The sequence below is a fragment of the Numenius arquata genome, chromosome Z, assembly GCF_964106895.1.
Source record: "Numenius arquata chromosome Z, bNumArq3.hap1.1, whole genome shotgun sequence".
NCBI classification, from domain to species: domain Eukaryota; kingdom Metazoa; phylum Chordata; class Aves; order Charadriiformes; family Scolopacidae; genus Numenius; species Numenius arquata.
In genome coordinates, this window is record NC_133616.1 from 52,701,249 (window position 1) to 52,771,792 (window position 70,544).

Consider the following 70,544-nt stretch of genomic DNA (forward strand, 5'->3'; position numbering starts at 1 on the left):
TCACCCCTCTGCAGTCAAACAGGGCCCTCGGTTTCTCAGACCCTTTGCCTACAGGTTCTTTTCAGGCATTCCTGTTGCAAGGAAGTGCATACTGAACGCTTGAGGAGTGAACATGCATTAATCTCTCCAGGTTCGTGATCTCTGTTTTTTTAGCCTCTGTGATTAGGAGTAACACTCTGTTCCAGAGAACTTGGCCTGTTAGGAACTTCCGTAACAGCACCTGATGTTTTTCCTTTATTCTACTGCCCCGTTTCCACGCTAGCAGGATACTGGCACAGGAATCACTGCACACACACACACAAAAAAAAAAAAGATAGAAAAATTGATGTTGTGAGCTGACTTGTCTGTCAGGACAGAACTTTTCATACTTATTTGTTCCTGTCAGATGGCAATAATAAATCTACTTGCCTTAGATTTGTTCACTCAGAATACTGTCAAGCAATTCTATCACATGATGCTGTGCTTATTTCAAGGTACGGATGGTTTCTAGTAGAGGTGTTGAAACCATATAGCATCCATTTCTCCTGCTGTAGAATTACTTCTCAGCCAAAAAACTGAAGTTCTTTCATCTCTGCATATTCTGATGGACTCACTCAGGTGAGCAGCAGCCAATAGCTAAAGCAGCTGCTTTTGGATGAGTTTTCTTTAAACAGTAGGTGGAGGGCTGAGTGAATTCCTCCCCCAGCTCCCCGCTGGCTGCCCTGTATCTTGCCTTCCCTCTCTCTCTCCTGCACTCTTATACATTCCCCCAGAGGCAAGGGTGCTGGTGACTGGAAATGTGAAAAGTCACCTGATAGGATGCTGCCCGACTCCCTTCTCTCTGACCAGCACTCTCCTCGCCTGGTGATAGTGGAAGCGACTCTGCAAGGCTTTGCTTTACTCAGCACACTGCAGAGTTTGCTGCAAATGCAAAACTGAAATCCATCTTTGTACCGCCTACTTACCATCTTATGTGTACTTGCCTTCTGTTTCTTTCCCCAAACGTCTCTTCTCAAAAGGAAGCTCTATTCTGCTGCTAGCAATGCATCCTGAGGGGAGGCTATGTTGGTGCTACCCTGCTTTCTGTGCATGGGCATTCGTGTTCACATCCTTGATTAAAGGTAGGCTCTCTTTGATACTAGTCTCTAAAATATTTTCTAGTCACTGTCTCTGCTTCTGTCTTCATGTAATTAATCTAAATAATCTAAAACTTCTGCCTGCTATTTTTAACCTGAAATCTGTAACATTTCAACAGTATTTTAAGAGAGCTAAAGCAATAGTGCTCTTCACACATAAACTCTTAATTTTGGTTTGATACTTAATAGATGAACTGTTTCTAGCAAAGAATGAATATGTAATAGGAGTTCTAGTAATTTCATTTGGGGCTTGAATTTTGCAACTGCTTAAATAATGCAGGCTAAAGATGTGCACATTCTGTACTCACACCTTCAAAAGTGAGAACTTGATACATTTTTGCTCACTGGTTTTTGAGATCTATGGTTGAATATGCTGGAGTCTCAGGTTCTTCAGGATTTTTGCTTTTAAGACACTAGATCTTTTTTGAAAGTCTCACTTCTGCTGATGACCAAAACATTTATGAATTACAGTGCTTGTGTTAGCATGACATAAGGGATTGTCTTAAAGCAGCACCAGTGGGATGAGGATCTGTAACTGAAGTATAAAAATGAAAGGCCTAAATACCTGTCTGTTTCTGTTACTTTGTTTTGAAGCATATGTCTGTTAAGAAGCCAGTAGGAAGCTTTCAAATGAAACATGATTTTAGACTCACCAGCTTTAGTCATAAGACTGGCAAGAAACTCATGTTCTCACAGTCGGGTACTTCTAGTCACAGTGCAATGGATGTGGAGGAGGAAATGTGAAAAGGAAATTGCAATTTCCTTTTTGAATGGCACAATACCTGATATACAGACATCCAGACTTTACAGACATTCATGTATCTTCTCCAGACAATGCTAAAACAATGAAACAAAACATCAAGTCACGGAGGTTTTACTAGAATTTTCTTTCCATACAGGTAAATTACCAGTAACCAACATTTCAACTTTTAATTGTGATAATCCCCTGAATCTGAGCATGTTTTGTATTACCTTAGAGAGAAATGTCATTTTTTTCAAAAACAGGGGAAGGACAGTCTAAGCATGAAAACAGTGCCGTACGCTGAGACTAAGCATCTCCCTGTAGGACATCTGTGCAACTACAGGCCCTTGTGTTCACTGAAGGAAATGTAAATTACAAATTTGTGTCCTGTGCTGTGCCAGAGACCACGCTGCTTGACACAAACCACTTCTGTGTTTAATATTTGCAGTCATAAAGGCTTATCATGATTGCTTTCCTGACATGTTCTAGTGCAGTCTGGGACTAATGTAAAAACTGGTGACCACTATCTGAAAAACTAATTTTTCCTCAGTTGTATCAGTACTATCTTTGGCATCATCATATAGCTTTGATAATACAGCAAGTTCTAAATCTTTGCCTTATAAAGTATTTTGAATTTAAGCGCTGAATTATAGCAGTGTGTTGAAATAGCAAAGTTATTCAAGGGAAGTATTTTTCTGAGCTGATGTCGCCAGGGTCCACATGATTTAATCTTTCCTTCTGAAACCAAAGTCCATAGCCTTTAGCACTGTGAAAATAACTATTTCAGGTTTGGGCTGTGTGTGACAGATTAAGAGCATTATTCTTGACTCTGCAGTGAGGCAGCTCAGTGCCTGTCATATACCTTATCCCCACTAAACCATCTGTCTCTCCTTCACTGACTGGGGGTTACAGCTATGATCTACTTGTTCCCAAAGAATGGCTCTGTATTACAAAGATGCATTCTATTCTATAAGAAATTTTAATTTTTTTTTTTCTCATAGAACTTAATAAATTAACTTCCTTCAGAGCAAAAATTGTGCTATCTAAAGAGCTGAAATAGCAAACACGAGGATAAAATGTAGTCATAGTTTTTAAGACTAGGAAGCATCACTATAATCTCCTAATCAGAGTCCCAGACATAGAATTTTATCTAGTAGTTGTAGCCTCAAGCTTTTAATTTCTGAGTAAGTAGCTATGCTTTTCAAAAACTCTCAGTTTTACCATATAAAGATGAAATCCACCACGTTTCTTCTTTTTCTACTTCACACCACCTTATTCTACTTTGTTCTGATATCGGAGTGGGCCAAATGGAGGCCCGTAGGCTATATCCAGCTTAGGAGACATTTCCATTCACGCCATTACCTTACACTTTGAGGAGACAGGGAGCAGTGATCAATATTCTGCAGGAGGATGCTTTCAACTGACAGCCCTCCAGCCCTCTTCTCTCTGTGTTCCTCTGTCTTGAGACATGGTCACAAGCACAGGATCCAGAAATACCGCATGGGCTAGTAAGTTATCCAGCACCTTCTTTCACTCTTCCTTATCTCTGACATAGCTGTTCTTTATCTTTACCAACACAGATACCACAGCCTGCGAATCAGAGGAACGGTTATTTCACAAACTCTTCTCCCAGTACAACCAGTTCATCAGGCCAGTGGAAAATGTGTCTGATCCTGTCACAGTGTATTTTGAAGTTGCCATTACCCAGCTTACAAATGTGGTAAGACTCATTACAGAACATTCCTGAGATTTGGGGATGGTTGGAAACACACGCCAGTTGCTAAAGCAGCAGATGTAATTGTGATGGTTGCACCTGCAACTCTCATAGCTGACATTGTCATGTGTGCATATGTGTACATGCTGAGGCTTTTGCTGTTCTTTCTGTCAGCCGAGCTGCTCCAGTTGCTCAAACAAGAGGTTCGAACTACACAGATTCATCTGCTTACTCTGTAGCATGAAATCCCTCTGCTCGAGGCAGCAGCCAGTGGTACCCAGAGATGTAGTACCAAATGTTCAAGTCCACTTCCGCAGGGCTACTAGCCCATTCCAGAGACACCTGATTGTGTCCGCCTTGTGTAGCACGTGGCCCAGTTCTCCTGTAGGGCCAGTGTCATTTCTCAGTGTCAAAATAACATCGGAGATGTGCAGCCTAAAGAGTGATATTTTAAAGCATGGAGCTAGGGAAGAATGTTCTGTGTTCTGGGGTGCACTGTATATATGGGTGAGTGTGTCTGAGGTGGCAGACCTGCTGGGCAGGGCAGAGGGACTGTGGAAGAAGAAAGACTTGACTTTAACCCTTGCTGAAGACTGCTCTGTGTGGCAAATTATCCACAAAACAGAGGCTGAGTTTTGATTCTGAGGTACCTAGCTCAGTCCATAATGAAGTGACAGGAAAACAGTGAGGAGAAGTATTCAACAGCAGCCAGGGAAGTAAATTGTCTTGAGAGTGTAAATGAAGGCAGTGCAAATCCTCATGGTGAAGGCAGTTGTCACCTTTTGGAGTTACTTTTTGCTGTGTATTTTTTTTTCCATGTTACAGGTAGTTTGGTAGGTTTCAGCAGTTCTGTCTCACATTGCAGCCCCTGGCTCCCAGTGACATCTTTGGAGAAAAAAAGGGAACACCATAAGTAAATCAGCTGAATTTTCTCAAGAAAGAGTCATGATTTTTACAAGGACTTAGATAGTTTAACCCGTAGGCAGGAACCTGAAAGGCACAATCCTTTCAAAGTGATCTTTGTGCTTAATCTTCATTATGCAATGTTGAAAATTCATCTACAACATTTCCTACCTTAGGCTTGAAAGTATCTTAAATTTTTCAAGTCCACATGCTTAAAAGCTAAGAACTACCGAAGGCAACATTCTTGCAAATATTTTAATTTGTGAAAGTCAGCCAGCGTTCATAAATACATGTAATAAGAGTCTTTCTGAATACTTTTGGGCTGAAGACTCATTAGAACAGGATCCAAGTTTTTATTTTTGTGTTTCTTGCAGCACCTTCCCGATTCATTGCTGAGTGGCAATAGCAATAACTGACTGTAAAAAGAAGGCCTCAGTACAACAGTAACCTAACTTAGTGCTAGTTGGGTGCATCTGCTCTAGGGGTTTGCATAGAAATGCAAGAACACTGTGGTAGAGATGCCATTTTCCTTGAATCTTGGCCAGTAATGTGTTGTGTAAACAGAACTTTTGTAAACACTGAATTCAACAAAACACGTAGCCACCAGCAGAATCTTATTCCTCTGGTACTGGTTAGAGCAATTTTAAGTTTTGTGCTCTCCGGGTACTCAGGCTCCTGGAAAAACAGTACAGCTCTTTGCATGTCTGATATTTGTGGGGTATAATTTTTCGGTAGAGCTCTAAAAATTTTTCAGTAGAGCTGCACATGACTGTGCACAATATGTGAGCCCCCTGAAAATAGCCAGAAAAAAATCTGATATCAGCTAATGTGAAATTATACTTTACATTTTTATCAGAATAAGTTTGTGACCATCTCAGGATACTGTAACTGATTTATGGAGTGAAGATGTGCATGCCTGTGTTTCTTTCTAGGATGAAGTCAATCAGATTATGGAAACAAATTTGTGGCTAAGACACGTAAGTGACTGCATTTCATTTCTCATGCATTTTGCATTGGCATGATGAAATGTGCATTACCTTGTAAGCTACATCTATAGAATAAGTGCCTGTTTTGTAACAAGGATTTTAAAGGTATAAATAAGGAGAAGCTCCGTTAACCAAAGGCAAATTTGAAAAAGTCATTTCTTTATTCTTATTTCCAAGAACTTACATCTCCCATCTTCCCTGTGTAGTATACTCTCCTCCAACCTCATGATCATTGGTCTATTTGATAAATCTAGCTGAATGTACCCATTAAAGAGTGATTAAATATGCAATTCTGCAGTCCTAGGTCATCTCCATTTTGAGGAATCCGACCAAAATATTTACTAGCAAAGGGAACATGCCTCCATTTTTCCTGATTGTTTTAGCATTTATACATAGACAAAGATCCTTACAGGACCCAAACTGCTGAGAAAAACAAGCCAACTTCCACCAAAACCAGTTTCCTTCAGGCATTGGTTGTGGCCTGCACAAAACTTTCTGTAAAAGATACTGTGCTTATGACTAGAATCTTCAGGGCAGGCTGTGAGAGCATGGAGCATGGCCCCATGCTATGGCGCAAGACAGCAATGCAAGAGAGCTGCTGGGCATCCTTTGCTGCCCCTGACTTGGTAATTCGCTACGTCAGTGGAACCAACAATGTCCCTTGGCAGTAACTGCCTGTTAGTGTGCATATGCACCTCTTTTTTCATTAGAATCATAGAATCATAGGGGTTGGAAGGGACCTCTGGAGATAGAATCATGGAATCATAAATTGTCTAGGTTGGAACGGACCTTTAAAATCATCTAGTCCAACCATCAACCTAACTCTGATAAAAACCATCACTAAACCATGTCACTAAGCACTATGTCAACCTGCCTTTTAAATATCTCCTGGGATGGTCCCTCAACCACTTCCCTGGGCAGCCCATTCAAATGCTTAATAGCCCTTTCAGTGTAAAAATTTTTCTTAATATCCAACCTGAACTTCCCCTGGTGCAACTTGAGGCCATTTCCTCCTGTCCTATTGCCTGTGACGTGGGAGAAGAGACTGACCCCTGCATCTCTACAACCTCCTTTCAGGATCATCTAGTCCAACGCCCCTGCCAAAGCAGGTTCACTTAGAGCAGGCTGGACAGGAATGAATCCAGGGGGGTTTTGGAGTATCTCCAAAGACGGAGACTCCACAACCTCTCTGGGCAGCCTGTTCCAGTGCTCTGGCACCCTCAAAGTAAAGAAGTTTTTCCTCAAGTTCAGATGGAATTTTCTGTGTTCCAGATTGTGCCCATTGTCCCTTGTCCTGTTGCTGGGCACCACTGAAAAGAGTCTGGCCCCATCTTCTTGAAACTTGCCCTTTAGATAGTTATAAACATTGATCAGATCCCCTCTCAGTCTTCTCTTCTGCAGCTAAACTGACACAGGTCTCAGCCTTTCCTCATAAGAATGGTGCTCCATTCCCTTGATCATCTCTGTAGCTCTCCACTGGACTTTCTCCATTAGTTCCCTGTCCTTCTTGAACTGGGGGGCCCAGGACTGGACACAGTATCCAGGTGCGGCCTCACGAGGGCAGAGTAGAGGGGGATGATGGCCTCCCTTGACCTGCTTGCCACACTCCTTTTAGTATACCCCTGGACACCATTGGCCTTCTTGGCCACAAGGACACATTGCTGGCTCATGGTCAACAAGTTGTTGAGACTCCCAAATCCCTCTCTGCAGAGCTGCTTTCCAGCAGGTCAACCCCTAACCTGTACCAGTGTGCGGGGTTATTTGTCCCCAGGTGCAGCACCCTCCACTTGGTCTTGATGAATTTCATGAGGTTCCTCTCTGCCCAACTCTCCAGACTGTCCAGGTATCGCTGTATGGCAGCACAGCCTTCTGGTGTGTCAGCCACTCCTCCTGCCGTAGAAAGACAGAGGAGAGATCTCAGCATGTCAGCAATGGATGAGAATTGTCATCCCATCCCCTCACAGACCAAGGAGTAGCAAATCAATGTGAGCAATATTCATATGTGCCCAGTGTTTCTCCAAGTCACGGCCTTGTTGTCTTTCAGACCATTGTCCCCTTCTACACATGCTACACTTTCAGTTTTTATCATAGTCTGCCATTTTACAGGAAGATCTGAGAAGCAGATATTTGCTGATAGTTCAAGGTTTTAAAATCCCTGTCCATTCTTCTTTCAGGTTTGGAATGACTACAAATTGCGATGGGATCCCAGAGAATATGATGGCATTGAATTTGTTCGAGTACCAGCGGATAAAATTTGGAAACCAGATATTGTCTTGTATAATAAGTATGACCCTTTCTCTTAAAAGTATTGTCTTGCAGTATCCATGAAAGACATTTGGCTTTCATCGTAATTTTCTTTTCTTCACCTCATTTGTCTTTCTAGTGCTGTGGGAGATTTTCAAGTTGAAGGCAAGACCAAAGCCCTCCTCCGCTATGATGGAATGATCACCTGGACCCCACCAGCTATTTTTAAAAGTTCCTGTCCTATGGATATTACCTTTTTCCCATTTGATCATCAGAACTGTTCACTGAAATTTGGCTCTTGGACCTATGACAAAGCCAAAATTGATCTTCTGATCATTGGATCCAAAGTAGATATGAATGACTTTTGGGAAAACAGTGAATGGGAAATAGTTGATGCTTCTGGCTACAAACATGACATCAAATATAACTGCTGTGAAGAGATCTACACAGATATAACGTATTCCTTTTACATTCGAAGGTTGCCAATGTTCTACACTATAAATCTGATCATACCCTGCCTCTTCATTTCATTCTTGACTGTGTTAGTTTTTTACCTGCCATCTGACTGTGGTGAGAAAGTGACTCTTTGCATCTCTGTGCTCCTGTCTTTGACTGTATTTTTACTGGTGATCACAGAAACAATCCCATCCACCTCTTTAGTAATTCCCCTCGTAGGTGAATATTTACTCTTCACTATGATATTCGTGACTCTGTCAATTGTCATCACAGTGTTTGTCCTGAATATACATTACAGGACTCCAACCACACACACAATGCCCAAATGGGTAAAAACAGTCTTTCTTAGCCTGCTCCCCAAAGTCCTGTTGATGCAGAGGCCACTAGAACTGCAGAAAAAAAATACTTCCAGAAAGTACAAAAAAGAATCAGCCGATACATCAGGCAAGTCAAAGCACAGCAAACACAAAGGTACCAAATTACAAAAAGATCAGCGATGCAGTCACTGTGATAAGGCAACTGAACTCACTACCAGCAAAAGAAGACGACTGAGCCATCAGTCACTTAAATGGATGGCAGAGCACATGGAGTACTCCCCAGAAGTGAAGGAAGTCATTAGCAGTGTTCAATTCATTGCAGAGAACATGAGGTCACAAAATGAAACCAAAGAGGTAAGGGAGATATAACCACTCAGCTGGGCATGGGGCCACACTTCCAGCAAGTAAAACATGATCTAGGAGGGACAGTCAGAGAAGAAAATTTTGAGACCTGTGAACGGGTAAAGGTTTCCTACAGAAAGGGAGGAGATAAATCATCCACTGGGGATGGAGCGAAAAAAAAAGCAATCTCATCTGTTCTTCCTCTATCTCCAGTGGATAATTTAAGCAACCAGACAGTTTTAGATTAAACATGAGGCTTGCCTTTCAAAGGAAAAGAAGAGGAGCACCAGCCTATTGCAGACATGAGGAATGAACTTTAATCAGCAGTGGTTCAGGTAGAGTTGATCCTGCCATAGAGCAGGGGGTAAACTAGTCAGGACTTTTCCAGGTCTCTTACAACCCTTCTTCTGTAGATCCTCAGAAGCAATCCTCTTCCACTGCTCACCAACTACTCAGCCCTTGTAAGCAGAGACATCTCAATACTAAGTATGCTATTTGCCAAGCAGCGTGCTTTTCTGTGTTAGTAATGGAACAAGCAAATCTAAGAACTGTGTTTTAAAGAACAGGACTTGTCTAGCAGCCTAGTAAGTTTAGCTGGAGAAGAACTATTCTCAGCCAGTGATAAATCTGGTAAAGATACTCCTTTTAGAATGCTCTTGTCTGTATTGCGTTTCAGTCTGGTGTGTTCTGTTTTTTTTACAGTGATTTGACTAGTTGTGGCTTCAGTGATAAAGTATTTTCAGCCACGACAAACATATGTTGAAATAAAAGTTGAGTTTTGGGGGAAGACAGCTGAATAAAACAGATTTAAAAAAAGAGAGAGAGGGATTTAAAAATGAGACTTGGCATTTGAACTAATGCTTGTGTGAGGTTATAAAACTTTCATCCTAACTGGGATTACTGTCATAGAAAATGATGCATGTTGGAATTTAGAGAATTCTGGGGCCATGTCTTCAGGTGTAAACACAAGCAACCAAAAGCAGCTCCAAGAAAGATTATCTGACATCCCCCCCAACCCAGGCCTCAAAAGGAATAGGAATTCTTTGACACTCCAAGATGTTTTTCAGAAGTGTTTAGAACATAATGAAACATTTATCTTTGAATCTGTCATGAAATGTTTGCTTTGGGTTTTGAAGTTTTTTAGATAGTCTATGATGGAAAAATCCATTTAAAAATTAAATACCACTGTATTTTTATTGAACAAATACTTTGTGAGGGAAACAGTGAGAGCTATTCTATCAGAATATTTTGTTGAAATCAGCACAAATTCTTACTGCAACCCCATTCTTGCAACCCCAAAATTACTTTTTTTTTTCCTCTTATTTATGTCCTGCTGAAAAAGTTTCGTCTGAAAACAAAGTCCATAACTTTCTGAATAAAGGGCTACAGTTAAGGCCTGGTGACTGAATTCACAGGATGAGTACATAATACATGCCAACCCAAAGCAAAAGACAGGACTCTATCAGGACAGAGGAGGATGGGGATTGAGTGGAGCCTTACTTAGTAACTATGCCTTCAATGTTTTGCTTGACCCCAACATTTTAGCCCTGCTGTCACTGACACACCAGCTTCCCAGAACATGTCCATGTACCATATTCAGCTGATTCCTCCAATGCACTCCAAAAAAGAAGCTTTGCATGAAGCAGTCCGAATAATGTGTCACCTGATTACCGAGCTTATTCCATTGCCAGTTTTGCTGATTTGCATTTTGCAAATCTCTCCTGCTACATGAAATTGTATTCTTAGTTTAGTGTGTGCATCAGCAGCTCTGTATCTCACCTTTCAAAACGTACTAGGGAAGGGAAGCAGGATTTTTCATTTGAGAAAAATCCTCTCTTTGGGGAAAAAAGGGGTTAGTTCTCAGGCAATCACTGAGGAAATGATTCTGCAGGCAGCTTCTGCCAGACATACAAAGCCATGTGAGTGACATCGTGCACTAGTCCTGTGTAAATAGAAGCCCTTTAAAAATTGTGGAAACATTTAAAGCAGCTGGAGTTCTTGCTGCATTTTTCTTTCACAAAAAGCACAGCAGCAGACTCCTGGAGGAAAATATCAAGAAATTGGGAAAACAAGTGGAAGATCCTTCAGCAGACAGCTCTTAACCAGTCACTAGTTTTAACATGAGTGAATGTTATGATGCAGTGGTCCTTGTATGCAGGTACAATTTAAAGGACAGCGACTTCATTAACTGTTGTTCTAAGATATATCTCTCACACATACAAAATCCACCCTGGCCTGCTTAGCACGTGACACTGTGGTTTGCTCAGTCAGGGCCCTTGCTTTGCTGCAGTCCATGTGTCCAGCTGTCCAGTCTGCTGAAACCAACTGGGCTTGATTAGTGTGGCACTGTGGCAAATAAAAGCCAGAACAGCAAACTGTCACTTGTGTGGGCTGTTAGGACACATCCTTTGACAGGGTCTAGTGATGCGCAGCTATGGTGATTCTGCTGCTGTTAAACCACGCCACTCTGCACCCACCACATGATCAGGTCCTATTTGTTAATGTCAGTGTCACAGCCATAGCTTGACAACAGACTCGAATATTTAGAAAAATCCAGCAGATCAGGACAGTGTTGAATGTTCTCAGCCAAAAGTGGTAAATACTATCAGAAAATCAGCCCCCTCTAAAGACAATTGAAAACTGCAGCAACTATAAGCACAACAAGCAACATTCTTGACTGCCTATATGTTCTTCCTCCCATTCAGAAGCACAAGGGACATTTCTAGTGCATAATGTCAACTCGCAATTTTGTGCTACATTATATGTGCTTTATCCTTTTTTTTTTGTTTGTTTCTCTTGCAGGTAGAAGATGATTGGAAATACGTAGCTATGGTGATAGACAGAGTATTTCTCTGGGTATTTATTATCCTTTGTGTGTTTGGGACAGCAGGGCTCTTTATCCAGCCTCTAATAGCAGATACATAACTTGATCCACTGCTTTTTATCCATTTTTGTTCTTGTTTCATTTTCGGTTCAGAACTGTCTCCTATACTTCTCTCCTCTTACATAACCCCTCTGGTTATCATCTTCTCAGCACCCAGCCACAGAGGAAAAGAGAAGGAGAGGGAAGGGTCCTCTGGGAAAGCAAACAACCCGAAAACAGAATGAGAAGAGGACTGAAAATAGGAGATGAGCGTGTGGTATTTCTAAAGCAGAATGCCTGGGATTTTTAGAGTGCCTGCCTGTCTTTCCCTCAGTGAGATCAGCAATAACAATCACACTCAAGATCACAGGAGCAGATTGAAGTTATTGAGCTTTTCTCTTGGTTTCAGTACAGGGGCTTTTAGGACAGTTCAGGAATTTCTGAGTGCCTTGCCCAAAGAGCACTCTACGTGGCTTCGTTTTGCTCTCCTGATCAGAAATCTTCCTTACCTTTGAGTTAATGTACATTTCTTCTCTATTTCTCTCCTTGTACAACAGCTAGTCTTTGATATGGTACTTAAATGAAATACCACAGTCCTGCTGACTGGACCAATGCTCTTTGTAGTGTTCTTGTGTTGGGGCAGCCAATAATCAAAATAAAAGTACAATCAAACCAATCCCTTGACCCTATAACATTTTCAATACAATCTAAAATAAGGGGTCCCCATCTTCTGAAGTGTATGTACACAAATGAAGGTCCCAGATAAACAAAGCACTTGTCTACATTTATGTTTGAAGTCAGACAGGTCTTAAGCACTGAATCCTAGTTGAAGACAAACTGAGTTAATATTTTGCACTGCATGTAACTCTGCTGACATAATTTGAAGCATCCTGAGGAATAAGCTGGATGCACTATGGAAAACTAGAAAAGACCTGAACTCTCTCTGGTTACCATGTAAAGTATCCACATTTGAAATCTACATGCTTCTAAGACTTTTAAAAACTAGTTCATCTGCCACTTAACGTTTGCAGGGGACCAAAGTCTATTTTACTTCCTGATACTGAATACCAAGACCTTGGTCAGCTCCCGTAGGAGCTCCAGTAGGATTTCCAAGCCACATTTCTCTTGTCAGGTTAACAGTGGCCTAAGCCCACAGGTTCTGCTCTAAAAGCTCTTCCTTGTTCATGCTCAGACGTAAGCCCAACAGGGAAAGCTTTGTCTGTCTCGTCACAGACAGAACTGACTTGACAGAATTGGATTGATCTGAGTTTTCCTGTGTTTTTAAAACCCAAGACCAACATGGATTACACACATCCCAGCAGGAGAAGATTGGTGATCATGAATCCTATGCAAAGCTAGTAATGTTCTGTTTGCTGACTCCTCATGGGTCAGTGCTGAGTATGCAAACCTGTAACTGTAGGAGAATTTCCTTTGGGGCTGAGGTTGCTGCTGTGTAACCAGGTTCCCAATGCTAGCGCGCTTAATCTTAAATCACTCTGTAAATGTGCACCTGATGTGATTTCTATACTATGTGGACAGTTTACCCTCAGGTCCCTTCTCTGTTTAGATTCCTGGTGGGTTTGTGCTGAAGGATTCTTCTCTGAAAGGTATGATTCCAATTAAAGCAAATGGCTTCAAGAGTAAAAAGCCCTTATAGGAGTCTTATAGGAGGCTCTAAATTTAATTGTACAGTGTCAGTGCATTGTTTTCAATGTCTGCCATGTGTCAGTTTCTGCTTTGAACATCACCAGTCCTTGGAAAGTATGATTCCCCGTTTCTGAAGTCCCTGACTGGCCTTTTACACTTTTTGACGCTCCATAATAAAGAGAACAGGTATGAATAAATATATATATTGGAGATAAAGGTGAAATTACAAGAATATAACTGTCTTAATCCAGTAGCTGAAATATATAATGTTATTTTTTTCTAGAAGAAAAACGTATTTTCTGTAATCCCCCTGGATGTTGCATAGTTATGCAGCAACTGACATACAGATGTATGAACAAGCATGGATTGTTTTGTCAGCCTGTCAATTAAATATCATTCCTGGGATATAATTTTTTGAAGCATTTCTAATTTTTAAAAAACTCCCTGCTGTACAATGTGTTTAGAGATGCAACTAAATGACATTTGCTATGCTGGCTCTTTAATCAGAAAAGAGGGGAGGGGAAAGAAAGGCATTTGAAAAGGAGAGCTGCATTCTGAGCACGAAAACTTAGTTTCTACAGGAAAGACATCTGGCTGCCAGCATTCACTGTTGCAATCTATGACTGTACAAACAATGAAAGTATTGTGCCTGAAGGTGTACTGCATTGGTGTCTTAGGCCTGACAGCTACCACCTCACAGCCAGTAAGCTGACTTTAGCAAAATCCTTGGCTTTTTGTTAAAGCATTCACAATTGTACAGCTCCTCATCTCCAGTTAGAAGACCTCCATACCCTCCATACCCATAGAAGACCTCCCTGTCCTTGTTACTTACAGTACTACACATCTCTCTGACTTGCCTCTGGACCTCAAACATAGCGTTTGGACAGTTTAGCTCATCAGCCTGGTATCCTAAGAAAGTAAGATTTGCAAAGTCATGTTCTGTGTCTTTCTGAGTGTACTATTTCCCCTTCCTTCCCCCCTCCCAGTAATTTTTGGATCCTTCTTTTGCCATTTTCAGCTGTGTTTGGCACATTCAAGACTGGGAGTCTTGTATACACTTGTCAGCTTTGTGAAAGTAGCTGGCTGAATAGAAAGAGTGGGAGTAGGGGACACAATAAACATCTCACCTTGGAAAAAGCTGCAGTAGGGGTCCACCTCTGAGTAGATGTGGAACGTGCGCTGGCAGCCCAGAAAGCCAACCGTATCCTGGGCTGCATCAAAAGCAGTGTGGCCAGCAGGGTGAGGGAGGTGATTCTGCTCTGGTGAGACCCTACCTAGATTACTGCATCCAGCTCTGGAGCCCCCATCATAAGGACACGGACCTGTTCCAACGGGTCTAGAGGAGGACCACAAAGATGATCAGAGGGCTGGAGCACCTCTCCTATGAGGACAGGCTGAGACTCAGCTTGGGGTTCTTCAGCCTGGAGAAGAGGGGGCTCCAGGGAGACCTTATAGAGGCCTCCCAGTACCTGAAGGAGGCCTACAGGAAGGATGGGGAGGGACTTTTGATCAGGGAGTACAGTGATGGAACGAGAAGTAATGGTTTTAATCTGAAAGAGGGAAGATTTAGATTAGATATTAGGAAGAAATTCTTTACCATAAGAGCACTGGAACAGGTTGCCCAGGGAAGCTGTGGATGCCCCATCCCTGGAGGTGTTCAAGGCCAGACTGGATGGAGCTTTGAGCAACCTGGTCTAGTGGGAGGTGTCCCTGTCCCTGACAGGGGCATTGAAACTCGATGATCTTTAAGGTCCCTTCCAATCCAAACCATTCTGTGATTCTATGATTCTATGACAAAAGTGACATTTTTGCTTGCCCCAACTCTTGTTGGGCGACCTTCTAACTGAAATACCAAGAAAACTTTCAACCAGAGCTGGTGCCATCCCAGACATTGATTTGGGTCGCACATCACGCCCAGCCACAGGAAAAATACCTATGTTCGTTGCAGGACACACAGAGTGGTGTGTCTGTTCTCACTCCATCAGCTCCGTAACCACATCAGCAATACCCCTTATACGTCCCAGTGATAAGCGTAGCAGTAGCAGCTGGAAATTCCTTTTCCTTGAGAGAGATGGCATCTATTAATTATTTTGAAAAGCACAGAAGCAATGCGACAGCTCAACCAGCTCATTACATTCTCTTCCCAAGGGAGACCATCTTTCCACTTTCCCCCTTACTAAAAGGCCCACAGGAGTTTGTCCTGCTTGTCTGTTGGTAAATGAATGATACACGTGGTCCTTCCAAGCAGTGCCAAGGCCCTCAGAAACCAGTGCTCAGAAACCAAGGCAGTGTTGAGGCAGTAGTAAGGCAGAGGGTTGCTGTTGTCTGTTTTTTTTTTAAATTTGCATTTTGCAATGTTTTCATCCCCAGGCAGAGCACATGTAGCAGAGGCAAGGAGCCCATCAGAGGACTGTCTGCCCAGATGTCCTCCCCGGTTGTGTGGTAGGCCAGGCTGCGGGACTTGCTGAATACATTTGTGGGCCAGCAGCAAAGAGATTCAGGGAAGGTCAGAAACAGTCAGCACAAGGAAATAATGGCTAGTGAGACTACAGATGTAGCAGTCCCAGGTGCAATGCTTGGAAGACCATAGGCCAAAAGCCATACCTCTGCAGTGTTCACACATCTCCCACTCAAAGGGCCTGAGCCCGGCTGACCTTTACCAGCACAAGCCAGAAAAAGCAGCTTAGCATCAGACAGCCACGTGAGACACAGCCATGTGTTGCCTGCGGGTGGGCAACTGAAACGTTGCAAAGTGAGGACAGGACCATCTGCCAGCTAAACACCTGAAGCACTCACACACAGAGCTAAAAAGTTATGAGGACTTTCCAAGAATGTAACAACCCCTCTGTTTGAATAGTTTTGAGAAAAGGCTTTTAAGCTGAGCTACAGTCTAGACTTTGTTGACAACAAAACAAAAACAAAGCCCAGCGTATGAGCACTCTCACCCCAGGAATCATTACTAAATACATCTTTATTAACAATGACTGCACAAGTGAACAGAACTTTCTGCAGTGACACAACAAGATGGGATGATATTAACTCACAGAGGTCTGGTGTGCATGCATAATCCAAGCACAAGAATACCGCCATGTATTTTTAACACCTTCTAACCTCCATCCCTAGGGAGAAAGTTTCAAGGCTAGCTAAAGCTTTAACACCAGATTCACACTTAGATTGTCAAGAGTTGGGTCTCCAAATCCCTTACTAGCCTTGAAAACATCTGCAAATTCTGAATGGGATTTTCTAAAGCACTCCGTGTTGGCAAATCACTGCCTCAGCAAAAGTGGTAAGAGCTTCACCTGTTTGTTTTCCATCAGATCTCATTCATACTCTTAAGAGCTGTCTGTAATCATGCAGAAGAATCCCATTTAAATGAATTTAAGGAATGATATTCTGAATTGCCTGGGAAACATGAAGTCAAAACCCAAAAATGTATCTTCCTGGTAGCCAGCCCACCACCGGAGAAACTCACTCCACTTCTGCACCAAGTTTCATTCCCTGAAAGCACTGTCTGCAGCTTCCCTCCAACTGAACTTGTTTAGGAAGGTTCCTACTGCCTTATGAAGTAGCATAGCCAACTTTCTCCATGCAATATGCTTCAGGTGATCTTCCACTTGCCTTGTGAACAAGCAGGTGCAGGAATCATAATTTCTGAATGTGGAGCATGGGGAAAATCCTTACTTGTTCAGCCTTTTGGTACATTACAAAGCAGCAGGCAAAATTACAAATAATACTGAAAAGTGGGTACGTAGCTTCCTGACAGCCAAGAGGAGAGACAAAGTGTGCATGCCATAAAGGCTGGTAGCAGGTGGGCAGAGTGGTAAGTTCTGCCACTGTTGAGCTGATCCTGCAGCTAGGTGAGGCCACAGAGTCAAGGTTTGGAACATCCCCATCTAAAAGGTATTTGTACTTTTTCTGATGCATGTGCTATGCAATTGCTAGTTCTGACACATACACAAAGCAATCTGTAGTGTCTTTGTGGTTTTTACTTGGAAATGTATACAAACTGAGTACTGATTTGTGTTCTTACTACAACTTCTTTCACAAAGTAGCGTTTTAACTGACAGATCTGTCTTTTAAGTATAATCTTTGTGCCAGAAGTACTATTTCCAATTTTAACTAATAATCTTGGCTTTTATCATAATATAACCAAGCTACTAGTAAAATACTTACAACCCAAGTGTAACAGCAATTTACTTTAGGGCTCAGCTGCACACCAAGCCCTTCTGCAATCTCAGCCAAATGTGTAACTAGTAGAGTCATATGAAGACAGAAAGCACTAGTCAGTGCCCACTGCTACCATCACCTTCCCTTGTTCTTGCTGTTGCTTTCCATCTTGTACTGTAGAGACCAAGCTCAAAGGCACCACCATCCCTTGGCATTGTACTTGTATGATACTGTGGAAGCATTTTCTACAAGGTGCTGTTCAGCCACATCTGTAACGCAGGAGTAAAGATGAGAACCGAACCTGTCACTGACGCCACCAGAAATAGCCACAGGAAGATGCGATCCAGGACCTGAGCTACAAATTTCCAGTCTTGGACAACCTGGGAAGGAGAGGGAGAACAAACAAAAATAGTAATGAGCCCAGTACTTTGTTGATACTGCTACATATATTTCAGCTCCAAAAGTCTGTGTTTAAACTTAGAAGTTTGTAGCATGCTGTATCATAAAACAGACATGGATCACCTTTTTGGTACCCATAGCTGCAAATCACTCAAAACACCAAAACAAATCCACAGTTTTACACTCATGGTAATCAGACTTCTTTCAGCCTGTCCAAAAGCTTTTAGCTAAGTGCACATGCAAAAGTCTAAAGACTCAAGCTTGAAGATGGCTTCATAATGAACTGGGTTTCTTTTCACAGAACTGCATTTCCCTTGAAGTGCCAGGGCCTGGCTCTAGCACAGCACTTTGACGCAGACATTGCTTCCAGTACAAGTGGTCCCACTGGCTTGTGTTTGCTTAAGTGCTCTGTTGGCTCGGATTGTGTGCATTCAGGAGGGGAATTTTGCATTGTGAGTACTGGCACAACCCTGCACACACAAAAGAGCTATTTATAAAAGCAATTCAAGGCATTTTTTTTATTAAAAATTATTTCAGCTTTGAACAGAAGGCTTCAGTCATGGACATTATGCTCATAAAATGCACGTTCGATTTACTGGTCATCTTTCTGCTGAAGTCCTCTCAACACAGTTTGAACAAAGCCCTGGCTTTTGCCAAAAGGGTGCAAACAGAATTTCTGTATGCTGCTAGGTGCATTGCTTTGCTGTCCTACCCTTGCATGAGACGCACACAGTAATTTTCCATTGTAATAGCCAAGTGGGTTGTTAGGAGGAAGAGAAAGATGGTAGTTAGGGTCTAATCTGAAGAGATGTTAGTGAAAATCTAGAAGACCTCCACTCAAAACAGGGCTACAACACTGTGTATTGTCACTGGGAGGCCAGGGCTGAGACCTAGCTACTGTTGTAGAGCCTGCCTGCAAGTGTTGTGAAAGATACAATGTCAGAGCATGTGACAGTTCAGAGGTTTTCCAGATCCATATCTATCACCAACTTAAGCAGGACAAGCTTATTCAAATAAACCCAAAGCTGGAAGTCCTCCAGGAGAGGCTGCTGTAGCCTCTCACACCTGTGAAAAGCAGGGACTCTCACAGCTCAATACAGTTCTCTTGAAGCAATGCGTTTTCCTGAAAACCATATTATTTATCAAGCAGGGGAAGTTCTGAGGACACATCTTAGATGTGAGCAGGAGGAAGAGGCAAAGGGAAAGGCATGCAGAAAAGGTAAGAGCTTGGAAGACATTGCTATCAAGTAAAATGTGATCCCTCCTTGCCCTCCCTTCACCTACCTGTCTGATGAAATGCTCCTTTTTAACATGCCTGGAAATGTATCGAATGGAGTCAGCTGCCTTTTCCAGAAAGGCAATAACAATTTTCTCTCCATCTTTTGCTTGCTTGTGTTTCTGCTTCCCCGGGAGCTTTGATTTCAAGGTGGTTTCCTTTTCTTCAGTCTCTGAGAAGGAGTATCGATCCACATGGCCCTTCATGCAGAGCAGTCGAGGCAACTTTTGGAGGAAGAGTCTTTTAACCCAGGGGGCCATGGGATGGTAAGTTGCTGATGAGCGGTGGTGGACGTTGATAACAAACACAGTCACAATGATAGAGAGGGTAACAAAAATCATGATGAACAGAAGATACTCACCAATCAGAGGGATGACTTTGGAAGAAGAAGGGATTATTTCCTCAATCACTAAAAGGAAAACAGTGAGGGAGACTAGAACTGATGTAGACAATGAAAGCTTTTCTCCTTCATCTGAAGGCAGGTAAAACACCAAGACAGTCAGAAAAGACAATCCCAGGCAAGGGATTATCAAGAAAAGAGTGTAAAACAGGGGAAGGCGTCTCAACACAAAGGAGTAAGTGACAAACGGGTAAGAGTACAGCCCATCCTTCCTGTTGCCTTTCATACCTTTGGCATTTAAGATCTCCCACTCCCCATTATCAAAGAAGTCTTTCCTATCTACATTTTCATCCACTAAAATCAAGTCCACCATACTGCCATCATATGTCCACGACCCAAACTTCATGGAGCAATTCTGCCTGTCAAAGGGGAAGAAGGTCACATCCATCGTGCAGGAGCTCTTATAACTGGCCGGTGGCGTCCAGGTCACCACTCCATTGTACTTCACTATGGCTTTCGTCATCAAGGATCCTTCAAAACGTCCATCAGCACTGGGAGTTGGACAGGAAGAAACAGTACCAAGTTCAGGACTATGTTTGCCCCAGTCCTACTCCCTCACAGCTCTGCTGTCTACCCATCGCCTGGAGCACAAAGGAAGCCAACATTCATACTGCCTTCTGACAGCGTGTGCGGCTTCATGGTGGCAGACATGCCTTGCCCAATCTCTGGCCTAAACCCGGAGCAAGGAGACATGCTACTCACTTTTCAAACAAAACAATGTCGGGAAGCCACAGGGACTCAGAGGGGACACGGATGGCAGTGATCCCACCGTATTCCTCTGGATTCCAGGAGAGCTTGTGGTCGATCCATTCCTGTAACAAGCCAGCAGAATCCTCTGCCCACTCATACACAACAGTCTCATTCCTCCTCCCTCCTCCTGCCTCAGAGGGACTGCATTGCCCAGGACAATGGACAGAACTTGGTGTAAGACTGCTCAGCTGCAGAGAGGATGCCAGGGAGGCATGGCCAGGAGACATTAATCCCCACAAGCACTTCCCCTCCAGCCACAGGTGGGCCCCAGCATGCCTCCCATCCCTTTGCAGGCAACCTCAAGGCAGGCACTCCCAGGGAACACCTGACTCTCACTTCACTCACCACCCTGCCCAGGCCATCTGAGAGTAGTCCAGAAGGAAGGAGCCACTTCCCTTGGATATGGCACCTCTTCTTCCCTCTGAGAACCAGCCCACAGTGGTTTTGGCTGGCACTGACCCCATAGAAGAGCCAGCTGACATGGCTACTACTACACAAGTTAGAGGTGGCATTTAATTATTTTTCAGTGGAAACCTGGCTTTTTTCAGTGAACAGAATACAACTCCTAATATCTGTACACTGTCCTTGCAAACCAAACCATTATTCTTTCATCAGAAAGACCTGCACGCTATTGCAGGAAAAATAATATGACACTTTTGTAAAGTATTTGTTTACAATCCTGAAGAGACAACAATAAAGAAGCAGAAGCAGGGGGAGTCCTGTCGATTTTCATCATGCTGAACTCCAGAATAATTTCTCTCTCCTCTTTTTGTTTTTCAGTAGGGAGATCCTAGAAAAGTGGCTCTAGCAACCTGGAGATTTCCATGGATATGCAGTGGAAAAGCAGATCTCTGCTATTATTGATGGGGGCTTTCACTTGCCCATGGGAACAGCAGCGAGAGGAAGCAACAGCTGTAGACTGTGGTCAATACCAAGAAGCGGAAGATCAACCTCTTTCCATTAAGCTCCAGCACTAAGAGCTCTCCAGGGATGTGGGGGCCTCAGCCTTCTCTGAGCAATTTCCTCCATGACTTAAGGACGAATCAAAAAGTTATATTCTCTGCTTCTTCTCACACCGTATTGTTCCCCTCTTACTGAGAATCATAGGATCATAGAGTCGCTTAGGTTGGAAAAGACCTTTAAGATCATTAAGCGCAACTGTCAACCTAGCACTGCCAAGTGCACCACTAACCCATGTCCCTAAGCATCACATCTACATGTCTTTTAAATACCTCCAGGGATGGAGACTCAACCGTTTCTTCGATTCCACATGGTTTTTACAGCTATACCTACAGACACTTGCTACTACGGTCCTTTACAGTGTGACAGCAACCCAGAGCCTCAGTAGAGAATCTAAACACAGACAGTAAGAACAAGTGTCTTCTTCCTCCAGGTGCAGGGAAGGGATGGTGCCCAATGTTATGGGAAGGTGGCTGCTAGACCCCTCCTAAAATCTGGCCCAAGGCCCAAGCAAAGGAGGTAGTTGCCCAGCGTGGTACCATAGCAGGATTAATGGCCCCACCACCTGCACTAAAAGAGACATGGACCCACTCTCTGAACTGCCCAAATGGCTGATATCAGCTACGAGGCACAGACCTCCACCCCTGGCTCCTCCTACTGCTGAAGGAGGGATGGGGGCTGTTCAGATGTAGAAAGAGAAGAGGGATCATTGTTGCTCTTGGCCTCAGCAGCAAGGACTGAGCACACCACTTCTAGCGTGAACTTTTCTGTGTGGATGGGTATCTACCAGATGTTTCCAGCAGCCTGGGCTGTTAGGTGGGCACAGACTCACATGTGTCCTGGACACCTCCTGTAATAGGTGCAAGAGAGCTTAGGCTGGAAACATACCTGTTATGCAAGGGGATAGTCAGGGCTGACAGCAGTAGACAACACAGTCAGCTCATAGCCTGTGCTAACACAACAGAAGCAAATACCCTGTGAGCCATCTGGAGATATAATCATCCCTCTGGAGTTGAATTGGAGCAGCCCCTTGGCCTGGGTTATTTGCTGCATCTGTAATACTCCTCCCTCCCTCCTGCACTGCATTGATTTCTCTCCCAGCTAAAGTGCTCTTTCATGTCTGCAAGGCAAATGGTTGCGTGTCTTCTTACTAGAGCAGAAAATAGATTGTGTGCAGACTTTGAAGATGAGCAGTTTAAAATGGGAATCTCCCTATGGGCAATGCTGACACAAACCGTAGCAGCAGATGCAAAAGGCCCTTTCTTCTCCTTTCTTCCAAGCTGCTCCAGACTCTCCCATAGCTCTCCGCTTTCCCCAGTTCTGCCAAATCCCTGCCTCTGGGCTGTCACTCAGATGCTTAACCCACAGCAAGAGGACCAAGAAACATTGGACCTGGATTCTCAATCCTTGCTAGGAGACTCCACAACTTGCTTGAACCCAGATACTTTCTCAGCAACCACTTAAAGCTCCTTTGCACTTTGTGTGTCTGCCTGCGTGCACAGCATCCAGTCTCACTATCTTGAGAATGTGGATGTTTGAGGTAAAAGAAAAAATATAAATAACCAAACAGGAAAACCTTGTATTTAAGCTTTGCTCACCTAAGAAAAGCCAAACTCTTGCAGAGAAATGATAAGTGTGATTCCCTCTCAACCTCAAACACCCAGAGTGAGGACCAGATTTCCATGACCTCTCCAGCCCCTGCAGAAGGACAGGGTCTGTGTCATGAGAGAATTCCAGTTTGTTTAAGTGTTTTTCACTTTTCTCTGTCCAAAGGAAAAAAAATTATTTTAATTCTGCTTAGTTTCCTAAGATGTTCCTAGCTGTTGAGCTTATGGACTCTAATAATCCCCCAAGCACTAGATTGCACACGAGACCAGTTCACACTGAGCCTACAGGAATGCATGACTTCCAAAGCAGGGACACCTGGGTCAGGCCACAGGTATTTAACACTTAGCCTGACCTCCTGGGGGCATCTGCATGTGGGAGAATCAGAGCCTGTGTCTCAATTTCTGCTCCCTCTACATTTCATTTAAGCCTTGATGTTCTCAACCCTTTAGATGGAGAAGGGATATTAGAAATGGTAACAACTACTGAGAGCCCAGCTCAGCAGTTTGCAAAATCATAGTGCAGAGTTACCCTAGGGAGCTGCCTTGGCTAAAATCTGAGCACAGCCTCCAAAAGCCTCCAGGGAAATCAGCATGTCTACAGTGCAGACTCCTGAGTTGGTACTTCTTTTAGCCACAGCATGAGGCAGAAGGATCAGATAAAGTGGCTTCCCTTTCATCCTTGTCCGTCCCAACACCCAAGAGGCAATGAGTGGATGGTGACACCTTCCTGCCTCCTGCAGCATCCTTGGAGTAACCTGCAGCAGAACCTGATTTCCCACAACAGGACTGGTGACGCAGGCCCCACAAGAAGGTGATGGTCAGACCCAGAAATATTCTGTGAAAGGCTGCAAAATCTTTCTGGGGACATTTGCAGGAGCAGAGAGAAAGAGGAGGGTGAAGTGTGTTGCTGTTACACCTACAGACTGCAGGGCTTGGACCTGCAGGGGGAGGTGGGTGCTGCAGCCTGCAAGGTGAGAGGATGGGAATGGGGAGAGGACAGACCTGGGTGAGGGGTTGCATTTGTAGGAGGGCTCAGTTGTCTGCCCAAGTGGCTACTGAGAGTAAGAAAGCCAAGATCTGGCCCTGTGCATGAGGCGTTCTGCAATTGCAGCTGAAGGTAGGAAAACGTAACACCGCAGCCCTTTCACGGCAGCGTCTCAGCAGTTGGATTCAGATCAGCAACAAATTTTCCCATCAAAAGGGGAAATTCCCATCCTTCCTGCAGCAAGGGGAAGCCTGAGCTTCTCCCCCTTCAAGGGAGAGACCATCTTCGCATATAATGTCCATATGGCCTTTAGGGGTCCTGCTCCACCCAGAAGTTCACACTCACTGCAGCACTACAGGGAGTACCAGATGGGGAACAAAAATTGAGTTGCGTTTCTCCCCCACCAGCCCAATGACCCCTGGTAACCACTTCCCATGGCATTGTTTCAAGTGCGGCTTGTGTTTTATGTACGCTGCCTAGAATCAGCTGACATGTTTATAGATAGTCACATGGCTGAGGAACTCAAAATAATTGTCACAAGGTCAATAAAACGGTGCAATGTAATCTAAACCAATTGCAGTGTTCTTCAGGAGTGAAGAAGAAAGGAGACCTAACAGTTCAACTTGCACCTTTCCAGCATTTGTATAAATTATTGTCACTTACAGAAAAAAAAATAATGTAAAACCAATCTGGTTAATTTGTCATGGATTCTAATTTTGGGGGGAGTAATACGCTGGTCTTTTGTTTCTCTTTGCTTATGCTGAGAAGAAATCTATCCGAGGCACCACTCTTAGCTTGGGCAAGAGACACAGTACTTGTGTGACCTCTAAGTTTGAGACAGGATAGTCCCACAGGGCACACGCAGCATCCCAGGGACAGCCACTGCAGTATCAGGAGGTGCTGCTTCCGTGAAATACAGCTGGCTTGAACACACAGCTGGGATGCAGACCAGGAGAAAAGCGTGCCCTATTTCCTAAAGGCCCACATGCCTGCCTTTCTGCTCCTTTATGTAATTGCTGAAGTGAGAGGAGTAAAGTAAAAATATCAGGCAAGATAACATGGTGCTGCTTTTGTCCAGCCACTTGGTGTTAAGAAAGGGGATGGATGGCACAGTGGGCAGCAGGCTAGGGTGGCCACTCAGCTCAGCAGCCCCACACTGAAAGGGGAGATCTGATTTGGTCTAATTTACCTGCTTCAGCCACACGTTGGTTGTCATCAGCTGATTCTTCTCATCCTAGGGTGACACAAGGTAGAGAGAACCGCATTACCAAAACAGACAAGAAACAGACCCAATGGCTGCCGAGTCCAGTCCTGTGCTGAGCAGAGGAGATCACTACAGTCCTGTTTCCCCATGGGCCTGGGCTCTTTAGTCACTGTTGAGGGAAGTGAACTGACTTTCTAGATACTGTCCCCGCTCTCACTGGGAGAGCTGAAGGCTGGAAAGCCAAGGCCTGGCATTTCATAGCAGCCCAAAGGAATCAGCAGGCAAAGAGCAGGGAGGCAGCAGGGCTCAGCCAGCAAGTGAGGTCAGGACACACATGGTTGTGGGCTCACAGGACAGGTCATCTCCCTACACTGCTCAGCCTGGAGTGAGTTTGGGAAGATATAAGCTGAAATATTGTCCTGAATACGTAAATAAAGCACAAAATTAGCGTCTGCCTTCCATGGCACAAGAGGATGCTGCCAGGGGCACAGGGATGCGCGGAGCACACTGTTGTGTTGTACCTTTGAGCCCCGTGCAAATTCCACTGGGCTTTGCAGTGACGGAGAGGAAAGGGAAGGGAAACTTTCCACATAGGCAAAACCACGGGATTGTCTGTTTTGCCTCTAGTCTCTTATCTGAGGGGCCAGCTGAGTCAAGATACAAGCTGTCTTTGCCCTGGATACAAGCTTGCTTAGAGTGAGCAACGTCCAACCTGCTCTACCCTTCCTCACATCTGTCCTGTAGCTGTGAATGTCATTAAACTGCAAATGTAGGCACCAGGGACTGTCTGGCATGGACTGCTTGATTAACACCTGATGCAATGAGGCCTTATTCCCTGAGAACAGCGGGGAAAAAAGGACCTTCAGGTTTGCTGCAAAATAAACAAGTATTATGGCTCATGCTGTGTGTGGGACAGGAGGTTTATCTCCAGCACTGCACCACACTTGGATTTTTGTTGCCTGACCATCACTTCGCATTTCATGTGTCAGGAGGCAAAAGCCAATGGCATCACCAGCCCTCCCAGGTGGATGCACGACTGTCTATAAAAGAAGGGATGTTTCACCAACCCAAACCCAGCACTTACTACATCCACAAGCTGTGATATCTTTAATCCAAAAAGGACTTTGATGGTGTCGTTGGAGTTTTCCACAGGGCGGACCCATTTCTGATAGCCTTGAAATAAGTGCTTGAGAAGCGCGTCCTCATTTTCAGCAATTGAACTGAAGGCAGCCACATCTAGAAAAGAGCAACAGAGAGTGGGGACGTGCTGAGAAGCAGACGTGAAGAATGGCACGACCTGAAGAAGTGAGGCAGAATGATGATGTGAGACATATCCACCTCTGGGCAGCTCTTGTCAGTAGAATCTGTAGGAATTCAGATGCACGGACTCTCAGCAGAACCAGGGCGAGGAGAGGGGAAGGCAAGACAGCCCAAGCCCAGCTCAAACACACACAAAAAAAATCATCAGACCAGAGCAGTGATGACTTTGTACTAGGTTTCTGTTTTCCATGGCCTTTTTATCTTGAGTCAACATACTTACCCAGTCTTTCTTGTTTATCATTCTTTAGAAGACATGCAGCCTCAGAGCATCAGTTCCTCCCTTTCACTCTTGAGTGAGCAGCAAATATCCAGCCTAATAAACGCCACTCTGAGCAAGCATTCTGGTTTTTCAGATACCTGTGGTGTACCACAGACAGCTGGGACCACAGGGGAAATCTGGTCACTGTGGGGCAATCCCTGGCTGGTTGGTCTATGTGAGGCCGTGGGCACGGGGAGACCTGGCAGGAAGCAGCCCAGCTGAAGGTCTGCCTGAAGCAAAAACCTGCTCCTACACTAGACCATCCCATTGGACAAAACCATTCCCTAACTCAGTCTGGATTCTCTCAGGATAGCACAAGGTCCAAGCAGCACTGTCATTCCCCTCTTCTAGCCACAGCAAATGCCTATTCCTTTTTGAGAAGCTGTAAACTCTGAAGCCTGGAGGTTGCCATTCATGGGGTAACAATTACTTTACTGTCAGATGTTCCAGCACAGGCTGTGCTTGGCCTCTGTTGTTGGATGTGCAGTTGTGGTGGGCTTAACAAACCCTGGTGAGCTGGAGGCCAGCTGGTCAGAGGGAGCTTTCACACTCCTTTCCACCTGCTCTGCACCACAGCCGGGGAAGCGCTCATGCAGCTAGCTGTCAATACAGTTTATAGCAGCCTCTGCAGCCATCCTGTGTCTTGCTGCTTTGTCACAAGACTTTGAGGTCTGCTATTACCAACTGGGAAAAAAACACAAATGCCCCTCCTGCTTGCTCCAGGGTTTATTCTTACCCTAGGGCTAACCCTAGCTCCACCACAGCAAATGGGGATCAGAGTCTGGGGTCTGTCCTAGGACACTGGATTGTCTGCCCGAACGTGCCAGAGAGGCATTGCATCTGCAACCAGAGGAAGAGAAAGAACACATTTCTCCCCCCTCAGTGGTCATAAGAGTCTCCCCCTGACACATAAGAGTCTCTGCAGAGACCCCGGCTCCCAGCCCTTTCACTTTCCCTTTAAGAGGTTCACAGGGGTGAGTGGCTGTTAAACACAGGCGATTTAATGGGAAATCTAATGAACAGAAAAAATCCACAATCCCAAAATTGTGCAGGATCAAGACCAGCTTTATCTTAATGCTGGAATACGTTGCTTTGTGTTTATTTGAGTGTAACTCCCTGCACACATATACGCAACCACACATCCCGTGGGGACAGCATCCGTGGCTGCGTATGAACTCCCTCATAGGAAAATGGTACCGTTCCACAGCCTGTACCTCAGATGAATTCCAAAGGCCCTAATGCTCTAAGAGGGTATAGCATAGAGGTGGTAAAGCTGGTTTTGGGGCTGGATATGTTGATTCTCAGCTTCTGGGGAAGCCACAGAAAAGAGTGAAAAAGACTTGAGAAGTCTCACAAAGAAGGAAGCCAGAAGGAACAAGCCTGGTGCCCTTATAAGACAGCCTCAGTACTTGCAGGAGGACAGTTTAAGAGTGGAAGTTTTTAGTGAGAAGAAAGACATATCAAGCAGAAAAAATACCCTGGCAGCTCCTTTCATCAAGCCCTGTCTGATGATTAAGTTAGATAAAGCCATGGAGAAAATACTGAACAAAGTAGCACTGACTGTGAAAGAACAGAGAAGCAGCCATAGGACGGATGCATCTCTGAAGTTACCATACGGTGCACAGAGAAGGCAAAAGTTGGGGAGCTCCCTGGCAGGTTACTGCACATACAAGTAACCGGGCACCGTTTGCCATCTCCCCTCTCCTCCAGGTTCCTGTTTCTCTCTGTGGTCTGTACCAGGAGCACTTCCCCACAGGTGCAGGGGCAAGTGTGCTGGGGCAGGGAGTCTGCTAAATAAACATGCAAAACACCCCCAGAAATGCAGACAGGACACGTAGCCTCTCCTCAGCTCGCCTGAGGCATTTCAGTTTTCCTCCTGTTGATTGAGATACTCCCATAACTCCCTTTAGCAGTGAGAGTCAAGCTTAGGATTTTTTTGTTAACTTCCACCCAGCGACCACCCCTCCACCTCAGTTATTAAAACCTTGTTATCAAACTGGCTGTGGTTGCAGTACAAAGACAGCAGTCGATACAACCCTCCTTTGCTAGTCAGACAGCACTAAGAGGACCAAGGGAAGCCAGCATCTACCTTGTCCCTCAAGCAGCAGCTAACTGGCCAGCAGAAAAAAAATCTTGAACATCTGCAGCTCAGCTTGGAAGAAGAAGAAATTGCACTTACCTGAGCGGCTCAGACACAGTGCAAAGAGCACTAGGCAAAGCATGGGCACCACTGTGGCTTTTCCTTTAAATCTGATCTTTGGTTTTCATAAGAAAATCAGTCTCATCCTAGTAGGAGACTAATAAAATCTAGTTAAAAATCAAGGCGGACAATTGAGTCTGCAGGGCAAGGCAGCACCTTTTGAGCCTTGTCTTGCCTCATCATGACGCTCCGTAAATCACACTTCATTGATTTTCAGTCAGCTGTCACATCCCGTAAGCCTAAAACAGGGCTCTGGGTCCTAAACTCTGACTGATTTGTTTGTGGCCGTATTTGGGCGGCTGTAGCCACTGCGGTCTAGGAGTAGAAGTGAGGCAAGGTTTTTAAGGAGGAGAAATAACTTTGATTATGCTGCCAGTTACAGCTGGGGAAAAAAACAGGCTGCAGATCAGACCCAAAGATAGATCACATGCCTGAAAGATTGTCTGTTTGCTCCAGCTGTATCAGTTGGTCTAATGAAAGAGACAGCCTCCCTACAGACCTAACTTAGCTTATTCATTTTTCATACTTCACTTGCTGTTTCACAGCTATAAAATGGATTTGGGCAGGAAAAAAACAGTAAGATATAGGTGGGAAAGCAGGGCTGTTTTCTAAATTTATGTTTCGTCACCATACAAAAAACATCATAGACAACAGCACAGAAATGCTTGCACAGTACTACCTATTGGCACAGCTTAACAGAGTATGTTGCTCCAAGGCCTTGTGTTTAGCCATGAGAGTGAGTGGGCCTTTGATTATTTAACCAGTTCCTCTGTAGCTGTCCCTCCTCCCCAGCGACACCTTGGACAGGCTCCTTTCAGAAGCTGCCAGAAATTGCTGGTATCAAAAGGGTTGCAGGTTCCTCTTTTCCTGTCCCCCTGCCACTCCTCTGCCAAGGGATCTCAGGATCTTCTCAGTTTTCATCCCAAATGAAAGTCACTTTGCCATCTATCTCCAAAGAGGAGCTTTTTGCATGAGCTTTTCAAGTTCAAGAAAGAGTGGTGCAAAATTCTTTTTGTTTGCACCCAGACCTGAAATTCTTCCTGCTTTTATTTTTATTCTGGCTATTCTTTCTGTCTGTGTGCTGGCAGAGTAATCCCACACATTTGTTGCAAACAGAACCGTTCATGGCTATTTACATGTTGTCAGAGTTTGTCTTCATCCACTGATACACGTTTGTAACCTAGAGGAATTTAATTGCTTGCTGACTTTTATATGGGAAGCCTGTTTTTTTTCAGCAACAGCTGAGCACATTTCTTGCAGTGGCCAAGATTTTGGTACAGTCATAAGCTATGTGATTCAGATTTGCCTTATCTAAGGTCCTCACAGAGGATTGATAACTGGCAGCTGTAACCTTATCAGATTATTCAGCTTCCTTTAATGAAAAAGATGTCATTTCTGTGTGGTTCGAAGTCACGTTGCTGCTACAAGTGACCTTCTTGTGTTCTATCACCTTATTCATGCTGCTGTGGACTTGCAGCCTGCCTCGTCCATACCTCTCTGGCAGGCCACCAGCAGCAGCTCAGTGGGTTTGCCTTTTCCACTACTGGAATGGGAAGTCTGCAGGAGCCTTGTTATCTCCTCAGCTCTGCCAGCGTCCACCTGGCAGGTCTGGAGAAATAGCTGATTTCGTCTGCATTTTTCCTCATCCCAGCTGCAGAAAGCAACTCAAAACCAACAGTGCTATCAAGAGACTGTCTTGAATGAGGTGTTTTGTTATCACCAGCTGCTGTCACTACCAGACTGCTTAGTTTACCCATTAGATCCAGACCTGATCACACAACTCATTGAAGTGCACAGTAAGGGTCCTATTTTTATGCTGGCATCAAGAGAACAGCAGATGTTTGGCTGGAGTGGTGCGGATAGACAGCACCACAACCTGCCATAAAGTTGTGTGGATTAAACACAATTATCCTGACTGATGCAAATTTTTCTGCAACAAAGCTACCCCTTAAAAATGTTCTGTGCCGACTACCCCAAGCTTTCCAGCACGTTTATGGTCCTGTACAGGGCTCAGCATCCTCAGACATCTTCCATCATTGCAGAACCACAGCTTCATGACTGCAAGCCTTTGTCTGTTGACACCTCTGATAGTAATTACTGCCTGAGATCATGTCCAGGCACTGTTCTGTTCGACAATGCTGTATCACAGACTGGAGAGAAACTTGTTTTCATAAGGCTTTAGCCTGCTGTCTTGAGGTAATGAACTTAATCTATTAGCTGGCTATAGGGATAGGGTTTCTGCTACTACATAATAATTGCTTGGAGGGAAATATGATGTATGCTTGCTTTACCATCACGCACCCACTGCCTAGATCATGACAAGAGTTAAGGACGTATCTTACCTGGTCTTTGGCTTCCAGAGTTATTTGGCAACCAGAGGAGGGTATTGGAAAAATAATTCTCTTTGCTTGTTGATGATGCTTTCTGTTTCCCAGTCTTTATTCAGCCACGTTCTCCAACATTTTGGGAAGGGAGTACAGACGAATACTCCATTTTACCAGCTGACCCATGAAGTATGAGAAGAATCCACCCTGAGATAGCAAATGAATTCCTGGGTAAAGCTTGAACCTTCTCTGTTGAGAACCTGCCTTTTCTTTTCCACAGGTTTCATGGGATTTGTAACTGACACGAGACTGCAATTCTGGGCTGTAAAGAGCAAGAGCTGCCTGGGCACAAGCAATGCTGAAACTGGGCCTCAGTCTCTGAGCAGCTCAAATTCCTGGGAGAAAAAAGAAAAAAAAAAGAAAAAAAGAAAAAAAGAGAAATCCACATAGAGGCACAAATCCATCAGTTTCAGCCCACGTGGTTAATATTAGGAAAAACTGAAAATTTGAGATTATGACGGAGAGTGCCAGGCCATGCTACCTGAAGGTGTCATGCAGCTGACTGTGGAAAATGCATTTTCCAGGGAAAGCTGGCAGCGCTGGCTGGAGATCAAAGGGTGGGGAATCTGGACTGAGGGGAGAAGGATGGCAGGGAGGAAGCACATGGATGGGAGATGCTGTGAATTAGAACAGAGAGCCACCAAGATCTGGAGAGGGATTTGCAGCACCAGCAGTGTTGTTAGCTTCAGGGAGGAGAAAAGAGAGGCTGCAGAGGCAAGGCCTTTGCAGCAGCTATGAGGCAGGAGGCTCCTTCCAGGTGGATATGCCTTTTCCCTCCCCAACCCTGCTCCTTGGCGCTGGTATGCCAGGAGCCAAGGGAGGCATACCTGGGGTGGCAGTATTTGGGATGGAGCCAGGCTACCAGAGTTCCCAAGAGAGGACTGAGTCACCTTAGTGCCATCCTGAACCACACAGGCAGCCAGCAGGTGAACAGCAACCCCAAAGGAGTGAGGGGCAGTTTCTGGAGCAAAAGTGTGGTGGGACAGGGCAGCATCCCTGGAGCCTCATCTTTGCCCTGGCACTTCCCCTCCAATCCTCTCTGCTCTTGGTCCTCACTGTCAGCAGGCACTTTTCCCCATCAGCAGTTTCCTAAAACATGCACCTTCTTCGGGCAAGGGCTGTTTTTAGCCCAGCTTGCCAGCAACTTTTGCAGCACCAGGCACTTCTTTGTAGCAGAGGGCACAGTCTGCAACCAGCCATCCGGGTTGCAACCTGCCCATACATCCTGAAGCCCCTCCGCTCTCCTCCAGCTCCCTTTCTCCCCCAGACACCTTCCTGCTGTCACTTTTCTTGGCTTACAACAGGCCCCACTAAGCACAAACCCATTCAGTCTCTCCCTTAACCTGCTGTTTGCCTTCCATCTCTTCCTCCATGCACCCTTTCCACACGGGGAGCTGCACCCCATCCCACCCCCACCGTCCTTCATCTCTCCCGCGGTGCCCCAGCACAGCCGCCACTTCCCTCCTCCTTCTTCTCCTCCTCCTCCTTTTTTTCCTTCCCTCACGCCGAGAGAAGGTCCTCTCACCACCTCCTTGTCTTTTTTCCTTCTCATGCTGAGTTGCGGGCGCTTCCCTCCCTCCTCTCCCGCGCAGTTCCAGCACCCCTGCCTGGCAGGAGGCGGGCAGTGCAGGCAGCCCGGGGCCCTGCCGCGGAAAGGTCTGTGGGTATCACCGACTCCCTTGGGCTAGGAGGCAGATAACATGCTGTGGGAGCTTTACTTGGGAGCCCAGCGTAACACGTGCGGTTGTGAAAAATTCGTGCTTTGAATGATGCTGGAACTCTGCATAATGTTAACGGGGGCTAGATAACGAGCCCTAAAAATACGTGAGAATTTTGCGCTTGTGAGTGAACCGGTTCGTGGCAGCAATTACACCTGGCCTGAAGAGATTTAACCTCTCTCACATAGTGGGCAACGGAAAAAATTCTTCATGTCAGCTAGGGAGCAAGCAGTCACTTAGCACAGCACGCTGGGAGAGGGATGACAGAAACCCTTTATGGAGGCTGCCAGAACTAAACTCACTTTCAAGCTGCGCTCACACAGGTGTTTTTTTCAGTGGTGGCCAGGCTCTGCAAGTACAGGGACAAGATTTTGCAGTGCAAGAGCTGTTCCAGTCCTGGATTTCCTTGGTGCCTTCCTACCATGACAAACTCCTGCCTGCCCCCTTTCCAATTTCCACCACATTTATGTGAATGCAGAGTTGAGACAGCTCTGAGACCCCGTGCCTTCCAACAGTGTACAGTTCATGCAATTCCCCCCTGCCCATTTCCCTGGAAAAACTTCCCACTGCTCTGTTGGGACTGGAGACACATTGGGAGATGGACCTTTTGGAATTGCACAAGCTCTTCACCACTATATGCACATTAATATTTCTAATAATTAATACATTGCCCTCTGCATTAGACTCTGTTTTCCTTTTTCAGTTCTAACTCTACAGTGAGATCTCGTTCAGGATATGGCACCGTGTCTTGGGGCTTTGTGGTCAATTTCTGCATTTTAGTGACAGTAACTAGCTCTGAAATGTGATAATTTTCACAACTGTTTGGTCTGAATTGATAACTGCAAACGAAGAACTGCCTGGGCTCTGCTATTTTCTGAGCTTGTCTTTCCATTACATCAAGCTCATCCCTACTTTGGTAAATGTTCCTCGCAGGCCAAATTTTATCTGCAGCATCATGGACTTGCTGTTCAGATGTCAAGGCTTGGAAGACTTCAGGGGTAAGCAAGGGTCAAGACTTCGCAGGGTGTGAGAGAAAACTCTGTTTCAAAGACTACTGCCTTGGAGACACCATAGCAAAACTGAAGGCTTCATCAGAAATTGGATGAGGCCTACAAGCTCCGCTCGTGCCTGTGCTTGAGGGCATTTGTTCTTTATAATCTTTTCCTGAGTTAGCAAAGATGGTTGCTTTGTGGATCCACGTTGTTCACACATAATTCACAAGGAGATTTCTTTTTAGCTTTATAAACATACGTTGACACAGGTAATAGTTCTCTCTTGTCCAAAGGATTAAAATGTAACAAATTTGCTTGGAATGCTTGGAGGACCATATTCCTTTGTCTCTTTCTTCACTACATTACTGGATGTTTTTCCAGCACTTGTGGCTTTTTCATGATGTTTCAATAAAAAGAAATGCAATTGCTGTTGAGCATTTTCCTCTGCTGCTCTATGCCTCTTGCTACCTGCTTGGACTACAGAAAGACAGTTTTCCATCATGTGCATTTTCAGCACGTGTATTAGGAATTGCACTTCTATGGAAAAATGTTAAATATTGTATACTCAAATCTGCAAGTACAAAATAATCTTATCAGATTGTGCTTCATGAACATAACCCTCATACTTGAATTTTTGTACATCGTGAGTTATTCTACCTTCTTTTTTTGAAAGCTACTATTTTTAAAGAAAATGGAGGACCAGAACCAATTGTCTCAGCCACACTCAGCCTCACAAAACTCAGGGGCTGAGCAACACAGCTTCTTAACATGGGCTGCTGAGCTACAAGACAGATGCCTGTGCCTTCATCTTTAGCTTTCAGAAATAAATTGGAAGAGGCCAAGAGAAAAAAAAAAATAATAAAAACAAACAAAAAAACCCCACAAGTGTTAAATCCTTGCTTGGGTGCCAAGGTGGCCACTCTTTGGTTGATTCAGACTTGTTCTGACCATTTTCCTTCAGCTGAGGACTCTTCAGAAACTTTCCCCTGCCAACCATTCATCAGCACCATGTCTCATTACCCCTTACATGCCCTCCCTCTCAAAACCAGAGCCAAAAACATGAAAAGGCTCCCTCTTTTGCTGACAGATGATGTGAGTGCACTATGGCCACCTCATTCAGGCATTTTTTTTGATTTAACATCCCTGACTTTCTACATGCCCACCAAATGAGAGGATGCTGAAGTCCTGCAAAGGGAAAATGAGCCTGCTCTGCTTAGAAATGCTCCATCTCCAAATGGTGGCTGGGTTTGCTTAAGTTAGGAGCCATTGGCAATGCCACGCATGTTCAGCAACCCAGGATCCAGGCTGTTTAGTCCTCCTGCGAGCAAGACCCCTGAAGTTTGAGATGCACCCATCTTTCGCATGATATCAAATGGTTGCAGCTCTTCCCCAGGAAAAAGGACATCTGGGCCCTGGGCTGGCCCCAGCCAGGACTCATATTTTGACATGCCATGAGCAAAGGTCCCCTCTCAGCTACATTACAGCCAAGAATTTTACAAAGTGGGAATTTTAACATTGCCATCAGGACCCTCAGGTGAATGGGAGAGCTCCTATGAAGTGCATGCATTTTACTTTGGACCACCCCTGCTTAAAAAGCAGAAACTGCTCCTGAAGCAGCCAGTCAGCAGACAGGAACTCCCCTAGGTCACAGTGGTCACCCTAACCATCATTGTAAAGCCAACTTCTCCATGGCAAAACAGTGGTGGGGGTGATTGTGAGAGGTTCTTCATTTAATAACTCTCACTAACTCACTTCTGTACCTCTCTAGTCATGTCATAGCAGGGCTCAGCTCAACCCACTTCTGTTCTGAAGACTATATCCTGATGGTTTAAGCTGAGATGTGAGCCTTCAAGCCAGAGATACCTGCTTACCATGCTGAGTCTGTATTGCTTGGGTTAATGTCAGATAATTTATAAGCAATAATATTTACTCCTTCTAGAGGTTTTTTAAGATTGGATAGAAATGTTCACAGGTAGGAACCAAAGAGATAGAGTATGTAGGACCATCATTTTGAACATCTATAGCAAATTTTGGGCTTCCATTTTCAGTTGCTAATGAACAGATAGTACACTTAAAAGTACATCCAGAAACCAGCTGTCACACATAATAACTTCTGGAATTTCCTAGCCTTAATAACTTACTATGTGAAGCCATTATTTCCAGTTCAAAAGGAGATATAGTCCCCATGCATGTCTACCTATGTGCTTAAAATTCAGTGTTGTCTAACTCCAGGTATTTGCTTGTTACATTAAAGTTTTTCACAGTTGTTCTCATGAATATGTACAAACAAAACCCAGTTAGTCTTCTGAGTGGCACAAACTAAATGATGGATAGTGATTTTTCAGTGGTTTTTCAGTTTTTATACTGAATGTCTAAGAATATTGAGTACAGAAGAAATAAAGGCCTTGGACCTGTTGCAGTAGGTCAAGGGGTAATGGTTTTAAACTAAAAGAGGGAAGATTTAGGCTAGATATAAGGAAGAAATTTTTCACAAGGGTGGTGAAACACTGGAACAGGTTCCCCAGAGAGGTGGTAGATGCCCCATCCCTGGAAGCATTCAAGGTCAGGTTGGATAGAGCTCTGAGTGACCTGATCTTGTTGAAGATGTGCCTGCTCATTGCAGAGGGGTTGGACTAGATGACCTTTAAAGGTGCCCTCCAACCCAAACTGTTCTATGATTCTATGACATGCATGTGTAATAGCCTGTATCTACAACAGAACAGTTCTGAGTGCTACCAAATAACCTGGGATTATTGAAACATTTGATATTAAACATGTGTGTAAAAAAAGCACAGCATATCAGAATGCCTTCACAGTTTCTGAGTGAAGTCAAAGTATGTTTTTTATGTAATTTTCAAAAATTAACTTTTAGGCAATCATAACAGAAGGGATGTGAAGGTAATGTTAGCTAGTAGAATGTCCTGTAATTATTTGGTGACATATGTAACCAATGGACATATCTTAGAACTATTTAAATTCATTGAACAGTTTAAAGTTTTTAAACAGAAAACTGAGAGGTTCTGAGACCCAAAAAGCTATCTCTATGGGATGACATCTTTGACATTTGTCATTTATCTTGCTTCTGATGAGCCAGACAAGCTGAATACAAAACCTGAATGTTTACAGCTTCACCTTACTAGAAAGTGTAATTGATGTTACTTAGGAAAAGATGTAAAAACTAGATTTGCCTTTCTACCATGCCAGAATATCCTACTTCCTATAACTGTTTTAATGGCCTGTCTCAGTCTAGTCCAAAGAATTAACCTAATTAAAGGTATTTAGGTAACTTCATCTAATAGCAAACAAAGGCTGGGTCAGAATAACTCCCTGAACTGGGAGCACAGCCCAACAGTTTGTATCGGGAGGAGGCAGCAGGTATGGGACTGCAGCCAAAATGCTCTGCAGGTTGTTCCTCTGGTGCAGGGGGACGGGGGCTGGGAAGAAGAGGTCCAGCTCTCTGAAAGAAGGCTGATAAGCACAGGGCCAGACCCTGGCAGGTCAACAGATGACAAAGAAGAGTGCCAGGAGACAACTTCCCATGGCTCTTGCAGAGTTTGCAGAACAAATGCCACCTCCACTAAACTACGCAAAGGCCCCAAAAGGCCTTTTAACTGCCTCAGTCCCCAGCAAAACAAACTGGGCTGCTGTCACCCTTCTACCCATTGTCACCTTTATTTGTCCTCAGCAGGGCAGCTCCTTACATTCACTTATAATGCAATGTGCCTGCCTCAAACAGCGTTTCAGTCAGCCAACAGACTGGTCTCATAAGGTCTGCAATGTTTTGAGGCTCTCAGCAAGCCCAGAGAGCATGATGCATTAACTCCAGATGCATTAGATAACCAGCAAAATCAAAAGGAGGAAAAAAAAAAAATGCTACAGGAATGCTTCAGAGTTTAATTCCTCTGTGGGCAATGGGGGTGACTGTTTGGCTAGGAATGCTATCAGATACCTTCTTCACTCAGGTAAATAACCATTTATCACTGCAGCTGGATTTTACCTTACTGTGATCTCACAGCAGCGCAGCAGACTGTCACACTGCTCTGGCACCCATCTCTTATTGCCACTTTATGAGCAAACACTGGCTGAAGCCGTGTATGGCTTCATGACTTTGTTGCCAAAGAAAAAAGTCTTGTCTGAGACAATAACTCTGCCCCAGTGTCCCCTCCTCTGCGCAAGGCTGATGAGAAAAACTTATGGTGGACTCTCCAACAATGGTAAAACAATACCATTTTCCGCAATACAAAGAAGAAATTCCAGCCCCATGGGGCTCAGCAAGGCTTTCCCCAGAATGTTCAGAGTTAGGTTTTCAGCATTTCGGCACAGGCAGGTCTTTCACTGTTGATTTCTGTGGGAGGAATGCTACACCAGTGGTGAAGACATTGCTCAGAAAGCTCTCAGCTCCCCTGAGAATGGCTGAGCTCACTTTTATACCTCTTACATACATTGTCTTATATATAGGAATCAAGAGACAAGTAGAATAAAAGTAAAAACTCAGCTTAAAAGCACAAAGAGTAACACCCATTGAAATATTAAGCAAGCCTCTTCTTTCCTCAGGTCAAACTCATCCATTAACCTGAAGCAATCTTCAGCCAAGACATGCTTTTCATTCCAATGCTGTTCCCAACAGTGTTTTGCATTTTCATCTCTGTGGCACATTTTATAGTATGAAACAGTAAAAAGTTAACAGTCCATAACAAAAAGTTACTCCCCCACATCCCAAATACCCTAATGTTCAGTTGCTGATGACCTCTGTAACTAAGAAGGTCAGTGCCTCATTACCATATATAAAAGATCAGAAAAGGCAAATGTGGTAAGATACACAAATATTTAAATTCTGAAAATATTAATAGAATAGATCAAAATACTCTTTTGTAAGAGAGAAGAGTGATGCTGTAGAGAAGCAAAGCAAGGCACACAAGAAAAAGAAAACGAGATAACGTTCAAGATTAGAAAAGATTTCGAATGGGGAGAAAACTCTCACTCCTACAGTTATATCTCAGCACAGAGAGTGTGGGTTCAGTAGACAGCATTCTCTCAAGACTTTGTGGTGATCGTAATGTGAAAAACAAGCAAGGCCAATGTCATCTGCTGCATGTTTAAGCGTATGATTTCTTCTGTGACTGAAGGAGTAAAAGGTGTCAAAGGAGGCTGTTTTTTCAATTGGTGTAAGAATCCAGACTGTCAGGCAGCATTGGGAACAGCGCAAGAAAGCCTGATTTGCAAATATTAGGTTCATTTAATTATATCTTATCACTGAAGTTACATAAATGTCAATTACCTGACAGCTATTAACCTGGTATATCATGAAGCAAAAAATCAAGTCATAACAACTTTAGTCAACAGGCCAAGAGATAAATGTCAATATTGATGAAAGAATGGCTATCGACAGTGATACTGTTAGATTAATCATAATGTCATCATAAACTTGCTTGAACACTGGAGTGTAAAACATATTACATATATACATGTATATATATATAGGTTTTTAGTTATATGACGTGTTACTAGCAGGAAATCTGATTTTGTCAGCTGATGGCAGTATCAAAGAAAGATAACTTGACTGATACTCTAACTGTGGTTTGTGTATGTGTATATTTTAAATAGATTACTCCCAACTAGAGTTCCTCAAGCTGAAATAACCACATGCACATTCACTCGGGGGAATAGACATGTTAGACATGTCTATGTTGGGGAGGAATAACGCCACGCACCAGTACAGGTTAGGGGCTGACCTGCTGGAGACCAGCTCTGAGGAAAAAGACCTGGGAGTCCTGGTGGACAACAGGATGACCATGAGCCGGAAACGTGCCCTTGTGGCCAAGAAGGCCAATGGCATCCTGGGGTGCATCAGGAAGAGTGTGGCCAGCAAGTGGAGGGAGGTTATCCTGCCCCTCTACTCTGCCCTGGTGAGGCCCCATCTAGAGTACTATGTCCAGTTCTGGGCTCCCCAGTTCAAGAAGGACAGGGAACTGCTGGAGAGGGCACAGCAGAGGACCACAAAGATGATTAGGGGCCTGGAGCATCTCTCTTACGAGGAAAGGCTCAGGTACTTGGGTCTTTTTAGACTGGAGAAGAGAAGGCTGAGGGGGGATCTGATCAACACCTATAAATACTTAAAGGGTGGGTGTCAAGAGGAAGGGGCCAGTCTGTTTTCAGTGGTGCCCAGTGACAGGACAAGAGGAAATGGGCACAAACTTGAACATAAGAAGTTCCATCTAAACATGAGGAGGAACTTCTTCACTTTGAGGGTGGCAGAGCACTGGAACAAACTGCCCAGAGAGGTGGTGGAATCTCCATCTCTGGAGACATTCAAAACCCGCCTGGACAAGTTCCTGTGCAACCTGCTCTAGGTGGACCGACTTTGGCAGGGGGGTTGGACCAGATGATCTCCAAAGGTCCCTTCCAACCCCATATTCTGCGATTCTGCTACTATGTGATTCTGTTTCCTATTGTCCACAAGCAGGAGTTGTCAACGCTATAGTACCTGTAGTGCAGAACCTGCCCAGTTCCTCACCATGCTGGACACATAAATAAAATCTGAGCAATTTTTGTCCACTGACAATCGAAGAAAAAACCCTAATAACAAGATTTTCCTGTCCGGAATCAGAAAGATAGAAACAAAGATAAGAACTGAATGTACATAAACATTACAGAATTTTAGGTTACTGATAAATAAACTCTTTTTCAGTCCTTGGACGTAACACTACAAATATTCATTTACCTGGCAGTGACTCCTGGATTCCCTCAGATAAACTGTCACTACAAAATCACTTGATAAAACACTGTATCGGCTCAGAATACCTATTAGACAAGCCTGCAAGTGTAGATCAAGCTTACAACACTAGAAGTGTAAACAGTAATCAGTAAGGCCAGCCTCTGTGGCCTGAGCTCATGTAGCATGTGCTCTAGTGAGAGCAGAAGACTCTATCTTGGTGTCTCACAGCCAGCTTGGGAGCAACTCTCTCTCTGTTCAGATTTTCTTCGCATGTAGGTGCCATTCCTCTGGACCTGACAGCATCAGCATCAGTGAATTGATGAATGAAGAGTCTGATCCTATCAATACAAGAAAAAAAGAAAAGGGGATGGGGAAAAACCACAAACCAACCAACAAAAAAATCCAAAACACAAAAAAAGAGTTAGAACTCTGGACTGAGCTGTGAAAGTGGGTATTCTGAAGGTTCCTTCTCTGCAGATGCAGCTCCTAAGGTTGTTATCCTAAACCTGAAAGTGCAGGTGGAAGTCTGGTGATTTTGTAAACCCAGAATAAGATCCCTTCCTCTTAACATAAAAAAGTACCACCGCTGAAAATTCCTTCCTTTCTGAGCCACAAGTCCAGACTGTAAAGTACCTGAAGCCAAAAAAGTTCACTTCTTCCTGCAAAAGGCTTGTATGAGGACACTCCTGAAAAAGTATGGTGTGGGGATGTGTGACTGACCCCTACAGTGGAAGAAGACCCGGAGGAGATGGGCAAGAATGATGAGCTCAGGGAAGAATGAAACGAATAATGTCAATCTCAACACAAGGGGGTCTGGATGGTCACCTTTGTTTTAGGTATACAGCTTTATCACTCAGCCATCAGATTGCATAAACAGCTTTCCCTGAAATAATTAGTCAAAAGTAATGTTTTCCTGAGATAGCCAGACCAGCATGGGAGGGGAGTCTGTATGCGACTCAGTCCAATATTGTGGAGGAATGGCTGAGTGAAAAAGGGTACGACTTGATTACAATGAGCAACCCAGTCTTTGATAGGGATGAGAGCCCGGAGGAGGCTGTGAACTGTCCTTGAGAAACAGAAGTATGAAGAAGTAGCTACATGATAAGTAAGTGATAAGCGGTACTGCCTCCGGGAGATAGAGAAACATCTGCTGCGCGTGGACAAGAGGTCTGCACTAATTGTGTGAGCGCTCTAGGCGCGTGAACAGAGACTGTAAGCCAATCGTATAATTGTTGCTAGCGCGTGCTCTGCTTGTCTGTCTTTATATACTCTGTGTGAACTTGAATAAAGTGAGAACGACCATACTCATATTGAGACTCATCGTTACTCCGGGTCCGTCTCCCACTCCGACACAATATAAAGTATAAAAAACAAACAACTCACAAAATCACCTTGAGAGAAACTGGCTTGAGCTGGGTTTAACCCACGTATTCCTTCCCAGCAACTGGGAACACACAGTGTCATGACAGCGGGCATTTAGAGACCAGTAATGGGAATCTGTACAGCACGTTTGTGTTGTGTATCCACTATATATTGCAACTGCTATACTGTGCTTGTGCTGTGATTTCAGTATATTGTTGTATCACTCTGCTAAATCAGTCCTGGGCACACCCATGAGAACCTGGTTAGAGCGTAGTGGACTCTGGCTGGGGGCTGGTAAATAAGCCCAAGACAAAAGAAGGAACTATTCCTGAAGGCAAGACCTCCTCTTTTCTTCTGTATTACCTGTCCCAGGTCAGTGAACTGAAGATCTCCCAATAGGAAATCATGTCTTTTACAGACTCAAATACTGAAGAGCTGGTTCATCTATAGATGACTAGTACAGCCAGAGACCCTGAAATTTAAATAGTCACATTCAGTGAAACCTAAAAAGAAATGAGAAGCCTGCCTAATTTGCTCGAATCTTCCCCAAGTTTAAAAAAAAAAAAAAAAGACACAATAAACACAAATGACTAGCCACATGCTATTGTCCATGCTCCTACCTAACAAAACCACCTTTTTTTTTAATAGACCACTAGAACCAACTAAGATGCACAGGACAATCAGTTTTCCAGAGGTTCCAGGTCTGTGTGAGCCCAGGCCTTACAATCTATTTTCCCTGTACAATGGGAGGAGGCAGCTACAGGAGGATTGCTAGATCATTTTGCACAACAGGCAATAAAAGGCTTGATACTCAATGCTAAATGAACTAATAGTGCCAGGACTGTGAAGAGATTTAATTACTGCAATGATTTAATTATGACAATGTAATGTATCTATTCTCAAGAGAGGTTCTTGAAAATTTCCTTCTGAGTAACTGATTTAAACGTTTTCTTTGACTTAAGAATATTTAAGATGACTTTCCTTTGGGAACTGTTTCAAGTTATTCATAGCGGATTAAACAACGACTTTGCAATACATTTTTCCTGCACGCTTTTAAGCTACTTCAGTCTGTATAACACTGTAAGCCCTTCTGCCCAATTTGTGCAATAAAATGCTGCAGTTCCATCAAAAGATCTCTATAAGAAGATAAAATTTCCATTGAAAGCATTGAACAGGCACAAAGAGAAATCTGTAACAGCAATTACTGTCATCATCGTATTTTTGAATCATGTATCCTGTTTTGCTCTTTCCCATTTATTAATAAATCATCTTCAAGGCTAAAGTATGGCAAATAACCTGCTGTGCTTAAAACAGCAGGAGTCACAGACCTGAACTTGGCAGTTATGATGGACTGTGAGCATCAACGTGCTCCGGCAGATTGTGTTTCGGTTGTTAAACTTAAATAATAAGTCAAAACACCACCCTCCACACCACCAAAGCCACCTGATGAAGGTGTAAGCTGACGGGAAACAGGTAAGCCTACAGAATAAAACCTAAAACAGATCTCAGGAAAGAAACAAAGCAAAAGGGCAACCAGGAATAACTGCCTGGTTTCACAGAAGCATTGCACTTTCTTCAGCTGCAGGAGAACTCCTTCAACACTCACACAGGGCACCTGTGCCCTAAACCCTGTGTAGAGCTAAAGGAAAATGAAATCTCGGTAAGATAGAAGATTTCTTGGAAGCAGAGGAGAAAAAAGGGCAGTGATGAAGAACTCCCCCAGTACGACAAGCAGCAATCCAAGTATTTAGCCATTCATTTTTTTCCCCATAAAACATATCTCTGGATTTGAACTGTCCTAGTTAGACAAGGATATCTAATACTTTGCATAAGTGTGAGGAGAAAAAAGTAAACACTACGCACAGGTGAGATCAGCAAAAGGGAATGTAAGGCAATAGGGGGAGGTAAGCAACAACTCTCTTTTTAGAAGTGGCTTTAATTTTTGCCTGTTGAAGCATCAGTCCATTTCAAAACAAACGTCTCCGTCCAGATTTTAAGGATGGAACATTTTTCCCAATTTTGCTACTTTCTATCTCCCTTGAATTGTTTGCTTTATAAAATAGGCCTCAGTGAAGTGCAGTAACATGTATTTAAATGAATGTCACCTACTTAATGAGAAATTGGACAACCACATGCCGTTCTACATTCCCACCTCTGCTTTTGAACTCCCAAACACTTTTTTCAAACATGTTTGCGAATTTGCCTCTGTGTGCAGGTACCAGTTGTGGCCAAACTCTGACTGATGCAGCCCCTTTTTTACAGCTAATTGAGTGAATGTAACAGCTCACACTTTAAAAAAAAAAAGAAGAGAAAATGCTAATAAATGCTTGGATGAACAAACCATGCTTGTTAATTTTACATTAAAAGCTAGAATTCCTTTCCTAGCCTGGCCAGTAGCACATGTCTTTACCTTAAGATCTTGGAGACCTTAGAACAACCTTCCAGTACCTAAAAAGGACCTACAGGAGAGATGGGGAGGGACTCCTTATGAAGGAGTGTAGTGATAGGACGAGGCGTAATGGTTTTCAACTGAAAGAGGGAAGATTTAGATTAGATATTAGGAAGAAATTCTTTACTTTGGGGGTGGTGAGACACTGGAACAGGTTGCCCAGAAAAGCTGTGGAGGCCCCATCCCTGGAAGTGTACAAGACCAGGCTGGATGGGGCTTTGAGCAACCTGCTCTAGTGGGAGGTGTCCCTGCCCAGGGCAGGGGGGTTGGAACTCGATGATCTTTAAGGTCCCTTCCAACCCAAACCATTCTATGATTCTCTTTCTATACTGCTATCAGTCAGAGAGATTGCAGTACAGTGCATGGTAGGGCACAGTGCAGGAAAAGTCAACTACTGAAAGACAATCAGTTGTTTTGGTGCCAGCCTTTTTTCACCACTTCAGTGCTCTGCAATATTGACAGCCCTCATTGGCCTAGCAGATTCCACCCCTACCATCACTGCATCAGGAATTAACAAGGCATTTTTTTAAGGAAAAAAAAAAAAAAAAAGAAAGGGTAGCTGCAGGAGAAATTCAAGTCCATTGTCAGAATCAACTGTATCTCTTCTAAGAAAAAACCTTTAATAATAGGAAAGGAAGCATCAGCAATTGGCAGCAGCCCATTCTTCCACCTGGTACTACTGAAACTCTCAAGACAAACAATAATCACCCCTCTCAATCAAAGGAACATTTACATGAGTCAGCCATTAAACCAACTTCACCAACACAAAAGAGGTTAAACACACAAGAACTCTACACACCAGCCACCTATCAGTGCCTTAAATTTACCATGCTGACTTAGTTTTGTTGGGTTGCTTTTCTGAAGGGCTATGAAGTTAGAATACCTGAAGGAAGGGCACAACAAGCACAGAAGCCAGAACCTAAGGTGCAGGGAGACGGGGATCTTTGGCGAGGCTGGAAGGAGCGAGCGCTGAATGTTAAAAGAGTAAGAAGTTACCTTTATTTAGTTTATTTTATATTTTATTTCTTTAGTTACCTTTCAAAAGCAGCTGACGCTATGCCACAGCTCATTGCAGCTGGAGGAGAGGACTTATTTCTCCCCATCCCCAGCTCCTGGCCCTGCTATTTCTCGTACCAGATCTCGTACTGTTGGTCTTCCTCTACCTCTACACTAAGACCCAAAACTGCTGCTTTAGTGAGCTGAATTGCCCCACAGAAGGTCTCAACCAGCACCATAACTGGTGTCAGTGAGAAGGGCAGTAACAGGAGTGCATAGCCAAATGGTGGGGGGAAGAGGGAGGTGGCAGGAGCACCCCAACTAGAGGGGGGTGGGACTGCAGCAACTCACCACGCCTCAGGAAGACACACTTTAAATTCCCTGGGAGTTAGAAGAGGCGGTATTTTGCAGAGAAAACAGAAACAATCTGCTATCTGGACACACATCCCAACAGCATAGCAATAGTTGTTTAAGTGTCTCTTCCTTGCTACTTTTTGAATTTGAGCATTTTCAAGTTTAAGTATAAAGCATAACAGCAACAAGATGGGAACACTGTGAGAAAACCCCAGTATCTAAACCAAGGGACTACTCTAGAAAAGATACAGAATGTCAAGGTAGTTCTGGCAAAGTCCTGGGGAAATAGGGAGAGTGAGCAGTTAAAAATCTAACACACCATTTGCTTTTTATTTTTAATCAGGTATAATAAATGTACACAAAAGGATGCATCAGCATTTTTGTTCATCTTAAGTATATGAAATGGTAGGGAAGGTAGATACATGGCATGAGTGAGGTCAAAAGTATCAAGACTGGTTCAAAATATTTCAAAATGTCATGCTAACAGGATGTTAAGGAAAGATTTTAAAGCCATTATGAACAGGGCTTGATTAATATCAGAGCTAGAATCCATACAACATACAAGTTTGACATGGACCGAGAGAAATCATTTTCCTCATGTCCAATATATCCAGGAATTTCACCTGTGAAGAATACAGTAGGGTTAGCATGATGCCATCTTCTCTGATTTCGAATGAGTCTATTAACTAAACAAATTATTAGACAGTAAGTGCAAATTGCTGCACTACTTTGTCATGCTAAATTCATTTTTAGAAAGAGTCTTAATAAGGCTGAAGGAGAGGCAGCAGCATTTGAGATATTAAAAACCAGTCTAGCACCAAGCAACTCCCAAAGTCTAATTCTGTAACTGTCCTTTGGTGGATGCCTTCTGGGGAGCAGAGGGGGAAAAAAAAAAAAAAAAAAAGGAAAGAAAATCACAGTATACTGCAATGCAAGTCACAAATGCCTGACACCCTGGATAAGTAAAAAAACTTCTTCATTTCCTGAAGCTACATACGGTTGAGATGTGTTAAGATCAAGAATTTTGAAGAAGAAAACAACATTCTACCCATTACAGTGTTTATGGGAACATCACACTCCAATGTATTGGGGATTGTATATTATCAAGGTACTTGTGAAAAGCAGTCACCCTAAACAGTACACTGTCTTCTTGATCCTACCAACAGGCCATTAACATATATGTTCAGTGCAGTGCTGCACTTCAAGAGTATTTTTAAGTGCCATCAAAACAAAGACTCTCCTACAGCTCTTGTCAGCTATGCTAATGAATTCTCCTCATCTCCCTCACAAGACACACATGGCGAAAGGTTACTCCAAAAGAAGAGGTTCATTTACATACGTCACCAAAGGGGTCCAGGAATTAGACTTTTTGCAGTGCTTTGAAGGCATAGCAAACTGAGGTTGGAAGCTTTCCCAGGCTGAAATGTGCATCTTATCTATCTTTCTGCAGTGCTTGCAGTGTTCTTAGCTGGCCTAATTCTGCTCCTTCTGAAATCAGTGAAAACTACTTCCTGAGGATCACCAGACCCAACATTAAATGCCTTAACAAAGCTTTGCACGAAGCGCACAGTAACCTCAGCTTCAATCTCAGCCAGATTCAGTTCTTCATCCCCTGTAAGTATAAGACAGCCATTGTAAATAAAAAAAAAGGAGGAAATTAACAGATTTTAAATGTATTCAACCTTGCATCACTTCCTTCTGTAAAGCAATTCAGATTTTGTAAACTAAATGCATATTCTAATTCTGAGATGCTTGCATTTTCAATATATTAAAAGTGTATCAAACTGACATGATAATGAAGAAAAAATGTGATATCATTTATATGACTGCTTATTTCTTGTTTTAGAATTCTGGAGTCTTACACACAGAATTAGAGAGCATTTAGTTTTTAAACTAAATTTCTTGGCCTAGCAAAGTGAAAACTGATGCTCATGACTTCTAGGCAGGTACTTCTACAACTTCAAAATAGTCATTGGGCAGAATCACATAGCCTTTTCCTGCCAATATGTCTTTTTCTTTCTGAAACTGAACAATCTCTCTCAGTTTTTCAATTTGTCTTTCCTGACGCCGGCATCGCTGTTGCGCTGTCTTGAGCTTCTTCCGCAGTTTTTCAACTTGTTCTTCCAGCTGCTGAATTCTTTTTCGCTGATGAACTGTATCCTCTACAGTATAGTTGTGATCACAAAAAACAGCAAGATTGCTAGGGGTCTGGAGAGGAGGCATCAATAATCCAATACTTGGATCTACAAATCTGGCATCTATTTGAGACAGATGAAAAGAAGGAGTTGATGGAGATGGTGGTAGTACTGGAGCTGCTGCTGGTGGTGGTGGTGGCGGCGGCGGAGGTGGTGGTGGTGGTGGAGGCGGCGGTAGTGGGTCTTCTGGCTGCTCTGCAAATTCTTCAGGCTAGAAACAACAAGAAAAAAAAAGTACATTTTCACGCTGAACATTGCTTACAACACAACTCCCTTACTACAGCCCCAGAATAACACAACCAACCAGGATTGAAATTAATAAAATAAATTTCAAAGCCTACATTTTCAAATTGACTAACAGTTCTGGACCTGTTTTGTCTGGCTTCTCAAGTGGAGATATTTTTAAGCAGTTTCATTTTCAGGGTTCCTCGAAACTCAAGTCCTTGACGTCTCAAATAAATCAAAAACTGAAGAACGTAGCAATTACTTTCACTTGAAGACTTATGTCAAATACATAACCATGATTAGCTAAGAATCAAGAACCCAGGCTGCAGTTCCACAAAATGAAGTTCAGCTGATATAATAACTTGTCATTGCTGTCCCATTCGCCTTTGTCCCTTCTTCTTTCCAGTGCATCTTACCATTATATACCTTGAACCTATCAGCTAACTTAATCAAAGCCACAACAGAAGCGGATAATCTGCTCAGGTAGAATAAGAGTCACCTACTGAGGGGGCTGATAAGCTGGCAGAGCAAAGAGGTAGACAGAGTAAGGCCTGCTACTCAACAACTGGAGAGGACTGTGTCACTGGTTTCGGGCTACAGCGTAAGGGTTTGGTTTCAGGAGACACGATGAGCCAATATAAATAACTCTTCAACAGCAAAGCAGCCCTCCCAGCCCTGGTATTTGCTCTTTGCTCAAACATAGTAGGTTGCTAAAATGACAAAAGGCTATTTGCTCTCCCACCACCACTGTGGAAATCTTCTGTCCTTTATTAAAAGTCAAAGCAATGCAACACGAGGTATGACCTACACCTGGGCTGGTGTGTGAAAGGAGTGAGAAAAAGGACTGTGTGGCTGGCAGATGGGATGAAGAAGGGAGAAAGCATGATTCTCCCTTTTGGCAGCAGCAGAATACTGATTGGCTCAACTCCACACAAAAGTGCAGTCTTTGTAATTCTGCTCTCAACAGGTTCACTTGTATGGTTCAGGACAACATGGTTCCCTCACCACTTGAGGATAGGCCAGAGCAGAGGATCAGATTCTTTCTGCCCCAAAGGAATGCAGTATAAATCAGAAATGCTTCTGTGCACAGGATGATTTTTAAAAAAAGCACTATTTAAACAAAAGAGCTTGCATATTGCCTGTCAAAAAGAAAGCCTGAGACATTCTCAGTGAAAGAGGCACTGAATTAACTTTCTAACTACCCATCTGTTGCCAATATTATTACTACACATAAAATCATAAGGACAGGGACAATGTGGACTATAATAGCAGCGGGCAATCCTCGTTGTCTAAATATAAAGCTCATCAGATCTGAAGGTCATATCATTAACTTCCCTGGCTTAACAGGCAAACAAGCTAATACTTGATATTCAGCAGTCTAGATATCCCTCTTGTACAAACTACGATACTTGGCAGACAATAACTGAGAAGGCAGCTTTGTGATCAGTCTTGAAGGGGTGTTTCATATGCACTCAAATACTACTGCTCACTTTAAAGTGAGCCAATGACCATTCTTATATCTCACTTATGAGAAATCACTGCTAAGAGTGTGCCTATCTAATTCAGACGTGAATATTTTAAAGAGTTTGACCCTATCAGCTATCACTTTCAAACTTTTCTACTAATAAAAATACAAGGAAAAAATGTAACTGGCAGGGAAGTTCACCCTTGTTGGAAGCACAAGCAAAAAATCAGGTCATTGCTGGACAGCTGAATTCACACAGAGACTTCTATTTGCAGCTTATGCAGTACATGCTACGGTAAATACGTTACTATTGTCACAAGGTATCAAGGAGAATGGATGATTAGTTATCACTGACACATCATAAGTGAATTCTAATTAGTTCTTACAGGCAGTAAATGGTTTTCCCAAGACATAAGTGAAGAAAAAGAAAGTATTTCAAATTACATAATGCAAAAGATAAAAAGCTGTATTTCAAAATCGGTGTGGATTCCATTCCAAAGCAAACACCACTATTCTCTGTTACTACATTATTTCTTGAAGATATGTGGCAGTTCATTTAAAAGTGTCATGAGACAAAAAGGAATAGCACTAAATCCTTCTCCATAATTAAAAGGCAATCTTTTGTGGTTTTGGAGATCCAGGCATGATAACAAAATGGGGAATATGGCCCACAACTAATCCTGCTGCAGCAATCCCACTTTTGCAGATTATCCCCTAAACACATTCAGCTTTCAGACTGTAAAAAAATTTGCAACTATTTTACCTGTAACAAAGACCTGTGACCTGTCTACCTGTGTCATGCAGACAGCGGGGAAGTGTAATCAAAAAAACAACTTGACATAGGCGTATTTACCTGGAAATTGTTTATCTTTCCTTATATACCTTCTCCTTATACCCTCTTTTATTAGCCACTTTTCATTTTTGAGACACATTCCCTTTTTTATTTCTGCATCAAATCCCATATCGTATAGAAAGAGTAAAATCAAACAAGCAAAAGTCCCTGTTTTCCTCCATGTACTCCATCCCACTACAGTCTTTCACCCCCTAGGCCTACCTACCAAATCCATTCTCTTGTTTGCCACTTCCTCTACATCAGAGGGGAAAGAGATCTAATATTTTATCATTTATAGGAGTTAACAATCAACCTTTTCCATTCTTGTCTTGCAGTTATTACATCAAGAAGGAAGAACTCATAACTGACTTGCATCTCACAGTAAGCTGTTTTGGCAGCACCGCTAAAAGCTGCTAAATACATCTCACAGGAGACTACCATCAGAAACTCAGAGACCAAGGTTAGGGACCAGTCTGGTTTATGAACACAAGGTAACTGTTAAGGCAAGACAGAGATAGTTTCAAGCACAGACAGAGAGCAGGTGCAGCTACTGTTCCGCTCCTCTGTTTCATCTCACTTTAACTCTGCAAAGCCAGAGGACAGAGCCCTTTAGAGAGGAAAGTTAAGTTTCAGAACTAAGGTCCATCACCTCTTGCATTAATTCTACGTTAACACCTGCCACCAGTCAGCGTGGGAGAGTACAGTGTAATTTGCAAGTATTATTGAAGGCTCTCTAAAACTCCAAATATGCCACAAATACAGTTGAACAACCTAACTACGGGGCGATACTTTCTTACTTCCCTGCCATTCCATTTAATTCGGCACAAAGTTTTAACTGCAGTTACCCTGCCCAGGCTTCTGTGTACGCACACAAGAGCAGATCAGAGGTACTGCACAGCTGTACAATGCTCTGCCTGCTCCAGAGCCTCGGACAGCCTACGTCTCTGCTCTGGTCAAAGCACACGAGAACAGCTGTTGGAGGTGTTTCAGCCACCACAGTCCTCCACGTGCCTCCAGGCGCACACACCAGCACCCTTCACAATCTGCTTCTTCTCCCCACTGCTCTGCCACATCACACCCTGCCAGGCTAACGCTAGCAACACACACGCATCCCAGTATCTTAAACTACGAGTGCTTTGTGTTTACCTTTTCAGTGGGTTCTGTGTAACAAAATATTGTGGGCACAGCATTTTCTTTCAGAAGCTTGTTGTTGCATTCCCTTTTAAAACAATCGGGAGTAAAGTGTTCCGAACAAATGCTGCTATACTTGGTTGGCTTGAAGTTTTTCCTTTTAACAGCAGCTTCCCATTTCTTGCACAGATCAGGCCTTGTAAGAGGAAACCTGTAAATAAGTAGCACTTTCAGCTTTTCTGGCGAGCTTTTTAACACGGGGTCGGGTTACAGCTGAGCACTGCCGGGACTGACTGCGCCATCGCTCGGTTTTCCCTCTGACGGGCTCATCTTGGGAGCCAAGCCCCTCCCGCCGGCCCAGACCTCGCACACGCGCCGGGCTGGGGGTCTGGGCCCACTGAAAACCCGAGGCGGGAGAAGGGGTGCCCCCTCGCCCTGAAAAAGGTGGCAAAGCCGTACTGTCCCTCGGCTCTCCTCAGCGAGGCCCCAGGACGGGGGAAGGCGCCTCCTGAGGCCCTGCGGCTCCCCCGATCGCAGCCGCCGCGCGCCCTGCCGCGCCCCGCCCCTCACTGACGCGCCGCGCGCCCGGCCCCCCTCCCCCCCCCCACCAACAGACCCGCCAGCGCCTCGGCCCCGCGCCCGGCCCCGCCCCCGCCACGGCCCGGCTCCGCCCCGCCCCGCCGCCCGCGCTCACTTGTGGAAGGAGATGGGCTTCTCTTTGTCGTATCGGTTCCGGCAGCGGTAGGCGGAACAGGACTGCACCATCCCGCCTCCCCCGCGCCCGCCGCGGCCCGGCGTCAGGGAGACGAGCTCGCGAACGCCGTTAATTCACCGCCCGGCGCCCATCCTCCCCCTCCCCCCCCTGCCCGTGACCCTCCGAGAGGGACAGGAGCGGGACGCGGCCTCTCCCAACTCCAAGATGGCGGCGCCAGCTTCAGCGCAACTCTCGCGGTAGTGGCGCTCGCCGCTCTCGCCCATTGGCGGGGTTGCGCGCGGGGGCGGAGCCTCCCCAGCGCACCTTCCAATCACGCCGCCGCCTGCGAGCGCCAGGCGAGTTCTGTGCCCCTCCCCCCCCCCCAGCTCCGCCCCCTTCCCCGCGACCGGTGCCCCGCCCGCTCTCCCCCCCTCTCCGCTTACACATCTGGGCAGCGGCGGCTGCGGCGCAGCGCCCTCCCGCGCCCGCCAAGGGCCCCCCCCCCCCGCGAGGCTGAGGCTCGGGGAGGCGGGGGGGGCTCGGAGGCGGAGGGAGACGGAGCCCACCCGGGCCAAGGGCTGCTGAGGCCGGCGGGAGACCTGCCCGCGGGGAGGGAGACCCGTCAGCGAGCTCGTCCACCCGGGCCGTGGTGCTCGCCCCGGCCCTAGGCAGGGCTACGAGCGGCGGCCGGTCACAAGGCGGCGGTCACCGGCGCTGGGACGGTTTCCCGTCTCTCTTCAGAAAAAAAAAAAAAAAAAAGAAAAAATAACGCTGAAGGAGAAAAAGGAAACAATAAAAAAAAAAAAAAAACCCAGCCTCACATTTCCATACCGCACAGTTGCACAGAGGGTGTGTAAAAGTCTCCTTCTCTGGAGATTTTCAAGACCCGCCTGGATGCAGTCCTGAGTAATGTGCTCTGGGCAACCCTGCTTCAGCGGGGGAGTTGGACTAGATGATCTCTAGAGGTCCCTTCCAACTCTGACAATTCCATCATTCTGTGATTCCGTGAGACCCGGCTTGCAGGTATATCAGCAAATATTACATAGCAATCTAAATAAATTGATCTGACCTTACAAATGTTTATTTCAAGCATCTTCTGAATTTTTCCGTTCTGCGGGCTCGCCTTCCAACTCCGCATTAGATCAGCGGGAAAAACCACCTGACCAAAAATAACTGACCAACAGGTCTTGTCAGAGGACTGATGAAAGGACCGACCTTTAGTGTCACATCTGCCATGTATCACATCATATCTAGAATTTCTCTGACAATGACCCCAGAACCAAGTGAACCTCCCCAGCTTTTTCTCTGTCCCCACCCAGGACCTCATCTTCTCCTCAGCCTACTTTCCCTCTCTGCACTTACTGTGTAAGGAGAAGAGAAGAAGCTACACTGACCTTAGCTTGGAGGCTGCAGCTTCTCTGCCTAAACAGCCCTCTTTGCCCAGCTGCAGAGAAATTACCAGTCACTGCCATTTGTTTGTGCAGGAATAGGACAGGAAAAGCCCGCACGGCAGGCAACTTCCACAAAGCCGCTCTCATTAGCTGTTTTCAGTACTTGGTGTTGGCTGAGCACAGCTAGCTCTGCCCCGCTGGTGCTAGGTCAGCCAAGAGACAAGGAAACAAAAATAAGCTCTTTCTAGCACCACCTTCCTCACCAAGAAAGCCATGCTTACTCCTCCCCTATCCATGCAAATGCCTCTGTTTCTGGCTTTTGCCTGATGGCTTTCTTCTGGCTGGAGCCCTGCTGCCACCAGTTTTCTGGACAGCGATTCTGCCACAACCTCAGGGAGCAGCAGAGCAGGACTGCCCCATGGAAAGGTGAGCTGGGGTGGCCAGAGCCAAGGCAGTGGCCTTCACCAGCCTGAGCAGAGTCCTGCAGCACCTGAGCAGGGCAGGCAGAGCAAGCATCAGTGGTTGGACCCACTGACACACCCAGAGGAGGAGAGGTGACGAACCGAGTATGAGTTCCACCCAGGGAGTCCAGGCAGGAGCAGCGGGAGATGGTGTCGGGAACAGAACTGGAAACACAGGTCCAAGGTTCACCCAGGAGTTGGGGCTGGAGAGAGGAACTCCTGCAACATAGCTGGGCAGGGACTGAAGGCCCTGTGCTGAGTTGAAATCAAGCTCCTGCCGCATGGGCAGGGTGTGCAGTTGGGGGCCCCAAAGTAGGTGAGTCAAGGTCATCAAGGCCTTAGTGCACTTAGACTCTGGTTCTCCTACAGATCTGAAGTGGCACGTCTGGAGCAAAGTCCTTCCCGACTTGATAGCGGTGTCTCTGCCTCCTCCGCCACTCCCAGTTTTGAAGCAATCCTAGGCACAGTGGAGGCACGGTGTGGCCATGCACAGGGTGAGGCTACAGCAGAGTTCAGCAGCATCGCTAGACCTCGGGCGAAGAGGCATTTGGTCTTGATGTGCAGGGAAGAAATACCTGGGGAGAAAGCACAAGTAGATTGCAGACGGGTGATACCTGAGGGGGTGCTGGTGCATCCCACCATGTATGGGGATAACTGGTGAACATGTAGATGAGCCACTGAGGCCCTCAGTCAGCAAGCTGACTTAAGAGAGAACTTTCAGCAGTTCTGTGAGGATCACAATTGTATCCCCAGCAGAAAGAATTTTTAAAAGACTGGGTGGAAAGCAATTTCCTCATCCTCTAAGAATTTTGGAGACTTGGAGAGGGGCAGGGAGAATTGGCTCAAGTGAAGATAAATAAATACCATCCCCAAACTGAAAAACAGTACTTTACATTTCAGTAACGTCGAAAAGACATCTAAGCTGTTTCACACCCTTTCTCTAAACTTTTTTTTTTTTTTTTTTTTCAGAAGAAAAGCTGTGTCGGGTCCATCTCCTTCTTGCGAGCAGCTTCTGCTCTGACAAGTCGACATGTTTCCTGACGGCCCAGCGTTTTCCCGGCAGACTTCCCAGCCGACGTTGTCGGGGAGCGTTAACCCTCGACACCTGCACTACCTTGTGCCCGTCCATCATAGACCCAACAGAACACCCGCCCACAGCAGCCGCCACGCGTGGGCTTTGCTCGCTTTCCTCCTGCAGGACGTGTGCCGTAGCTGGAGCATCCCCGGGTGATGCCCGGGGGAAAACCCCTCGTCCCGGGCGAAGGAGCCGGCAGCTCCACCTCTCCCGCACCACAGCCGCGGGGAGAGTTTTCTGTGGGGGAAGCAGCGCGGTCTCCCCACGGACGCCCCACCGGAGCTACACCGGGGCTGCGGCGGGAAGCCCTTTCGCGCAAGCCCGGCGGGCGGGGGAAGGAGCGGGGGGACCGGCGGAGGCGGCGGCGGGGCGGGCAGTCGGCGGGACCGGGGCGTGGCGTGGGGCCGGCGGCGCCGGGAGGCGGCTCAGTCCCCGCTGCCAGCCGAGGGCGGCCGGCCCCGCGGAGCAGGCGCCCAGCCCGGCCCGCTCCGCGCCGCACCGGAGCCGCCGCCGCCGCCGGCCGGCGAGGGCGGCAGCATGAGCGGCGGGCGTAGCGGACGATCCGCCGTGAAGATGGAGGCGCCGTTTTACCCCGAGGAAGGACTGGAGCTGTTACCCGACTTCGTACCGCTGCCGGGTTTCGGTACCGCCGGCGGACCGGGAGCCGATGCGGCGGCGGCAGGGCAGAAGCTGCTGCTGAGCGCCGGGAAGAAGCGGGACCTGGCGGCCGCCGCCGCCCCCGCGCCGCTCCCGGGGCCCTTCGCCCTTCGCCCGCCCGCCGGCGCCCGCGGCAGCGCGGCGGCTCTCCGCTTGCTACCGCCGCCGCCGGCCGCCGCCGCCGCCCCGCCGCCGCCCGCCGGCTCCGCGGAGCCGGCGGGCGGCGGCGGGGCGACGGCGGCGGCCCGCGGCGGCCCGGAGGCCGCGCTGGGCTCGGCCGCGGAGCTGCCGCTGCTGAAACTACCGCCGGCCGCCGACCTGGAGCAGCTGCTGATCCAGGGGGGAGCAGGGCTGGGGGCCGGCAGCCCGGGGCCGGCGGCTCCCGGGGCGGGGAGCGGCGGGGCAGCGGCGGCGGGGCCGTTTCTCTACAGGCAGCCGGTGACGCAGGAGCAGGAGGGTTTCGCCGACGGTTTCGTTAAGGCCCTGGCCGACCTGCACAAGCAAAACCAGCTCCTGGCGGCGCCGCCGCTCTCCACGCCGGGACCCTGCTGCACCGCCCGCCCGGGGCCGCCGGGAGCCCCCGCCGCCGCCGACCCGCCGGCCGTCTACACCAACTTGAGCGGCTTCAACCCCGCGGGGCCGCTGAGCCCCTCGGGTAGCGCCTACCCCGCCGCCTCCGCCCCGCCGCCGCCGCCGCCGCCGCCGGGCCTGGCCTTCGGGGCGGCGGGTCTGGGGAGCGGTCGGCTGCCGCCGTCGCGGTCCCTGGAGGAGCCGCAAACGGTGCCCGAGGTGCCGCCGTCGGCGAGCGGGGAAGGCGGCAGCAGCGCGCCGACGCCGCCGTCGCTGTCGCCGCTGGACGCGGAGAGCCAGGAGCGGCTGAAGGCGGAGCGCAAGCGGCTGCGGAACCGCATCGCCGCCTCCAAGTGCCGCCGGCGGAAGCTGGAGCGCATCGCCCGGCTGGAGGAGAAGGTGAAGGCGCTCAAGGGGCAGAACGCCGAGCTGGCCGCCACCGCCAACCTCCTCCGCGCCCAGGTCACCCAGCTGCAGGGCCGCGTCCGCAGCCACCTCTCCTCCGGCTGCCACATCAACGCCGCCGGGCATCCTCCCCCCTCTGCCGCCGCCGCCGCGCCCCGGGAGGCGCCCGCCGAGGCGGCCGCCGCACCGGAGACCAGCGCCTGCTGAGGAGGGACGGCCCGCCGCCCGCCGGCCCCGTCCTCGATGCTCCGCGGGGCCAAGGTGCTCGCCCGCCGCCGCTCTTCTGTTGTTATTATTATTATTAATTATAATTATTTATTTGCGCCCGAAGAAGGCGGTTGCAGGAGCCGGGTGTTGCTAAGCGTTTCCCGAGGTCTGTCGATGTTGCACTTAAGCAGCGAGGGTCTCCGTGGGTGGTTTTGGGTCAGGTGGTTGTTTTTTTTTCAGTGAAGTACTTGAGGTCTGTAGAGATTTCGAAAATTAAGGAAATTCCTGTTTACAGAAAGATTCAACTTTATTTTCATGGGGGATATAAAAAGTGTGTTTCCTAATACACCTTACTGAACTGTATAGCAATGGATAAGCTTTTCAAACTTAAAAAAAAAAAAAAAAAAAAGCCAGAATCATACCCTTTTGAAAAGATGTGCGTGTATATATATATTTAAAACATAATATGGCTATGTATATTTTCTTGGTATTGATAAAGAACTTTTTTTAAAATACTGTCTTTCTCTAGAGCTTTAATTTGCCATTGAGAGTTAAGACAACTATGTGGGTGCTCTTGCACTTAACACTGCTTCGGTTTGAAAATCGAACCCTGGAGGGAAATGATTTTTGTTGTAAATCTTAAGCAGGATGAAATGCATTGCTGACTCAGTCATATGAAAATACTTTTCTAAACTGTATGCTTCATATTTCTTGTGCCAGTGCAAAACTGGGGCATTGATAGTTATTTATTGAAACTTGAACACTTTTGGATGTTGCCTAGACCTTATTTTTCTAGATAACATGTTAGTAGTGGAAATGGTTACTTTGGCAAGAAGAGCTTTACTTTTTTGTCCTTCACTGTGTACATTCCAGTAGTATTTGCCCTTTACATAGTATAGTAACAATTCAGTGCTATACAGAAAAGGGCTCAGATACGGGGTGGGTTAGCTATAAAGGTGGTAATTCCATTGTACTCTGTTTGAATAAATCACAGAAATATTGTGGAAAAGTAGATTTATTTTTCAGTAGAAATCTGTATCTTGCTTCTTGGTCTACTTTGTTCCTAAAGAAACTTTCTGCAATACTCTAGAGACAGAAAGAGTCAGCGCTAGAACGTGAAACGTTTTTCTGGTTGGGAAGAATTGGTGTGATTTATTTCTTTGTCAAGATTTTACTAGTAGAAGGGAATCCTGAAGGAACTATTTCCTCTGATTAGACATAATCCTCAATAAGTTTTTGAAAGCTTTAGATCCCTTGCTTGGTACTACTGCCTACCTTGCTTCTGCTGCACCTGTGTATTTTGAGCATAGCCGCTAACGCAGCGCTGTTGAGCCCTGTGGCGTGGTGCAGTGGGAAGGGTCTGTCGGAGTGTGACAGTCACCCCAACGGAAGCCCCTCAGCACAGGGGCTGTGGGCTGAGCCTGCCGCTGGGGGAGGACAGGGCTTCTCCTGAGCAGATCCAGCTGCAGAGCGGGGCCCGCTCCCCTCTTTGAAACTGTGCTAAAAACTCAGAGGCAAAACTTACATGGGGATACGTGTCTGTGCCAGCTGGTGAAAATGGGGGATTGTATGAGGAACCAAGAGGGCATAGACATCTTTATGTATACAAGCCATTGCTCAGATCTGTTAAATCCACTCAGGAGCTGTTAAACATCTCTTACTTCTTCTGAAGGCTACACTTGATGCTTTGAAATTCAAGAAGAATGGGATAGACTCACAGTTTTTCTTGCTTTTATTGGGGATACGTGAGCGCTATCTGTTCAGAAAGTTGAGCTGTGGCAGTCAAGTGTGTGAGCTTTTTCTTTTAGTGCATAGTCATTCCTGGCACACGTGTGAAATGACATGACAATGCATAGTAATTGTGTTATTGTAGCTGAGATGCTCTGAAGATATTTCTTTTCTTAATGCATATGCAAATTAGGTAGAAGCCATATTAATCATTGTATAACTGTTTAATCATGTCACCAGAGCCTTTTTCGGTGGTTGAAATGATTGCCAGTAACAGCACCTTCTGCTGTTAGAAATACTAATGAACAGATAAAAAAAACTATTTGGATCTTAACACAGGTTTAAAGACTTCTTAAAGGCATTCTGAACCAGACAGCATACAATCTGTAGGACTGCCTGTTATATAATAACTGGGTGAAAAATAAATGGTTTTTACTATGTGGCAGGCATCGCCTATCTGCAAAGATACTGCAAGACTGGAGCAAATGATAAAGACTTACCCCAGACACCCGCTTGACACACTTTCCCTAGTGAGAGAGGTAATGCTGCCTGGTAAATGCATTGATGTGAGATGCTTAGCTTTACTGTATGCATAGTGAGATGGGGTTTTTTTAAGGAATCCTGGTAAAATTCATAAAAATTACATGGGTTGACAACTGCTGTTTCAGTTCTTGTATTTGCAAATGAGTGTAGGTCTAGGTAACGATCTTGTGGTAGGACACGGGACAGTGATAAATGCAGCTGTGCAGTACGCAGTACTTGTTCTTTACTTAATTTACCATTTCTGGTCAGAATAAATTAGCAAGGTGCAAGCAGAAGTGGGTGATCCATAAGACACAGGAAATCAATGCAATTCCCCTTCCTAGACGAGGGCAGGGCTACAGTGGGCTATACCCTGCCAGGGTTATAATGAGCTCACCCTTTTCAGCATGGTAGTGTTAAAGCTGGAAAACACCACACATTACCTGTCTCCCACTTGAACTTTCTGCAAGAGCAGTCCTGCGTCCAACCTCTCAAAGATCTTGTGTGGTAACTTCTTTGATAGCCTGCCTTATGTTCTAGCTAACAACTGTTAGATGGTAGAAGCACTGACGGGCCAGCTCAGTTACCCTGATGACTGATGAGAGGTTACTAGCGGGGCTGGTGGCTCTGCTCTCTGTCAGAGGCTACTGTTCTGGTAGCAGAGTTGTCCAAAAGAAATATATTTTCTGTAGAGTGGCAGGTTGCTTTCCTAAATGCCTTCTTTTATCTGGTATTTAGGCTAAGACATGGGATGTAACACTGACATGACCAAAATCTGAGAATAGTCGGGGGTGGTTGTGTTTTTTTCCCTGTTGATTCTGGTAGAGGTTGCCGCTTCTAGCAGAGATAGGAGTGGATAGCCTAAGCACCTAGCATTTTAAACCAATATAGCAAGACTCAGGAGTGCTTGCCTGCTGCAGCTTTCAGGGTTGATTGTTGCTGTCTTCTAAAACGTTATCAGTACTCTGACTTTTACCCCCACAGTGTTCCTAAATCTTTAAATATGGCTTCTTTATTTTGTCCTGCCTTTTTTACTCAGTTCATTGTAGCATTCTTTCATGTCTATTTCTTTTAGGTTTTGATTTTCTGCCTAAAACTTTGGTCACTGTGAGATCCTAAAAGATAAGATACTGGGTAGAAACTTTCCAGACTGTTTATATGATTTGCATCAATGTAGCTCCTTTTCAGTAACTTCAGGCAAGTTTGCTGTATAAATGTCACTGTAAAAAAAACAACCAACCAACCAACCAACCAAAACAAAACAAAACAAAACAAAACAAAAAAACCCCAGTTTATCTTCAGTGGAACCTCAGTGCTTTTTAACATCTTTCTTCATCCTTCAAAATTGTACCATGTTTTTTTTATACTTGTGCACACTTTGCGCTAGTCCTTACAAAGATTCGTACTGCGTGACTTGATATGCAGGCTGCCCTCCTGCCCTTCTGATCTGGTTTTGCATTCCAGGTGCAAACCCATGACAAACAAACATCCCTCTTTGTTTCTTTGCCCTAGGTGTAACGTCTGTTCTGAAGATTATGCAGTCCCTTCCTCTGTCTGTTTTGGTTGGTGGATTTGCTCCTGTGCAAATCTCTATTGCTGCTCATCAGCCCATTTAGAACGCACTTGAGCCGATGTCTTGATCTAGATGTAAAGTGCCTTCCTATTTAGGTGCTACAGCAAAATAGTTTGATTCATAAATGACTTTCATTTCTTTGAATTGTTATCAGATCTTTTCTGTCTTGGAGAGTGGGAGGAGGAGAGTTTGTGGCGAGAGAAGTCTTGTTCACTCCTTCCTTGGGCAGAGGGAGGAGCTTCCATCAGATCTGCCCCTGCTTGCTGTGAGTATGGGGGAAGTAACTCTGCTACGACTGATTCAAATGATGCCACTACTAGAAAAGTTGCTTAGTTTACTCCCCAGCATAGAACAGGTAGTGAAATTTGTCAGTATCACAAGGTGTCCAGACATGTCTGGGTGGTTGGTGAATGGTTACAACTTTCACTGTGACTCCAGTTCGAGCCCATTGGGCAGTCTTAGGGAGTAATTCCCAAAAGAGAAGTACTTTGCATACTTTGAGAAGTGTAGGTGTTCGGGGATGATAAGTCCTGATTACTGAGAGGGGTTATTCTGGTGGTGGTGGTGACGTTTTTGTCATGAGCCTTTGGTAGTCTTGCAAGAAGTAAATACCTCAAAGGATTTGGACATTTCACTGCATGTCATAAGTTACTACTGACGGTCATGCACTGTTCAAGATCCAAGGGTGGCCCTACTACAATTCTCCATTATCTTGGTTTGTGCTTATTTCATTAATGAAGGAAGAATCATGAGGCATCCTTTTTTGTTTATTTAAATGTCTGATCGACTGCATCCGTCTCACCTTTGACAAAGGAGTCATGTCCCAAAGTTAAGCCCTGAGGTAATCTGCAGTTTGCAGCTGTTAAAGTGGAAATTCTATTTGGCAACTAATTTCTTATCAGTTACATAGCACGATAATACTTTCCCAATTGTTGCATAGTGTTGTTGCGTGGTGTCTGAACGACAGATGCATGCTATGTCTGAATTACTAGTTGTGCTGAAAATAGTGGCTTGGCTGCCATAACCTGAGTCTTGGCCATTTGAATCCAGTAGCTTCTTAGAGTAAGTTTCTCTACGTCTGAAATTAATATGCAAGAAAAAACCCCCATGTACTGGTAACATCAGTAATTCTTCAATGCATTTTATTTGTCCTTCTTCTTCTGGAGTGTGAGTTAAAAAAGAAAAAGAGATTAGAGAGATTAGTTACATTTTTGCTTATTCTTATGTGCAGCTGTAATTGCTGCTGGGTAATTTTGCTCTCTCCTTACTTGAGTCTCTTAGTTTCTATGTTTAGCAAGAAGACACATTGGAGTACGGCATATCTGTGTACATATTTTATTTGTACAAAACCCCTTCCATTTTCCAAGTATTTTGTTTGCAGTTTTACTGTAACAGAGAATGAGTGTTGAAGAGTTCCTAGGCTGTTTTGACACGCTTCGATTGCTTCATCCAATCAGTATTGTGTGCAGTGAATGTGTAGCAGAGGTGGACAGTAAAATCTGCCAGAGATTCACCATTTTTAACATTTGGCAAGACCTGTATCAGCAGAAAAATCCTTGAACAGAAAGCTTTCACAGTGCGCAATAATGCTGCAAATGTTGACTGTATCTTTCTAATGCCACAGTCACTTGCTGTGGGGCTGCATCAGGGTTTACTGTAGCTGATGCAGTATGATAAATGTTCCCGTGTCACCCTGCAGAATCTAAAGTTCCTTATAATATTGTTGGCCTTACTGCACATGGTGAAACTATACTGTGACAGTGTTGATGAATTTAATCTGAATTTATGGAGATTTAGCCCGTTGCAGTGCATTATGGGAGACAAGAGGTCTTACTAATTCCCAGTTACTTCTGTCCTGTGTTTCAAAGTTCTCTCTCTTTTTATCCTGCCTATGAAGTAGCTTGCAGCTGTTTGTGCTCTGAAACTTCTCATAATGGGTGGTAGTGACTCTGAGGTGGGACAGAAGCAGCTTCTGTGCAAAGTGGTCATGTGTGACAAAATAAATGTAGGTTTCTGAAAAACACGGCAACAGTGAATGCATAGTGGAGAACCTGCTGTGTCTGTGTGTTGCTAAGAGAGTCTAGAAACGTATACACCTAGTTCATAACAAGGGTGGCTTTCTGAGACAGCATCCTGTTGACTTGCTACAGGCAAGTCCTGATCCTTCCTGCTTGCTTTAGTCTGGAAGTGCTTTTCCTAAGTTATTGCATACCAGAAGGTTTGCTTCCTGCATCAGCATAGTCACAAACTGGATCTCTGCTTGGATGTTGAAACAGTCCACTGCATGTAGGTCAATCCGAATGCGATGCTCTAGCTGTCTTCACAGGGTCCTGCTGAGGAAACAGTGGTGGGGAGAGGAAGGAAGCCAGTCTAGGATCTGTATCTTCACACCAACGCTGTGTTTTGCAATGCAACTTTCTGTTGAATAGCCTTGACAAAAGTGTGTCACTGATGTAAAAGTGCTGAATCTTGGTCACGTGCCTGCTGGCAACAGGAGGGCTTGTGCTGGAGTTCTGGTTTGGGTGGCATCCTCTCAACTCAGTGCCAGCCACTGATACGGGAAAAGCCAGCAATTCTAAATTTTATAAACAAATCCTTCTGAAGCACACAGATACCCGCAAACACATGTCAAGGTGTTGTGCACAGACACTAGAATGCACAGAGAAGGGCGTGGTCAAATGGAGGAACTTTGATTTTCTTAGCGGTACACGACGAGTCATCTTCATATCCTTTGTCGTGGTTGAGTTCTCCCAGAAGAAAACTAAGCTGCAATTCTGTGGGTGGCTGCAAGGTGATTTTTGAGACTTCCAGTCAAATTGGAGGACTGTCAAATCCTGCAATGCTAAATTAACACAAAAAGATCATTTATTTTAAAGTCACATTTAGCCTTAATGTAATCTGAAGTGCTGCAGTTCATACGTAGTAATTTGCTGCAAAATGAAGGGAGGATTATTATAAATAATGTTTGCAAGGGAGTCACCCTAAATAATGACTTATCTGCTGTTTGCTCTTGTTTGTTATCTGAAGGTCTGTATCTGTAGTGTGGCTAGCTGTAAATAGAGCTTTGCTCTGAATTTCTAGTACTAGTAACAAACATGGTCTGCAATAGTTTAAGGAGTATGTGTGCTGGCTAAATGGCTTTTCTGGAGGAATTATGATTGCTGTAGGAATGCTTTGGAGTGATGGTTGACTATGAAGCCTTGCTAACACATGGAGATAATAGATATGACCAGTTCACTGTGCACTAATACACTGCTGGATTCTGATATTTAGCACGCTGCTGATAAGATTTACTTCTACTGTTAAGTAACAGGTTAAGAGCTAGTTCAGGGTGGAATTGTAAACCACCTAAATAAGGTCCACACAGTCCGGAGAGCTGTGTCACTGGAGATCGGTAACAAACCCTCCATCCAGTCCCAGGGAAAAAAAAAAAACTTTGATTGCAGTTTTTGTTTGTTTTGGTTTTGGTTTTGCAAGTTTGGTTACTCTTCTAAATTAAGTCCTATTTCACTCTTCCCTTGAAATTTGTTTAAATAAATTTGAAAATCTTTCTGCTAAGTACCTCGAAGCATCTCTTGCAAATGTTCTGTTACAATCAGCGAGATTGTGGTATTCTGTCATAGACGGAGAAAGCTGAAGCTGTTAAAAGTCAGGCTTCTCACTGCAACCCTGTTCTCAGACCATGGACTGAACATTTGAAAAATCATAACCAGTAGCCTGAACTTTGTAGAACTGTTTGATAGCATTTTCTTGTCCTTTCCAGACAGCTTCCCACCTGCCCGACATGGAAAATTGACCTTTAAGAACGAACAGTCTTTTTAAAAAAGGCTTATAAAGGTAGTCTTGTGGTTCACACTGAGCCTTTTAAAGGATAGTATGTTGAGCTTGAGAACATATCCCACACCTCTGTTTCATAAATCTCCAGATTTTCTTTTAATGGCAGGACACAAGCAATGTGGTGACATAGAATAAAGTTAATGGACTGTTCCAGAGAGCATGATTAGGATACCCTCCTTCCTTTTCCCTGGTAACTGCTAGGGAAAGATACCAGTAGAAGCTACTGTTATAAAACTTACCCTTCTTAATTAATAGAGCCAGAGGTCGAGCTCTTGTCTTTTCCAGCTTTTACCATTCTGTCTTTTAATATCCTTCATGGAATGGTGATAGAAATAGTGGGAACATACTGACTACGGGGGAGTTAAATAATCTTGTTATATATAATATGTCACATAAGCTATGGCCATAAGTAGCTAGGACATCTATTCTATTTACAGTCTGCATCATGACACCTTCAGAACAGAGATTCCTAAAACGCTGCCTAAGCATCATTACCAGTCCAAACCATTTTGTGCCAGTTCCTAAAATGTTAGTGTAAGTCCTTACAGTGTTTGAAAGTCTTTCTGGGCACACTGCAACTGAAATCACAGCACAAGCTGGTATGTCTGTGGTATGATACCACTTTCCCAGTAGGCTAAAAGTGTTTAATAAAGTCCACTTTTTTATTCCTTTCCCTATGATAATGGTTAGAGATGACAGTTGGAGGAATCAGCAATAGTAATTAAAAATAAAGAAACCAAGGAAGAAATAAAATCTATCTCTGAGACAGTATTGAATGATAATATTTATTGTATGTTTAAGTGGCAGAAAATGAAGATTGCTCTTCATAATGCTTTTTAGCTTATTTTGTTTTGTTACTACTGCTTAAGTGTCTTCTAAACTTCTCTTCTTTGGAAACTGTGCCCCTCCCAATTTGGCCCGATGACCTGGTAATTTCACACTTACCCTTATTTATTTAAAGCCATGGCAACCACCATACTGAAATGTCGTCAAGTGAAGCCCAGGTCTGAATGCTAACTGATGATGCAAAGGTCTGCTCTCTAATAAAATGCGGCCTGTGAAGGATGAGCTCCAAAAGACAGCTACGCCCTGTCTTCAAGCATTTGCTCTAATTTCAAGGCTTTCCCATGTGGTGTTGCTCAACATGTAGCAAAACAAGTTCTTGCGAGCCCCTTGAGCATTCCTCCACATGTAATAGATTAGATATTCAGGCTTCATTAATTTCCCCTCTTCCTCCCCTCCCCCCCAAAAAGCCCACAAAGAACTCAAACAAACAAACAAAAAGAAAACAAACAAACAAAAAACCACACACACACACACACACAAAAAAAAAAGGAACAAAAGATGCAACACAAGCAAATCTTGGAGAATTGTTTCGCTTTGTTGCAAAGCGCTATTTGTTAATTACAGAGACACTTAGCGCAGTTCTGACATGCGAGCCATCAATGTAAACACTTACTTGCACCAGTGATTTTGCTTCGAGTGCGCTTAGCTACTTTGTAGGGGACAAAGGGAAGGGAATAAGTGTTGCAATATAGTATTGTGCAATTCCTGGCTTTCAAACAGAAAATGATGAGTAAGTCTGCATAGGCCTCTCACCCACCAAAATTTGGCCACTGATTCTTACCACTCCCTCTCTTCTTAATTAGGAATGGGTCTACTGGCTTCTTAAGGTCAGAAGGCGAGAAGGGTAGAGATCTTAAGAGAGGGCAGTATCCTGCCAGTTGTGCTGTGAGAGGCCCTGAGGCTCCTGGGCCTTAAAACTCATGTTAATCTGCTAGATTACCTCCAGTTTATGATGTCTGAAGGTAATCCCTAGGCTCCATATGCAGGGTTTTACCAGGAAAGGCAGCTGGGTCTGTATTACTGAATAAGTATTGTTAGTGAAGTAGCTCTTCAGCTTTCCATGTTTTTCAGTCCGTAGAGTTGTAGGACATTCTTCCAGACTTCCACTGCCTGGAGTGGTTCATCTAAGGCTGGCTTGTTCTTCCCGCAGCTTCTGCCTGGGCTGAAAATCTTTCTGAGGTTTAGGAGACCATACATGTGCCCTTGCTGTGTGGTGTTCGTGATGGCTGATGTTATAACGCTCAGACCCTCTGAGAAAGGAGCAGCTCCAGATAGGTGCAGACCGGAAAAGTTGAAGTCTATCACTCTTTGAGCCATGTGTCTTTGCATGTGTTGAACAGAGCAACTAACTCCCATCAGCTAAAAAGGAGAGAATTTTTGGGCAATAGGACCCAGCTTTGAAAGCGCTCGGTGGTTTCTGGTGCCTGGTTCTTGCTGAACTTCTGCAATGCAGAAAATGCTTAATGCCCTGCAGTATCATAAGCCTTGCAATATTGTGGGCTGGGGCTGCTGCTAGGATCACGCAAGTCCAGTGGTCCTCATTGGGCTTGCAGTTGTGCCACATGCTGATCAACGGACCAAAGGGATCTCCTGAAAAGGAGAAGCAGCCCCTCCCTGCTGGGTAGCCACCAGCATCCCCAAGCTGTCTTTCTGTTCAAAAGGAGAAGTGTGAGCAAACTGCCACTTCCTACAGCTCTGAAATCCAAACCGGTCCTTCCCAGGCCTTCAGGCATGGCGCTGCAACTTTCTTGTTCAGGGTAGCTGTTCGAAACGAAAGGTGGAGACAGAGCAGTTCAGATTTGGCTTTGCTCTTCCAGCAGCTTACATGCCGCTAGTCGGTGGGTGGTTGTCTGCCTACATCCTTTCCTGGGTTCTTGTAAGTTGGGTTTATGTGCACCTTCTTATTCTGCCTTATTAAATTAGCTGGCACAGAGGAAGCCTCTGAGAAACCCTTTCAAAATCTCTGCTTTGGGAAGAATTTTTAGAAAATTGCCGTATTTGAATAGATTAAAAAAAAAACCAAACCAAACAAAAAACCAAAAAACAAAACAAATGACTTTGTATGGATACAGAAGTACCTCCCCTTTTTTTAAACCTGATTATTTTGGGGAACACTTCAAACAGGTGTGCTGGCAAGGACATTGCACACAGATGGAGGTAATAATAATGAAACAAAATTCAGTAGCTACTGATTTGCTGGATTTGGTCAGGAGAGGTTTATCAAGGGCACTTCTGACAGCTTTTTTTCTGATGCGGTGATATTCTTTTAATGTAAACAGAAGCTACAGGGCTTAATAATATACAACTGAGGATTATGTCCATTGTAATTTTTTATGTTCTTTTACAAACTATGTAGTATTATATTCAAAATACTTATTTCTGAGACAAAGTGGACAATATTAGTTGGCATTTTGCACTTGATTAAATGTAAAACATTTTCTTAATTTAGTGATGTGTTTAAAAGAATACTGTAACTTACTGAATATACAACGGTGATAACTGTGTTTACAATAATTTTCTAATTCCTACTGTTCAGTGGTAGCCAACTTGTTTAAGAATTAAAAGTAAGCCGTACTGCGATTGGCAATCTTGGAAAAATTGACTCAGTGCTGCTACCACTAAATAATGTGGGATGGATACCATGGGTTTAAATGGCAGCAGAATTGTATTTCAAGCCTCTGTCTTAAGTACTTAACGACTAAAAGGCGACTTGCCTTGTGCTCATTTATGTATCCCTTTGTGTAGTACATCAGTTAGAAACCTGTTAATGATTGATTTGTAACACTAGGACCTATATGGAGATCAAAGTGAATTTTTTGTTTGTTTTTGTTTGTTTCTGAACAGACACTTAGACATTTTGGAATGTATAACATTGATCCTTGTGCTGGAATTGTTTACATGCAAAAAGGTATTTATGATTTTTTGCAAACTGCAATGTGCAATTTTGTACATGTGTTTTAAACTAAAGAGTTTATAAGAAAGATATTGTATGTACAGTACTTGGACATGAGTATTATTTCTTTGATATAAATATCTAGAGGAAGATTAAAACTGCTTTATATTCATATTTTTGGCTGTTTTCATTATTTCAGCAAGAAATTTAAAAGTTAGCTTAAGGCATAGTTGTCATTTTGTTGGAAAATCCAACAAGAATTTGTTGATTTGAGCCTTTTAAAAAATATTTTTAATCATGCTTTATATGCTGCTTCTTTCAACTGTATTAGTATTCTGAAGCGCGAGGAAGGAAGAATTTCTTCTTGTAAAAATGCTGTTCTTCAGGATAACTTCCCCATATGCTAGAGCAGACGCAACTCAAAAAGTAAACTTTTTAAAAGAGCGAAAGAGAAGAGAAAGTCCGGCTCTGGTGACATCAGATTTCAGGCCATTACTAAGGAAAAACTGATGGGAGTCATCAGCACTGTGGGATGGGACTCCAGTTGCTCGTGTCTTGACTTTTCTGTTTCAGCAGAAGGAGCGATGTTAAAAACTTTTTGCCATTTAAACTGTTCTGAAACCACATCTGGAGAAAATCCGTTGAATAAGTCAACTATTTTTCTTTCCCATGATCATTCTTATGCCCATTGCTACGTCTTGATGTATTCCCAAAGGAGAGATACTCAGTAAACATTGCCACGTGCTAGAAACACTTCTGAAGTCCCCGTTAGAAAGCTCCCCTGCTCTGGGAAGGCAGCCCTGCCTTCCGGATACATCCTTCCAAACTGAGTGACGAGGGGAAGGACTGAGTGCCAAGCCCCACCAAGAATGCTCTGAGGACGCCAAGTTCAAGCAAGAGCCGAGGAGCGCGGCAGTGCTGGTGGCATTTCATTACGCCAGTTCACACCCCAGCACACGGCTGGACTCTGGCTTGTTCTCCAGGGCTGCATGGGTTCCAGATCTGACACTGAATTAGTGGTAGAGGGACTGGTTTCTTCTGGTTTAAGGTATGAGTACTAAGATTTCAGAGGCACGCAAAAGTTAGAGAGGGGAAAAAAATGGAAGCTGTGAGCGCAGTGTATTCAAGCTGTTATATGTTGGCACTTATGGTTTATGACCACATAATCATTTTGGTGTGGGATTAGTGTGACTTCTAAATGTGAACCATGCCTCCTTCAGAGTTCTGGGAGTTACTTAATGCTTTTTAATCTCCATGTCGTGCATGACTGCAGGCTGTGTTTCACACATGCTAGGCAGACCACTCCTTTTCAGATTTCCACACCGCTCTAATCCAGACTGCTTCCTGGGACAGTCTGCAGCTCTCTTGCAAAAATCTTGATGCTTTCCAAATTAAATACAGAGGGGAGGCAGAACAACAAGATGGTGAGAGCCTTTAACACTTTGATAGGTGCTTGAGGGTATTGTTGCTAATTTTGGGTGTCTATCAGAGCTTCAGAGTCTAGTTCCATAGAAAAGTGTTTTGAATATGGGGTAAAGGAACTGATCTACTTGTTCTCTTTAAGCTTTCAGTTCTTCTGGCCTTGAGTGTCTCAGAGTGTTGCCTTCAGAAGTCCTCAGGGAGGAGATAATTCAGACTGATTGTGCTATATTACCCACAGGGTGTGGAGTAAAAGCTGGGTGCTTTGCATTGGTTGAATAACCTGCAGGATTGTGTTCATTTTTTTGCTTCTGAGATGGTCCTTTTCTCCTCCCTCTCTGTTTCTGGGGTCCTTGCAAGAGTGGAACAGACACAACCCTTGCATGGCTTCCAAAACCAGTGTCCTAAGGTAGTAATTCAACAAGTCACCACTTATTCCTGGGCACTGCCCATCTCCTAGACTAAGTGAGGCAAAGGCCCAATGGTGCTCTTGCAGTCTACTATCTCTTTTCTTTCAAGTCTGGGTGAGTCAGGTTCTGGCATATGCCTCTGAGGCAATTACATCAGTTGCCAGAAGTCAAATAGCAAGTGA

At 44.8% G+C, this 70,544-nt stretch overlaps 4 protein-coding genes across 5 annotated transcripts; 2 read left to right on the plus strand and 2 right to left on the minus strand.

Annotated features, from left to right (window-relative positions):
- The first annotated feature begins 798 nt into the window (after positions 1-798).
- CHRNA6 (cholinergic receptor nicotinic alpha 6 subunit) lies at positions 799-11,744 on the plus strand. The gene is made up of 6 exons (XM_074166926.1): positions 799-1,100; positions 3,438-3,577; positions 5,407-5,451; positions 7,635-7,744; positions 7,844-8,831; positions 11,622-11,744. Exons 1-6 carry the CDS (start codon positions 1,022-1,024, stop codon positions 11,742-11,744), a joined length of 1,485 nt encoding a protein of 494 aa, XP_074023027.1. The 5' UTR covers positions 799-1,021.
- A 5,997-nt stretch (positions 11,745-17,741) lies between these two features.
- Positions 17,742-28,878, minus strand: CHRNB3 (cholinergic receptor nicotinic beta 3 subunit). Its single transcript, XM_074166940.1, has 6 exons — positions 28,836-28,878; positions 26,162-26,313; positions 25,063-25,107; positions 20,274-20,383; positions 19,180-20,062; positions 17,742-17,876 (listed from the first exon to the last, which is right to left on the minus strand). Exons 1-6 carry the CDS (start codon positions 28,876-28,878, stop codon positions 17,742-17,744), a joined length of 1,368 nt encoding a protein of 455 aa, XP_074023041.1.
- A 16,198-nt stretch (positions 28,879-45,076) lies between these two features.
- Positions 45,077-52,627, minus strand: THAP1 (THAP domain containing 1). Of its 2 annotated transcripts, XM_074166344.1 has the most exons (4): positions 52,369-52,439; positions 51,690-51,885; positions 48,168-48,232; positions 46,145-48,077 (listed from the first exon to the last, which is right to left on the minus strand). In XM_074166344.1, exons 1-4 carry the CDS (start codon positions 52,437-52,439, stop codon positions 47,765-47,767), a joined length of 645 nt encoding a protein of 214 aa, XP_074022445.1. In that variant the 3' UTR covers positions 46,145-47,764. The 2 variants fall into 2 exon arrangements, with proteins under 2 accessions (XP_074022443.1, XP_074022445.1); XM_074166342.1 differs by having other exon boundaries at positions 45,077-48,232; positions 52,369-52,627.
- A 3,205-nt stretch (positions 52,628-55,832) lies between these two features.
- LOC141477459 (transcription factor JunD-like) lies at positions 55,833-57,134 on the plus strand. Its single transcript, XM_074166657.1, has one exon. It carries the CDS (start codon positions 55,833-55,835, stop codon positions 57,132-57,134), a length of 1,302 nt encoding a protein of 433 aa, XP_074022758.1.
- Positions 57,135-70,544: the final 13,410 nt, after the last annotated feature.

Coding starts and splice junctions, on each gene's coding strand:
- CHRNA6 (XM_074166926.1), top strand. CDS start 1,022: ATGCATCCTGAGGGGAGGCTATGTTGGTGCTACCCTGCTTTCTGTGCA. Junction 7,745..7,843: donor GATATTGTCTTGTATAATAA/GTATGACCCTTT, acceptor TTGTCTTTCTAG/TGCTGTGGGAGATTTTCAAG. Junction 8,832..11,621: donor CACAAAATGAAACCAAAGAG/GTAAGGGAGATA, acceptor TTTCTCTTGCAG/GTAGAAGATGATTGGAAATA.
- CHRNB3 (XM_074166940.1), bottom strand. CDS start 28,878: ATGCTTTGCCTAGTGCTCTTTGCACTGTGTCTGAGCCGCTCAG. Junction 25,108..26,161: donor TATCACAGCTTGTGGATGTA/GTAAGTGCTGGG, acceptor GTGTCACCCTAG/GATGAGAAGAATCAGCTGAT. Junction 20,063..20,273: donor GACATTGTTTTGTTTGAAAA/GTGAGTAGCATG, acceptor TCCAACTCCCAG/TGCTGATGGACGTTTTGAAG.
- THAP1 (XM_074166342.1), bottom strand. CDS start 52,439: ATGGTGCAGTCCTGTTCCGCCTACCGCTGCCGGAACCGATACGACAAA. Junction 51,886..52,368: donor AAGCCCATCTCCTTCCACAA/GTGAGCGCGGGC, acceptor ACTTATTTACAG/GTTTCCTCTTACAAGGCCTG. Junction 48,233..51,689: donor ACACAGAACCCACTGAAAAG/GTAAACACAAAG, acceptor TGTTGTTTCTAG/CCTGAAGAATTTGCAGAGCA.
- LOC141477459 (XM_074166657.1), top strand. CDS start 55,833: ATGAGCGGCGGGCGTAGCGGACGATCCGCCGTGAAGATGGAGGCGCCG.